The sequence below is a fragment of the Gavia stellata genome, chromosome 3 (assembly GCF_030936135.1).
Source record: "Gavia stellata isolate bGavSte3 chromosome 3, bGavSte3.hap2, whole genome shotgun sequence".
NCBI lineage: Eukaryota > Metazoa > Chordata > Aves > Gaviiformes > Gaviidae > Gavia > Gavia stellata.
In genome coordinates, this window is record NC_082596.1 from 70943837 (window position 1) to 71015925 (window position 72089).

The 72089-nt window shown below is 42.7% G+C and overlaps 1 protein-coding gene across 1 annotated transcript; it reads left to right on the forward strand.

Annotated features, from left to right (window-relative positions):
* The first annotated feature begins 21326 nt into the window (after nucleotides 1-21326).
* IRX4 (iroquois homeobox 4) lies at nucleotides 21327-31435 on the forward strand. Its single transcript, XM_059836339.1, has 6 exons — nucleotides 21327-21915; nucleotides 26660-26818; nucleotides 27680-27931; nucleotides 28576-28682; nucleotides 29618-29943; nucleotides 30134-31435. Exons 2-6 carry the CDS (start codon nucleotides 26774-26776, stop codon nucleotides 30904-30906), a joined length of 1503 nt encoding a protein of 500 aa, XP_059692322.1. The 5' UTR covers nucleotides 21327-21915; nucleotides 26660-26773; the 3' UTR covers nucleotides 30907-31435.
* The last annotated feature ends 40654 nt before the right edge of the window (nucleotides 31436-72089 follow it).

Here is a 72089-nt window from a genome sequence, read left to right on the forward strand (position 1 = left end):
ATTGTTCCAAAACCACTAAAGAAAAATGCTGATACCACATTTGATAAAAGTGACAGTGCTCGACCTCTTCCAGAAGTTTGTAACGCTGTCATCCTTTATTGAAGATAAAGGCAGGAGCAAAGCACAATACAGAATATTAACAACATGTCAATTCTTTCAGCTTCAGACAATAAAACATTTTGGTTTAAGGCTTGAGCTTTTTGTTTTGTTTTCACATTGTGAATTATACTTTATCATCTTGGGTTTTGTCATCTTTCTGAAGTGTGGTTTTATGACCAGCTGCTAAGGCTGAGCTGTAAGCCAGGCTTTCTCTGATAATGTGTTGTTATAGAGTGGCTGTTCATGAATATGGGAAACAGACTTAGTCCTAATAGAAAATAGTTAATTGATTTCATTGCATGTCAAGTAGATTGTAAAATAGATCAAATCATATTTCACTAAAATGTATTTGGATGTTTGAAATAAGCAAATTAGGTGTGGTTTGATTGTTGTTTGGGGACTTTCTCCCAGCAGGTCTCAAAATCGTAGTAAAACTGTATTTTCCCAAGGAAACTAGTAGCAGTTAAAGATTATTTGACATAAACATTGCATGTACTGAACTCTGAGACACACAATTATATTTTGATTCTTGAAATATCAGAATATTTTTGAAGTCAAAATTGTGTGCTATCTATTTATAATGTGAACTAGATACAAAAAAAGAAAAACTATTGGAAAGATTTGCTGAACCATTTCTGTATTTAAATGTTCCTCAAACTGTTAAAAATAAATCTTCATTTCTTTTGAGTGTGAGTACTCTGAGCATGCCATGTCATCTCTAATGGAAAAGTCAGGTCATTTACTCAGGTATGATGCACTTGCTACTGAAAAAAACATGATGATTTGTCTCTTTTTATTACATATTATTCAGATAATGCTAAATAATTAAGTTATTTAGAATCTAGGAACTTGTGACATTACCAAAGTAAACAGAGATGGTAATAGGAAAGGATTTGGAATATTCTTGCTTAAATCTACTGTCCCAAAACATTTCATAAAAGAAGTTAGAAAGATACAAATAGTTTTCAAAACTGTCAAAATTTCTTTCAATTAAACACTGAAATTTTATCATGTTATTCTAAGAGCATTATAACAGAAAAGACAGCATATTATTTAATTACACATCAGAATTAATTTCCAGATCCTTTACAGCTGAGGTTACTTAATAATCTGCAGACAACTTTATGATTTAACTACAGAAATTACCTTGTCATGGAAATATTAAATGAAAAACACAGCTAAGGCAGGTTTTGACTCTGGACTCTGAAACATCACTTGAGGTGTGTACAGTAGGTGCCTGTATGCGAGCCAGAGGTGGAGGGTCTCGGCTCCCTCTGAAGTTGATGGAGATTCTGCCAACTGGCCGATAGTCTCCAGAGCCCCAAGGCAGGTTCCAGCTACCGCAGCCTGCCTGGCTACCAGCTGCTGCTCCAGTGGGGCATGAGTCTCCCCTACAACCTGTGTTAGATCTGCCAGATCTTTTGGATAAAGGTGATGCCCATGGCAACTTAAACGATGCTAGGTGCCTACATTTGGGCAAATGAACAAGTCCCAGAGCCCCATTGATTCTGACAGGACTTAGACACTCACTCACGTGTGAGCATCTCCACTATCAGTAGATACTTCTGTTAATTGTCTGAGTGTGGAGCTGAATCACACCCACAGTCTCACTCAGCACATGTACCATAGCTTTCTTTAGGAGGAATGCTCTCCTAACTTAAACATTTAATTACTAAACTGCTTCACAACCTAAAGTCTTGATGTTACAATATTCGTATACTGATTTTTTTCTCACTGTCTTTTTATTACTCATAATTGCATCTTCTTAAACCATATTAACATCCTGAAGCTGAAAAGCCTTCAGCCATTATATACTATTTGTATACTGCTCTCTCTTTCTTACCACCTTTCCACTGCAGTCACCTCTTGACAAAGCTGTGCACACCTCACTTTTATACTCTGTCCCCATAAACCAATTTTGTCTCCCACTGTTTCCATCCAGATTATTTTTGTTGTTCCCTAAATTTCTCCCAGGGTCTTTTTAGTAATGTGAAATTCAGAACTGAAACAATATCAGCTGCCGCCGACAAAGCTGCGTACAGTGTTGTTTATACCTGGGAACTCTTCCAGGGCAGAAAACAAAATGCAGGAATTAGAAGTGACAAAAAGCTGATAGTAACTGATGTGCCAACTGTGTTACAACCACCTGTGCTCCAAATCTTTGTCTTTCCAAATTGGTAGGGTTTATAAGAAAGTAATTTTCATTCCTAAGAAGAATAGATGACCTTAAAAGTAACTTGTATCTACTCTCTGCAGGAAATCCATTACTTAATCTTTAATCTGTTCAGAGATAATTTTCCCAGTTTCCCTCAGTTTTGTTTGCTCTCATAAACCAAAATTATCTGGCATGGCAAAAAGACTTACAAAAAGACTTACAAAAAGACTGAAAACTCATGCATATATTAGAGATTTATTTTTAAACGCTCTCCTTTCTCTTGTCCATGGGTTGCAAGATATAATTCCAGGTGAATTTTAAGACACTGGTTTTCACCTGTGCAGCCCTGATTTGTCTTTTCTACCTGAGACACTGTATGTTTTCCCAGGACGCATTCCTGCATTTGAGACCTGTGGATACCTTTTGTTTCAAACAGAAGAGGTACAATCGGCATTTTCTCTTCAAAGACAGCTTCGCTTTGGAGTTAATATCCTCCATTGGCCCAGAATAACCAGATACTGTGACTTCCTTCTGTTTAAGGCAGGCCTAGAGTAAGGAATTACCTTTAGACTTTGCTTAGCAATAATTTCTAAATTCAAAAATACCAACTGATGGTTATTTTTATAGGCAATGAACCAGGAAATGTGTTGCTACTTTGGCTCTGTAATTATTCCTGTACTGTGTTCCACACATAAACAATAGAGCTAATATTGGAACACTTTTAAAAAATACAGGGAAATTATTAATTAATGTGTCTATTAATTATTTGGGAAAAGGTGAAGCTCAAGATGGAATATTCACAGATGTCAAAAGAATTTAGGTTACTGAAAACCAGGAAGAACTACGTGGAATTCCAGAGGCACTTTAAAAGATAGACAACTGCGCAGCCTGACTGGAGTTAAAATTCCATGTTAACAAAGGCATGTTAATGTACAGCGGGAGGTAAAACATTCAATATGATCTGAGCTGACGATACACCTTCATGAGCTCTAAGTGAACGGTAATCATTTGGGAGTTGGGCATAGGAGACAATGAGTCATTGTTGGCATCTCCATTAACATAGTTATTAATTATTCGTGGATTTGAGGAACTAAGTTTTAAAATATATAAATAATTGGATTAAAATAATACCTGAAAAATTATATAATGCCATCATGAATCATATTAGTTGGGTTTGCATTAACTGCTTATAAACCATTTTGTTCCCTTGCACACTCTTCCTTTCTCATTTCTATAATTTATTCACCTTTTTAACATCTGTTTTAAAATTTGTTTGGAAGATATTCCAGGCAAGAGCTCCATGTTTGCTCAAAGGAACCTTATGCAGTCTGGAGGCTTGTGGACACCAACACACTACAAATTAACACATACTACTACAGACTAGTTGTATGCTTTCATTTTGAATGTTGTGCTTAATTCTAGTCACCTCATTTAAAATAAATAATAGAGTGCAAATGGAAGGTGTTGACAGAACGTAAATGTGAATATAATGACAGATTTTCATGAAATGAAAGCTTTTAAGGAACAAGATTCTTTCCTTTGGAGATGGAACATGTAAGAGAGAAATAAAATAATACCTGCAAAGGCAAGAGCAGATTGTGAACTCTTATTCATCTCCTCCTTGCAAAAAAACCCAGGAAAGCAGCCAATAAAATTAGAGGAAAATTAACGACCTAGAAAAGGAATTTCATCCTTTCCTTGTGTGAAGTAAAGCAGAAGAACTCACTGTGATAGTTTACAATTGAGCCCAACAGCTCAAAAATGAACAGGGTGGAAGGGGGTCATTCAGTTGCCTGAACATGGTACATAGAGACATTTAACATGATCTGAAGTATCCTAAGAGGTCCATGTGGCAAATATGATGGAAAACCTACAGGAGACTTGCACTCTTCTGAAAGCAGGTGGAGACCAGTGGGGACACTCAAGACATCTCCATAGAATAAAAATTCCTTAAGGATAGAAACCTTCATTCTTCAGTGTATAAACCAACAGGTGTCTGACTATAATTAGAATAGAAAATTACCTTCAAAGAAGGTTATTCTTACAGATTACACTTAATTGATAAATAATGGCCAGTGTCATGAACAGGTTGCTCTTGCAGTAGCACAGTAATTTTGTGTATGATTTCTTGGGTTTTCCCCGAAACCCCTGTATGGGTTACTCAAAATTGATCTGGCTTCTACTGCTTATCATACCTCATGATATGATTGTGCCCAATGTGTTGACAGAAAATTGGACAGTTATTTTTTCCAAAAGGGAAGTTAACTTAATGTTCCCATCAAAGATGTGGGTGCAGATCTCTTTTTGAAGCCCACTGGGCAGAGTGAAACTGAGTATCCTACAACACTGTCAGGAAATTAGCTTTAGGTTCTTACCACAGCAGAGGCTTAAAAATTGAGTGAGAGATTTCAGTACCAGATAACGAAGTGTGTCTCATGGTCTTTTTTGTTATTGTTTATATATAATTATGGATATGGTTTGGTGTCATCGATTGCACATAGAGACATCTGTTTCTTGGAGACTGGCATCTCAAATTCATAGTCCACAGCCCTCTGGTGGGTTGAATATCGGAAGTAAGTTTTTTTCCCTACAGACACCACATGGTCAGAAGCCCGGTCAGAATTTATCATGATTATCAAGTCACCCGTAATAGCAGGGAAGAGTGAAGGAACATGCCTGTAAATACTGCTGCTTCTCTGGTTGCATAATCAGGCAGTAAAATAGGACCCAATTTGCTGCCTGAGGATTTTTCCCGTCAACTTGCCATTCACTAGTATTGATAAAGGGCACTATCTTCTGTATTCAATCCAAGCTATACTTGTGCACTTAAAGCCTTTTTTATTTTCACACCTGAGGTCTATCTTTAACCCAACTTTACCAGTGGCTTCAAAGGAGGTGGAAAATCCTTTTAGAAACAGATCTGGGGGAGGTCACTGGGGAGTACTCCACCAGAAAGAGGAATGACGTTTTCTGTCTTTTGGGAAGTGTGGCAGCTTTGGGACTTTCATTTAACATGACCTCCATCTGGCCTGTCTTGTCTTGATGTGAAATATATTACCATTCTGATTTGTCCTGATACCGTAGCCTGGATTCTTTTATTGTTAGATAGTGAGTGTACTTTTCCACTGAATGCCAGCAGGCAAGAATCACAGCATGACATTAGCACGTGCCAAGTCAAAACAAGCAAAAGGTAATACTTCATACAGTGAGTGCACAAGTGTTGGAACTCCTTGCCACAGGATGCTGCAAATACTGAAACGCAGAGCAAGTCAAAAAGGAATGAGAAAAATTAATGCAGGAAAAAAAAATCAGGGGCCACTAAATACAGAGGTATTACCTTTATTGCAGGTCCTGATCTGAGAATGGTTGGAGCCAGGGAGAACATCATTATATTCCTGCCCTTGTGCTGTATTTTAGCCTAGGCATCCTCTGTGAACCTCTCAGAAACAAGCTGTGGATGGACCTTTGCTCCCTTGTTAAGGCTGTTATATTTATTTTTAAAACATTTAATTTTCAAAGCTGCTCAGAATTTTAAAAGTAAGCATGAGTTTCAGGCAAAAGAATTTAGTGTATATTTTTCAAATAAGTGTTTCATAAAACCATTTTACCAGATGTGTTCACTATTCCCTTTCTTTCCCTTTTGTGATCAACATTTGCTCTTTTTTCTTTTTCTATCCATATCCTTTTATACTTTGATTTGTAATCGGTCTTTTCCTGAAAGTACTTATTACTCACATTGTAAATCTTTCATTGTTTGTACAAGCCCCGTGTGCAGGCAGGCCTTGAACTCTCTGAAGTCCTGTAGGCATTTCAATTTGCATAGCAAATGATTGATGGTGACAAAATGTGATGTCATATTGGCTTTCGTTTTCAAACTGTGAAGCGTTCATGCAAAAGCTTTGAGGAAAAATGTTTCAGTTGAAAAGAAAAAATAAAAATCTCAAAATAGTGCTTCAGCGCTGTTCTTATTGTTTGATAACAGAATCCCTGAATTTAGGGATTTAGCAATTTATGTAATTTAACGAATTATGCAATTTAGCATTGCTTACAAAAGAAAGGGCAGAGAATTTTACCCTGCAAAGTCTTGCAATGGGAGAATCCATCTCAATATCTTTATAGGAAGGGCAGATAAGGTCTTACAGACACAAATCCTTACTCTAGCAAAGACTTTAAAAAACTGGAAAGCCTGGTGATCTCAGTGGTTGGGATCAGCCTCTCAAACAGATGTATTTTTTATTAAAAATTGCAGCAATTTCTGTAAAAGGGTTGTACATGATTTGGGCCCCAGGGATGAAAACAATTTTCACCCAGTTTTATGAAACTACAAACTTAAAATCATTATTATGAAAGTGTTTCAAGAAATAAAAAAATAAAATAAAAATAAAAATAAAGCATTTTGTTATATCACTGTATAAATCTAAAGTGAACCAATATGCTGAATACTGTGTTCAGGTCTGATTCTGTCCTCCATCTCAAAAACATGGAAAATGTACATGGCAAGGTGAAAGAATCATCAGAGTCATTTCACATTAGATACAATGGAGAAGGGGGAACCTTGAGAGCACCTCCCTGAGGACAGGTCAAGTCTGGGCAGGATGTCAGCCCACAGGTCAGGATCAGGATCAGAATCAGAATCAGACCCAGTGATGGTAACCAGGACTTCATCATCTTGGACTCAGAAAGGCCTTGAACCATAGGTTGCTGGAGGTTGACAGACTATTTTGGAGAAAAATCTCTGTATCCTTCTTCTGTTCATACACACTCAGCAGTCAGTATCTGCCACTATCAAAGACAGGGACAGCCCAGGACAGCCATCCTTACATTATATTCTTAGCACGAAAAAAGATGGAGAAGGGATGGAAGTTGAGAGCATGACTTAATCTCTTGATTGGGAATGGCATCAGCCAGACTACACATCAGATGGAGAAGCCAGAATCATTTAAACAAGGCTGTCTGTTTTCCAGATGGAGAAGACTGCCTTTATCTGGCACTGGTGCAGTAAAATGTTAATTTTGCATACTTTTAATGCTGAAGTAGTCAGTTGGTTTAACCAGAGTGAGGTGATTAACTAGAGTGTGTAAAGGTACAAGAAAGGGAAGAAGAGCTTCTTAGGTTGTATAATGAAGTTATCCATCACGTTGCCACATAGGACAGCTCTTTTACACCTCAGTGTAAAAATTGGCTGGCTCTAGATATATGATTTTACTTAAAGGTAAACAAATTAGTAACTCACTGAGATGACTGTAAGTCCTTTTCACAGAATCACAGAACCACTTTTCTAGGGAAAGAATTATTTTCTACTAATTCAGTCTATCATAATCTCCTCCTGTTCCTTTCCAAAGTCCATTTGTAAACAACCACTGCTTATTCCTCACAATAGTTAAATAACAGTTCCATGATCTGGAGACAGGGAGTACAAATGGCTCTGAGGTACACAGGTCTATCCAGAACAAGTTTACAACCACCTTCTTAAAACCAGAATGCCCAGACTCAACTACCTGGTCCAAGGAAGGAAAGGAGGCAGGAAGGGATGTAGAGTAGGAAACAGGAGGTAATGACAATAAGATGATTAGCAAGCACCTCCATTTTCAAAAATTTCTCTCAACTTTCTTATCTCAAAAAACCACAAGTCATGTCTTTCCCATAGCCTAAAAAAGACATTTAAATAAATAAATAAATAAATAAATAAATAAATAAATAAATTAAAACCCTTCACATTAAGCTAGTATAGCAGTAAGCAGCCAAGGCAGCCATATAGAAAGCAAATATCCCCATTATGCAATTAGAAAATTAATTATCTGTAGTTTTCCAAACATTTGCTTGAGTATAAAGCCATATTCCTCAAATAGAATGTGGATGTTTATACATATTCCAGCAGCCACTTCTTAAAAGGCTTCACAGAAAGAGAGAAAAAAAATTCCCCCAATATATTCTGAAGCAATCATGAAGAAATACATCTTGCACTCGAGAACTGTTCCCAGAGAAAGCGGATCAAGGGCAATTTCTAAATGTATTTCTCCCAGATGTTTCATAACCTAAGAGGAAGGATCCTTCATTGAAAAGGAGAAGGGTGCACTCTGAATCCAACCTAATCCTAACATCTTCAGGCTAAGCAAATGCATGTAATTTGAGCAAGTATTGGAACTTTCACATAGAAGAGAAACGTCATCCTTTGTTATTGAGAGGTTGCAGATCTACAGTGCATTGAAACTTTTGTACATTCTGCTGCAAAGTAAAGTAGCCAAGGCAAAGGCATCACCTCTGTGCTTTCAAGTTGGTTATTAGTGTCTCACTTGTCTAAAAATGCCAGTATCTCAAAATCTGCTTCTTGATACTCAAAAGATGAGAAGGGACCATAAGACATGCTCAACCAGGAGGCCCAAATGCTAGGAAACAGTTTCCAGAGTAGTCTTTTCAAATTACAGTAAGAACCTAGAAATTATGACTGAGCCTTCCAGAGAAAGGACAGATACAGCCTGACCAGGAAAGGGGTGGTAAACAAGAGAAGGTTACTTTGATGGTTCTTCAGGATTGTAAGGGATCTACAGACCCTGATGAAAAGGAAGTCTTGATTGCAAAGTCTGGTCTGATTGTCAGAGGAGGCAATCTACACTGACAAAATACTCCTTATCTATGCAAGGTGAAATGTATTGGTCCTATCAAAATGGAAAGGGCAGGTTTAGGAACTGTTTATGTTGCCCAATGAGCAGAGAATTAGTGCCAAAAATTCTGTGGATAGCTTATCAAATTCTTATTGAACAATTTGCTGCTTTTGGTGGTAACAGCTCTGGGCAAAATAGTAAGCCATATTCCAGTGATGGAACTGAATGTGCTCTTGCCCAAACAGGACTATGTCTGACCCAATCCTCAGCTAGATTCTTAGGAGTCAAAATTTCTTGGTGTTGAAATGTTGTAAATATAGATGCCATCTGATATAAGGTATTTTTAATGACAACTTCCAAAGAGCAGTTATTCACATTTAGATGCATTTAAAGCTACTCAAAGGCTTTTCTTTTCTCTTGCAATTTTAAAGTAAAGTACACTCTTGCTTTTTGCAAAAGCAGTTTAACACAGCTATTAATAAACTTGCAAAAGATGAAATAGTATTGTGAAAATTACATACACTGTAATGTAATACCTAAACTTGGAACATTTCAGAGTATTCAAGAAGAAAATTAAAGAAATGGACAGCCCTGGAAATCAGAGTTTCTCTAGCTAAAGAAACTGGAATCTGTAGAATGGTATATCTCTGTCTAGAAAAATTAAGGTCTAATGGTCATGGACTACTTAACCAAATGATCCATAACAATGCCTGGGTCAGCAGTTGAGAGCAAGCCTCTACTCTGTTTATACAAACCCTCTGTCGAAGAATATGAGTGCAACTGAAAGTAGTCAGAAATGTCCTTTACCTGGTCTATTTGCCAGATTGGTATAGATATATTCCATGTTATGATGACTTATTTTAAAAAAAAAAAAAAAAAAAAAACAAAAACAGGAAATTGCAGTAAGCATTCAAGAGATTTTCTTAACCTCCTCCCTTCTAGGAGTTCTCCATTACCTCCGAAGTGGGCAAATAGATCTCTGTCTAAAGTATTGGATTCAGATTAACAACAGAGATTTAGAGGATTTAACCGTAGAAGCATCAAGTGTTAGAAGAGACAAGAATTCAATTTCTACTTTTTGGTCTTCTAGTTGGGTGGATATCATTAACTTACTCTCATTTGCTCCCACTACCAGCTGCTACCAGTAAATTGTCATTAGGCACTTAAAGGTGCAAAAGAAATTTTGATTTTTTTTTTCCTTCTTCTGGCTACTTACCAAGGATTTCTAAATGTTGGAGCATTTTCAGCTAAGCAATGTCAGTTTTTAGTAACTGCAAACCAAGTTTGATTAGTTTATTCCAGTTTAGAGCAGATTATATTTTCAAGACAAGATTAAAATTTTCTGAGAATTTCAATAAAAAGCTACTTTGTTTAAATTGGCTTTGAATCAGTTACATTCTAAAATTTTTTGATCAATATTTTCAGAGGGACCATAGTCTTTCCCATATATGTACATATGTGTACACATATATTTGTATGAAATCTCTCAATTATGTCTAGACTTCAGAAAAGAGAACCTTTCTGCCACACACCTCTCCACTCCACTTTTCTTCTGTCCTTTTTCAGGCCCTGTAGATGTTTACAGAGTGCTTGTGCGCTCATCATAACTTTTGAAGATCAGGCTACGCGTATGTGGATTTAAGTGAAAGGTTCCCCAAAGGGACCAGTTGTGTTCTACCTCTACTCTAAAGGTTTCTGATATGCTCAAAACAAAAGAGGAAATTCTGTCAGAATTTGCATTTTGGGATTGAAATCTGAATGTTTTGACTGAGGGACATCATTGACACCTGTTCAATCTGACCCACAGAAGACTTGAGTTCAGGTTTCTATCCTGCTCATTTAAAGCAGAATTTTTCATCACAAATTGCTCTACCTTAAATGCATAAGAGAACACATTGCAAGAGGTTTTTCCTTCTAAATCTACTGTCTTAGTCACAAGAAAAGTTTGATTCTTACTGTTAAATCTCTAAATGAAATTTCCTTCCTAAACGTGACTTTACACATCCCTTTCTGGAAATTTTGGCACAAGGAAATGAGTTCCATCCCTTGATACACAAAAGAGTTAAGAGCTTTCTCCAAAAAGTGACCTAGTTAGAGATGCTGAGCATCAGCTGTTACTGACCAGAGTGGAAGCTGCTGATGCTCAGAAACTCTGAAAAACTTACTTAGGTTCCTAAATATGTATTTTGACTCCTGGTTTGGCTCAACAGCTACAGAAAGAATTAACACTGACAGATTCCCAAGGAGATACTGCTGCCAGAAGGACAATTTCCTCTAAACTGGTTAGCAGAAGTCCAAATAAATCTGTCTTCAATGAAAGTTTTAAAAACAAGACCATGAGTTGTGTGTTGGGGTAAATATCCTCCATAATCTTGGCAGTCAAGAAAGGAGAAAGAAAAGCTGAATCTGGAAGAAATATGGGAATGACTATTCTGAAACAGAACTACAGTCTATCCATCAAGTATCCTATTTCTAATATTGACCAGTACCATCTGCTGCAGAGAAAAACTATAAAACCCTCTCTTAAAACAACTCAAGTTCATCAATTGGCTTATGCCCTAAGACATGATGGTTTATGTCTTTACGAATATTGGGGGCAGATAAAACTAGAGGAAAGATTCTGAGCGTTTTATTTACCCGTAGAATTACCCTTCTTTTCTGGAATCCTGCTAAATTAAGCTTCTAAGTACTTAGGTATAAAAGCTGGACTGTTACTTATGTGTTTAAAATGTTTTGGGACAGGCAGTTTTACCACACCATTTTACTCATTTCATCCATTGCAAATACTGTTTATGAAGTTAAATCCAGTAGAGGAAAGAAAATCAAATTGGTCATATACACAGTACCTGTACCGCTTACACAGATCTATATAGTACTAGCATAAACCTTTTCTTCCAAATGAAAGAAAAATATTAGGCTTACACAGGAGCCTTGATGAGATTCAGCTGCACTGGGACATGGTTCTGCGACACACACATAAAAGTGGAAGAGAGAAGTGTTTGGTGCGAGTGTCCTAGACCTTCATTCGTCTTGCTATTTTTCACGGTAACCTTTTTTTTTTAATCGTCTTCTGGAAAAATCCTTCCAAGTTTTATTTAAGCCAAGCTTCTTTATTAGGCTGCTTTAAGTTTAGTTCCCCTTAGCATTTACACCGCAGTGTGATTGCTACTTGGGAATGCCGTCATTTGCTTGAAGGTAAGTTCTTTGAACTTGATTTTGAAGCTAAACAATATTCTTCTCATTCAACTTTCCGGACCATTTCAAAATAGCTTCCAGATCTGAAGTAATGAACAATTACTATCCTTAGTGGAATTCACTAATTGCATGATTCATATGTAACACAAGATTCATTCTTTATTCGTATTGTTACAACTGACTTTATTTTTCCTAGTTCTAGCTATAAAATTTTCAATTGTAAATTCTACTATTGAACAAATTTACCTTGGCACATGCACTTCCATGAGAATAACAAAGCTACAAAAAGGGAAGGTGGCATTCAAAACAGAAAAAAGTTTTGTCATTATCCTGTTTCTCAGTGAGTTTCATGTGGATTTTTTAATGCAACCAAGGCAAGAGAAGAGTAAACTCTCATGACTCAGTGAAAGAAAGAAAGAAAATTAAGAGGCTCCTGAACTGCAGGTTTAATGACTGTATTTTTATAAATTCATAAAGGTCCCCCTTGCCTGTCTCTTTTGGTAATCCTGAAGTGCCTTCACAAAGCTAGTCTGAGTGATTTTAAGTTCTCTAAACTGCAGGTGAGCAATGCTGGGGATTGTTTAGCTAGCAAGCCACAGCGCTTTGTAATTCCAGGAAAAAAAAGGCAGGTTAGAGAGCCTTATAAATTTATCAGTGGTTACTGAAACACAGACTAAGGGAGGTTTCTTGAAAGTAAATATATTGCATTAAGTGGGCAAAAAAAAATTGCCTTTGGGTTTTTTTCTCTCAGACAAAAGTCAACCGTTACCATCACATGACTCACAAATTGCCCAAAAAAAGCTGTTTGGGGTCACATATCACAGGGGCCGGCATAACACAGACCAGAGGAACAAGGTGCCCTCCCAGTCTTCCTGCGACCCTCTCTGCTTTCCGGAGTGTTTGCGGTACCCCCATCTGCCTTTTCCCAGCTGTGTAATTCACATAAAATATTTTAAATAGGAAAAATTCAGATTCATAAGTCTTACTTACATTTATGGAGTCTTCTACACCTATCTATAGCTTTTTCTTTTTCAGATCATCTCAGGTTTTACTCCACCATGCTTTCTGTTTCAAATCTTTAAATTTTTCACGGAAGAGTAGTCAGCTGGGATCGCCGCTTCCAGCGAGTCGTCCTCCCAGATGCTCAGTGAGACTAGAAAGCACTGTCTGAGGCCCAGGAGCTGACAGAGTTAGGAGAGCTTTCTTTGCACATAAGTGTAAAGTGGCTAACTGCCTTTTGGTAAGAAAACCTGATGAAAAACTGCAAGCCAACAACAGTCCCACAAGGAACCACAGAACAGATTTGGCATCTCAAGGTTTTAATTATTGGTTAAAGCTAGAAGTGACAGTGGGCAAAAAAGCAAGGGTCCAGCTGAGCTCCTGCTACCGAGTCTGGACAAGCCCAGGGGTTGCCTGCATTTTGGTAATGCTGGAAAGGAACGGATTTTCTCACACTTGTCCCACTCAGACTTCTTCATTTGGCTGACCACAGGCAGCCAGCAGCTCGCATGACCACCTGGCCAAACTTGCAATAGGCGTCCTTTTGCAGCTTGGGTGAGAGCTGGAGCATCTTCTGGAAATGGCTGTGGTGCCACGGGCTGCCCTTGGCCTTCGGCTCCATCGCATCGTTTCAGCTCAAGTTTCCTCTAGATGATGCACGGTCAGCCACGGTAACCAGCTTCTCCGATGTCGCCGCTGGCTCTGCTGCATCCCCAACCACTCTGGGTTTGAGCGTGGTACTGACATTTTCTTGGTTCCTGGGTAAGCAGCTCTCGTCCTATTCTGCTCCACTTCCACCTGAAAAATGGGCTGGCAGGGGAACAGAGCACAGCTGGGAGCCTTGTGCGAGGCTTGAAATGTCAAACAGGACACACTCTCTGTGGACACGTGCGGCTGCGGGTATCTGCACTTCATCTTTTACCTCCCACAGTTGTCTCCGGATATGGGCAAAGACAAGAAACGGAGTCATCCTCTCAAGGAAGGCTCTTCCTTCAACATTAATGAGGATTTTGCAGAAATCCCTCAGCTCCCACTGTCTGTGTCCTTAGGACTGATAGCTCTACCTGCTATGAAATCAGATGCTTGGGAGAGGAGGAGGAGGAGGAGTGTTAACTGCAAAATACAACACAGATGAAACACAGCACCTTACGACAAACATGACTACGTTTCATATCTTGACTGCACTGACTTTTTGCAAACCTAAAAATTAGATGTATGAGGGTACTTTGTTCCTTTGTTAATCATATTTAACCTTGCCTGACATGTATTTTCAATGAAATGAATTTACTTTCTAGACAAGTTATCCTGCGTTTACCCAGCTTTAATCTGAAGCCAATATTCTGCCTTGTTTTTCACTTCAGCTCTTCTATATTACTGCAGTTCAACCATTTCACCACAGGTTTAAAAAAAAAAAAAGAGAGACTTTTTTAGTTCAAATACTTATTGATTTTCAAAAAAAGGAGGGAGAAGAGGGGTAAGTGCAGGAATGTCCTACAGTTTCTCAGAATTTATGGAGATATTATATACTCATAAATTCATGTGCTCCTTTAGTAGACAAACAGCCCTTCTGAGATAAACACCCTAACTATTCTTGAAAAAGATCTTTTAACTGCATAGTCCTCAGAAGAGAAAAGCTTTTAAATGCTGGTGAACAGTGGGTTGGAGTAATTGGTGGAACGAACATTTAATAGAAAGTTCAGGCTTTTTTATACAGAATTGACTTGAATCTGGCTGCAGGTCACAGGTGCTAATTTGGTAGATGTAAGTCTCTTGTGAATATTATGGGTATTTGCCCATAATATTCAAACAGTCTTCTACAGTCCGCAGTCCCTGATTAAAAGAGTGTCATGGTTAGACTATTGCCCTTATTAAACAGAGTTCTTCAACGAAACCTGAGTCTTACTGGTGTTTTTAGTCTTATATGATATTTATTACATGCAGTTTTCAATAACTTCTATGTAACAGATGTATTGTCAGCAACTGTATTTTTGGAACTGCAATCTACTGTGGATCTTTCCATTGCTCAGTGACCCCCCACCTCACACCTGCGGGGTGCAGCATTACTGCGTGGGGCTATAAAAATTTGTTACATTTTCATGACATAACGTCAATATTAAATATTCCAAGATTCTTATGGTGTTTATGACTTTGAATGACCAAGGAAAAGAAACAGAAGGGATAAAGACGCATTTGTCTCTGCAGCATTACTGTCATAATTTACTCAGTTTAACACATTTTAAACATGGAGAAAATGTCAACATGCAACTGAGAAAATGATCAGTGAGTATTGAAAGTAGGTAGCCACTGGAAAATATCATAATTAGTCTTCTATAGAGTATTTTCAGTCTTTTCTTGGAACACAGTCCCTTCATACAGAACAGACACTTCTCTGCTCCCTTTCCCTCAGCGTGTGCGTGTACATGCAAGTGTGCAGACAGAGATGTGCATGAATGTACATGTGTGTGTAATTCTGGTTCAACTATTTCTGAAGTTTCTGCACTGAGGAATAATATATATGCAGTTTAATTATTTCTCATCAGTGAATAATTATAATAAGCAGCCATTTTGCAAAGCATAGAAGTTAACCCTCATCTCCACAGTATGATGACTGTGGGTCTATGATCTGCTTTCGTGGGTACAATTAGGAGCGTGGCTATAGGTTGAGGTTACAGAGGGGAAGGAAAAGCTGCTCAGAACAGAGCACCTCTGCTAAAAATGTGACTGGTAGCGACAGTTCAGCTTCTACATAGTTCTTAACACTTGCCTGCTGTTGAGTCATGCTGCGTTATAAAATCACCTTGCAAATCAGAAAATTGTGATGGTTTAAACGCTTTTGTTGTAAAACAATCTCTGTTGCTCATAAACTATAGGCCAAATGCCAAGGTATTTATTCATAGAGTCAGATCCTACTGAGCATTAGCTGGCGTACTACCTCAGACTACTACCCACAAAAGCTGAAGGCATGCTGTGACTGTTTGAGATGTTCAGCACCTTGCAAAGCCATGTGTTAGCATGATTAAAAGAAACTGATTTGGCCCACAATCAGGTAGCTGGTCCAGTACACAGTTGTACGCAATACAGATTGCAAGGTGATGTTCTGGTTCGACTGAATTAAATAGAAAAATGCTTACTGGCTTTAACAAGGACAGATTTAATCCCAGAACCTGAACTATCTCCACAAACCAGTTAAATTTCAGTATAAACTGTCTAAATGTATGTTTTATCAAGCCACTTTTATGTTTTGCTGGCCCCTTTATCTTGTGTCAACCAAAAATTCATAATACCAATTTTGACTGAAGGCTGGCTTTAATTACAATTTCTTTTACAGGTCTCAACTGCTTTTTGTATCCTGGGAAATGAGAGCAATTCTTTCTATCATATTCAGAAAGAAAATGAAAAGGTTGGTAAATGTATAAGTAATTTTAACTGATTCATTGATCTGAATACTTTTAAAGTAATACAGTAAGTATTTCTGTCACACTTTGAAGTTAAGCTTGGAGCTCAGTTACATCCCCTAGGGTTATTTTATAGCCATTAAGAATGTGTACCTTTTATCTGGTGCCTTCAATTAATTGAATTTCAAAAATATTCTCAAATGTTTTTAGAAAATCATTTAGTTCCTGGAGGACATTCCTGTATGATTTATTGTTACAGTAATTAAAAGCAGTGAGTATTACACTGGTCACTGTTGGAACTCCTGTCTGCCTTTGGCTATATTTTGGTTTAAGTTAAAACATATAGTGCACTTGAGAGACTTGTGAAGGGAGGCAAGAAAAAAATTAATTCTTTTCAGATTGCTTCAGAATTTTGGCACACTTAGAAATAACCTCTTAAAGTGATCACAGTGATATTTACATGATAATTATATGCAAGCACAATTAAAGTTCTATATTAAACAATTAAATAATGCTTTTCCTGCTATGGTAAATTATTCCTGACTACCCATATTAGTATTCTGTAGTTCTAATCAGTGCCATAAATAATTTTCAGTTTTACACATTCTGCTCCAAAGCAATTATTAAGAGCTCTTAGGAAAAGTTAAAACAGCTAATGAAAATAATTAGCAGGAAAAAAATGATGGTTCATCCTGCATTGAAAGATAACCCTAACCGAAAACTACGAACGCTGCTTTAATTGCATCTTTGTCTTCTGAGGCACACACATGGTTCTCTTCTGTAATCTCTTTTGTGCAAGAACTGATCACTCACGAGTAGCATTTCACGGAACTACTCACTCGCGGGAAGATCGATGGGATTAGACCCGAGGTCCACTTCTCTTTAGTTGCATAACACGGAGGAAGGAGCGTTTTCCTGCGTTGCTTCCCTGGAGCTCCACGTCAGTAGCATTGCTCACCTGGGCAAGGTCTGCAGGCTCAGGCTGCCCTTCCTGCTCCAGCAAAGCTGCAGTGCAGGAAGGAGAACTTGGTGCTACTGACTCACTCGGCACCTTCTGCCTTTTCAGGATGTTCAAGGAAGGTTGAAACGGCCAAGCTTTTAAGCATTTAAAATGATGCTCTTTTCCTACTAAAAAATAATTCTCTCCACCCATCCATATATTGAGTACGCTAAGACAGCCTTAGCTATTTCTCTAACCACATCAACATTTTTTTCTACCACAGAATAAGTATCTTCTCAAAATCATGGGCTCACAAATAGGATTATGGTAACACTTGCTTAGAAAATTATTGGAAAAATGATTATGAGCCTATATCATTGTGGACTACAAAAGACCCACAAATGATCACACAGAATCTGAAAATGAATATGTTTTATCAACTTAGGAGCGCATTTATAAATAAAAGTATAGTTGTACAGATCAGTACAATGCAGGTCAGTACCAGATAAACATTTCACATTTAAATGTACACACTGAAGTCATTGTTCAAAGTAATAACCTATCCTTTTAATAAACCATCCCTTTTACACTGAAATGCCTAAAGGTTTTCTAACGTGTATCAGTCTTTTGAACATCACATAATGAATTTAATGTGAGAAAAGGAAAAGAAATGTACCTGTACAGATCCCTGCACATTAAGGTAAACCTTGTTGCTCTGAGGCTAGCATAAAACTTGGCACCCAAACCAGACGAGGACAAAAATAGTTTCAGTGAAAATCTGATTTCTATCCATGTACTTACTACAGTCTGAATTATATTTGCTTTCCTGTGGAATTATTCCAGTTGCGTAAATTATCTCAAGAGTTTTCATGATTAAACTACTGTGTTTCTAGGAGCTTCATAGTGTGCATGAGTTGTGAGGCAAGCATCAGTATGTTATTCCTCGACTAGGTGTGATTTAATAACCTCTACAGGAAAGTAAAGGCCAAAAAAATAAGAGATCAAGCTACTGTTTTCTCCCATCTGATCTCTTAGAAAGCAGGTCTTCAAAAAACAGCCATGGTGCTGCAAGAATTGACACTGGCAATTAAATGATATTCCCTTTCGGAATGGAAGTATGTGGTGCTATCACCAGTGCTGTTTGTCTAATGACATGGAAAATTAAGGTTTTTAACCACTTGGTATCATTTAATGATGGCCTTTTCACAGCAGAGAGGGCATTGATCTAGCTACAGAAATGGGAAAGAATGCCAAGGAACGGCAGGATAGACAGGACCAACACAATTTCTCCTGTGAAAAGAGCACCTTTTAATAGTTTAAACATTAAAAATGGTTGAAACCTTAGTATTATTTGTCATTTTAAAAAAAAGAGAGGGAGAAAGAGAATCTGTAACAACGTCATGAACAGCATCAAGCAAAATCTACAAATGCCCTTCCAGCCATGGGCCGTGGCCCATGATTTTTTGGGAGTGCTTCCCGAAAGCTTTTGCTCTGGTTGCAAGCTCCTTCCCAGATTTATTGGCAACCTGAGTCCCCTTAGTGGTCGCGTCCTTCAGGTCACAATGGTTGACTTGCATGCGTGTCTACTGGGATTTGAGCCCTGCTCAGTTTGATTGCCCTCCTGCCTGGCTAGGCCGGTCTTTGTCAGAAAGCCACCGCGCTTTCTGGTGCGTAGGTCAAAGTGGCAACGGGTGGCAATTTCCAAGGTGTGCAGGTTGACGTGAGCAAATTGGAAAAGACAGACTCGAGAGTCGGCTCGCTTCCTTTAACCATCACTGAAGTAATAAAAAAACGTTGATCTCGTGGAACTGAGGTTGTTACATTACGAAAGATACGTATTAATGTACTGTTACTGGTCGTAGGTGTTAATATAAATTTTTTGAACGATGCCTCCTGCCATTGAACATCGTAGCAAATTTCGGGGGGGGGGGGGTGGGGGGGGGCAGCTGCATCCAGCAGCCCCCCAGCACCTCCGCACGGCAGTTCCCCCCCTGCTGCTCTGCCGCCGCAGAAGTCGGGGCGGCAGCTCCCCGCGGACACCCGGGCCGTCGGCGCGCCCCCCCCCCCCCCCGCTCCCGCCGCGCTCCCGGGGTCCGCCGGCGGCGGCGGCTCCGGGCCGGAGGGCGGCTGCGGGGTGCCGGTCCCCCGAAGCACGTTTGGGCCGGAGGGGAGATGTCACCCCCCCTGTAAAACACGGGCTCAGCGGGGCGGGCGGCTGGACGGGGTCGGCGGAGGGGTTCCCCCCGGGGCGGCGGGTCCCCCCGCAGGCACGGCGCTGCCCCCGGGAGCCTCGGCCCCGCTTCGCGCTGGGGCTGCCTGCCGCCGAGCAGCCGGGCTAGGAGGCAGCCCGGGGCGGGAGCCCGGGGGCAGCGCCAGCGGGCCGGGCCTCCCCGGGGGAAGGAAGGGAAAGCCCAGGCCCGCAGGGCCGGGTCGGGGGCAGCGCACACGCCTCCCGGGTGATTTGGGGAGGGCGTCAGGGTCCCACGGGGTGGCTGGGGAGCGGGGCGATGCCCCTGTCCCGAGCCACGTAGCCCTCGTCCTCCCGGCAAGCGGGCCGGCCCTGGGCGGGCAGCCCCGGCCCCACGTCGCTGTGGGTTTGTTACTCTGCTCGGAAATGGCAAGGCCCGCTGCGTGATTGGCTTTCTGTTTACAAGTGGTGATGGGGAGAAGGCTCACGTTTTCTTTCTCCCTGTGGTTTCCCCGCCTTGGAAGCTGCAAGGGCAATCCGAGGAGGGAGAAAGGGGAAAGAGAAGAGGATTTCCCAGTTTCAGCATTCATCAGATTTACCCTGTCATTGCGCTACAAGGTGCAGCGTGTGTCGAACATTACGAGCACGGGTCCATGCAAATGACACAGGCGTGAAAGAGCCCTGGCAAGAATAAATCTGTCGATGTACAGATGTTCGCTATTAACGTTATTGTTCAGCCTTGGTGGTTACGGTGGGAAGACACCGGATTAAAAATTCCCATTGCCACCCCACCTCTCCTGAACCTTTCTCCCCACACCCCTTTGTCTTCGCTTAATTAGGTAGGATATAATATTCTCTTTTTCTCCTCCTCTGTCTTATTGAGACGTCTGCCCAGGCTTACGCCTTTACACAGGAGTGATATCGATCCCTCCTCCCCCTTCTGTCAGCCCCGATTTGTCCCTTTTCGTGCTGAACAAACAATTAAGGAAAGAAAGTACCGGCTCGCCGTAAACTTGGCACACGGTAGGCCCCCGCGGGGCTGCCCGGGCGCTGCGCGGCCTCGGCGCAGCGGGCAGGAGCCTGGAGCGGGTCTTGGCGGCCGGGGCTGAGAGGGTGGAGGGGGGCTGCACACCAGGAAAGACATGTCAGAGCGGGGGCTCGCTGCCAGCTCGCCCAGCCTCGGGCCCCAACAGCCTCTCCGCAGGAGAGAGCGGTGGCAGCAGCAGCCTGCGGCTGAAACCGGGCGGGACGGACGGACCGACGGGCGGACGGACGGACGGGCGGGCGCAGGCGGACGGAGAGGATAAGCGGAAGCAAGCGCTCCTGCACCGACCTGCCCGCGGCTGCCGCCGGCGCCCGGCCCCCTCTCCGCTGCACCCCCCCCGTCCCCCCCCGGAGGAAGCCCCCGGTGCCCGGGCAGCCCCGGCGGGCTGCGCCCAGGGCGGGCAGCGACGGCGGGACCGGCCCCGGGGGCGCTGCCGGGAGCGGGTCCCCGGAGCCGGACGCCGCCGCGCCGCCCCCCCCCGCCCCCTCCCCGCGGCCGGGGGGCGCTGGCCCGCGCAGCCCCCGGCAGCTCCGCGGCGCCCGGCTCCGCCGCGCTGCCCCGGGGCGATGAATAAAGCTAAGGCCGACGGGCGGACAGGTACAGGTGCCCATCTCCTGCGCGCAGGGCTAGGGCTGGCGTCCCAGCCCACCTCCTCAAACGGGAGGGAAACAAAGGCGGCGAGAGCGGCGGGGAGAGTTGCCTGTAAGTTTAGCGCCTTTCAGTCGTGACTCGCAGAGATAAATGATAGTTCGGAGGAGCGCGCAGTTAATCAACGCTACGGCTGCCTTACAGCGTGTGCAACCCGCAGATCATTAGGTTAAATGGAGGACATTCGTGTCCTTCCAGAATCAATGCAATTATTGTTGGCAACAAGGACAACAATTGGAGTGGCAGCACTAATTTTACTAACCTGCTATTAATTACGGTGTCCCCCACGCCCCAGACGGCGTTTATAACCCGGGGAAGCAAGCGGTGCTGGCTGCTTCTGTTTTAAAACGGGAAAAGTTGGAAGTGGAGTGCCTGGTCGTGTTGGAAAGTGTTAATCAGTAGGAAAGAGTGTGATCAGTGGAGCTATTCACTTGAACGTCACTCTGGTACAGGGGGTTAGGGAAGTGGCTGCGGCGCCTGGGGACCGAAGGCACCGTGCCGCTCCGCTCAGGTACTACACACTGAGACATGTCTGCGTTAGTTCCCCGTAGCTCCCTGCAAAGTCAGCCGGCGCAGACGAGAGGAGAGCAGCCCTGCCATGGCACCGCCGTCGCTACGAGGTTTTAGCCGAAGCCTGGCGTGATCGCAGGTAAATTTTTTCTTCTTGTTTTGGTGGTGATGCTTGTGTGTGTCTCTCTCCCCCTACGGAAGCGGGGGGGGGGGGTGGGGGGGAGCGGTAGGGTTTACCCCCCCCCCGCCTTTCGGAGCCTGCTTTAGCAGCAAGGCAGCTGAAAACGGACTGCTGGAGGGAAGAGAAACTATCTGTGATGAATCATTTGGCTTTGTGCAACCTTTACCTAGGACAGAGGGCAAATGTATTTTAACGTATGTGTATTATTTCTTGGGAAGGGGGTGTGGATACGGTATTCAGCGAGCGCTAAGGTAAGGTATCGAGTCAAACTTTCTGGATTTTAAGGCAAACTTTTAAAAGCATAGAATTCGACCTTGCAAGTAGGAAAGTTTTATCTTCGCGGGGAAGTGTGTTGAAGCTATCCGCTGCCAGGCAGCTTAAAGGCGGCGGCGTTTGCATGCCTACGCGTCTGCGGCACTGGGGGTACAGGAGCTGGGAGGAGAAACCTCATACGGTCTTTGCCTTGCTAGTGAAAGCGTAGTTGCGATGCTCTGCACCGGGCAGGTAAATGTGGATATGTTGTAGGGTCCGTCGAGCCACAGAGCAGCTGCCCAGGTCGCAGGGTCTGCTGCTCTTGCTGAAAAGTTTTGGGTGAGAGAGAGTGTGTGCGTGTGTGTGTGTGTGTGTGAGCGCGTGTGTTGGCTCTAGGTCTTAAGTGTGAAAAGTTAATAAAGACAAAGAACATAATGAGCATGTGAGGCCTCTTCTGCTTTAATCCAGACTGTTTGCCAAGAGGACTGGGGGCTTACAAAATGAAAGCGTTCAAATGGACAGCTTTGAGCAACTGATTTTGCGTGTAGTTGTAAGCTGAGTGAATTAATTAGCGGCGCCTCCTTATGCAACTGTTACGTTTGTCATCACAGCTCTACCGATCGCAAGCCATTGCATAGGTTTGTGCAGGTCGGCAGTATCAGCTCGCTGTCCCTCGATTCAGAGTGCAGGAGATGCAATTACAGCTCAGACGGGCTCAGAAAAAACACTCGTATTTACTGTCGATAGCGACTTTATGGGAGCTAATCTACTTGAAAATGTTGTAGGCTGCCCTCGGTTCCATGTCAGATCCCAAATGGGCAACATGTAGAGCTTCACAGCGTTTGTCAGGCGGTGTCAAGGTTGCTTTAAATCTGTAACGTGAAAACAAAGCAAAGTCGACTGAAAGAGCTCGCTAAAGTCTGTTTAGCCCATAAGCAAATTCCGTCGCTGAAATATTTCCAGGAGTGGCAATAACCCTCCAAAAGAGGAGGCGATGAAAATGCAGATAGTAGGAGCGTAGCTGCATTAACTGCCTCTAGATCATGTCCCTGAAGACGTCCATCAAAGCGTGAGTCCTGAAGAGGTTCTCTCTTTTACCTGCTGTGGCCTGTTCCAGCACCACCACGTTTCCTTCTCGTTTCCTTCTGTTATGATGAAACTTGTACGAACGTGGGCTCCAGGTTCTCGGAGAAGAAACACATAACCCTCGGAGAGAGACTTAGTGGGGCTTTGGCTCTAAAATACCTGCTTGTTCGGGTGTGCAGGCTGACTCTCACCAGAGGAGAACTCTCCAGCGTTTCCTATTGATCACGATGGGTTTACTTGCTCAAACTTTGGAGAAAGCAGCGTGTGTTTCTCTTTCTCGAAAGCTGTTGACTGCTTTGTACAGGAAAGGGGCTTTGTCAAGGATCAGTTTTTATTGCACAGCAAAGACTTGCATTTTCCAAATGCTTAAGGATATAGCCCACAGCATTAAGCGTCTTTGCTTGGATTTGAACAGTGTTACGTTGTTTATGTGCAAGAACCACAAAGGTTATTTTAAATCATTGTGGGGCTTACTGCGTGTTTGTGCGCTGGCACCAAAAATTCAAAATGAAATATAATTGTGTTGAGTTTCTTATCAACAAAGGGCCATTATTTGTAGATTGTAAGTGGAACAAGACGTGAACGCTGGAGGAAGATGTAATGTCAGCTTTTAGCGTTTAAGGTTATTAAGTGTTTTGGTTCTCGGTTTTTTTGGTTTGGTGCTTGGTTTTTTTTAATGACTACTTTCTAGGGAATACAGCTTGGAACTGGCACAAAGCTGACCGGGGGTAAAGTAATAGAGCAGGCAGGCTGCAAAGAAAAATGACAAACAATTATCATGATTAATACAGGAAAGTTCAGTGCAAAAATGGGCACCAGAGTATTTGCATGGTGCAGTGAAAGACAACTGTGAGATATAAATAGACAAGGACTATAAATATTGAATTTCACCTTGTATTTTAAAGCTTAATGGACTCATCTAAATATCAAAACCTGTAGTCTTCTGTGGGCCGCTGCGGTGTTGACATCTGCAGTAGTATCAAAAGAGGGAAAGAAAAAAACCAAACCACCCCACAACACCAGGACATCTCCCCAGCTGTAGCCTGGAAAACTGCGAGGAGTTCTCCAGGCAGTTCCCTAGCTCTCCCAGCTAATTATAGTGCTCTTGAGATAAGTGCAACCGTTTTCTTCTCTCGCACCGGTGAGTTATACTCCAGGGCTTGAATAAACATCCCCCAGCGCAGCCAGCGCAGCAGGCAGAGCGAGCAGCACCCAACGCTGCGTGCAGACCATTGTGCAAACACCGGGTGTCTTTGCTTCCCAAACAATGCCATAGCCCCTCAGCACGTCGCATAGGAGGAAGCTGCTTGTAAATAGTAGCTAGAAGTATCGTTATATCCTGGCAGCACCGGGGTAGCAGGAGGAATAAAGGAGCGTTTCTGTAACAGAACCCAATGGCTAAGTTATTAATATTCCCAGAAAGAAGAAGGTATTAGCATTCCAGGTGAGGAAAGAATAGGCACTTTCTCCCCCCGCCCCCCCAAATCAATACAGAATTCAAACCCGATTATTAATGTCATTTGATTCCCGTTCTTTATACCTTTCTCCCGGCTACAGATACTGAGCTGTCAGGATAATTTGCATGTACTGTATCTGATATCTTTTATTTGCAAACACTCTAAAGCGCCATAAAACGCCGCTCCTTGTAGTCTAACTCAATCCGAGAACTAGTATTTTCATCTGTAAATTAAAGCAATTACGCAGCAGATATTATATTATGTGTACTGTGGTCTCCAGATAGTCATCAATCACCCTCAATCGAGCTGTCAGTGTGGGCAGATTCGTTTCTGGGAGGCAGTCTTCCAGCTGGGGAGAAGAAGAGAACATCATCATTAATTAGAGTGTGACCCTGGGGCTATTCACATGTCTGAACCCAGGAATCTCTCTGAGCAAGTCTGCACACCACGGAGCAGCGTTCAACTGCACCAGCAGCCGAGCTTCAGCCTCGGAGCTGACTCCTCCGCTTCCTCCACCCGCTCGGCGCTTGCCTGCCCGCCCTGCCCCGGCGGTAGCCGGTCGTCGGGGGAGACGCTGGGGCCGCCGGCCCCGAAGGGCCACCTCCGCCGGCCGGCAGCCCCGACGTCTCCCCCCGACGGCCTCTACCTCCGGGCGGCAGCACGGAGCCTGCCCCCTGCGAGGGTGAAGCGGGGGGCATGCTGCCTGCTTGTGTGGAGGGGTCCCAGCCCCCAAAGGGCAGGGAAGCTGACGGCAGTGGTGGGGCGGGTTGGAGAGAAGGGGGTGATGGAGACGAGACTCCTTCCCAGGCCTTCGTTCACTCGGCGGTCCCACCGTAGCCCCGGGGAACCACCTAACCCCCGGGAAAGAGATGTTTGCTCTTCGGTGAGAAGCAGCACTTGGCACATTTGAGCTGCACCCCCCTCCCTAATTCCCCCCCCCTCCGCTTTTACACACACCCCCCCGAGCTGTGCGCACCTCGGAGCACAGGCAGGCTGGATACGGCCCTCCGCCCCACGAAAGGCTGGCTTTTCCAGCGGAGGTTTGCGATGGGATCAAAGTCGTTTTAACGTGAGAAGTCACATCCTTTCAATCATTCCCCGGAATATGCTTGTAGGGTTTTCTACCTGTAATCACATGTCTGGAATAAAAGCCGAAAAGAAAAGCAGGATTGCATGTCATATGCTTTATTGTCAGCGTTAGCGCTAATTTTAACTGTTGATTAAATCTTAAATGAAGACGCAGTCGTGTGTCCCTTCATATGTCTTGTTTGTAATTGAGACTAATTATTACTGTGGGGTGGGAAGAAGCAGCTGCTCATTAATTAATTTCTAATTAAAAGTGCTTACCAGCCCTTCAGTGACGAAGGAGGGTGGTGGTGGGGGAAATCTTAGCTGATATAACATTGATCCTTCAGATTAAAACAATTCATTTCCTTCCCTTCCCCGCAGAAATGCATAGAAATGTCGCAAGCAGGCGCAGCCGCTGCCGGAGAGCTTTCCAAACTTTCGCTCCTGTTAGGCAGGCTGGAGAGTCTATTTTCCACTCCAGGGGAAAGGGTCCCGAAAATGAATATTAAACTTACAGGCAGGTTAATTTGAATAGATTTTGCGTGACGTCAGAGGCTCGGCTTCTTTAAAACAACGTGCTTCTGAACTGATGTATTTGTATCACTTCCCCCCCGCCTTTATTTTTCCGTGGGTACAAAGCATGTATTCCTGCCGTCACGTTTGCCAGCCTCGGAGCCCACACGTAACAATTATTTCTGTTTCGCAGCTGCAGAGGGGAAGGTGCTAAAATCGCTGTACATACTTTTTTTTTCTTCTTCGGTTAAAAAAAAAAAAAAAGAAAGAAAGTTTAAGATTTCATGTAAATAAATTAAATGTGGTTTTCTGCTTCGTCCTATAAGCATCTAGGGACCTGTGGTTACCAATCAATTGGTACAATAGAGCAGAGCCAGGCTGCAATAGCGTGCAGATCAGACGTCTCGCCTTGTTTCTAGATAACTGGGAGCCTCTGTACCATGTCATATCCTCAGTTTGGCTACCCTTACTCCTCTGCACCCCAGGTAAGACTTTTTGCCTACCAACGTTAATTGATTGAATTTCAGTCCTTATTGATTACTTCCGTCCAGGGCTAAGAGCGGCAGCGATCCTTGCTAGCTTGCGGGAGCGGGAAGTCAGCTGCTCGCTCCGCGTCTTTCCAGGATGCTCAAGTTATATCTCACGCACATATTTTAAAATGGGAAGGAACACGAGGGATTTAGGGTGTTTGGGGGTGATAACGGTGCGTGGGGGACGATTACAGAGATGCGGGAAGTGAGAAGGGGAGCGAGAGATCCCCCAGCCCCCACCCCCTCTCTCCCCCGAGTGCTTTTTTTTCCCTTTCCCGATTAAATTCACAGTTTACCAATGAAACACGGAAGTACGGAGGTCCGGGCCGTAGAAACATCATGGGATATTCTAAACCAGCAGGTTAATGACAGATGCCTGCGTGGCTGCTACAAATCCGCAGTCAAAATAAATATGCATGAGTGATTTAGAAAAAAGGTTGAAAAACGCAGATGGGAAGCATTGTGCTGCAAGAAGAGAAAACCGGTGTAAAGCCAGCCGTGTGAGAACACACCAGAAAAGTTGGGTTTTAAATGCGAAGGGCTGGAGCCACGTATTACAGAGGATTAAACGCCCCCAGACACGGGGCGTCTGTTTGTTGTTGTGGTGGTGGGTTTGGGTTTTTTAACTGGCAAAATACTCGCACCTCTGCGTTTCTCCAGCGCGTTTTTACCCCGACCGAAGTGAAATACGGAAGGGGAGGGAGGAGGCGACACCCCAGAGCCGCGACCTGATTAAAAAAGAAACAAAGCCAAACTTGGTTGCAGTTTGGGAAGTTTCACCCCCCCCGCCCTCAGCGTCGCTCTCTTTCCCTCCAGTTCCTGATGAGCACCAACTCCCTGACGACCTGCTGCGAGTCCAGCGGCCGGACGCTGGCCGAGACGGGGGCGGCCGCCTCCGCCCAGACCCCCGTCTATTGCCCGGTGTACGAAAGCCGCCTGCTCGCCACCGCCCGACACGAGCTCAACTCCGCCGCCGCCCTGGGGGTCTACGGCGGCCCCTACGCCGGGCCCCAGGGCTATGGAAACTACGTGACCTACGGCACCGAGGCTCCCGCCTTCTACTCCTTGGTAAGCCGCCCCGGCGGCACCGCCGCCCGCCGCCGCGGGGGACGCGCTCGCGGGGGACGCTCCCGCCCGTCCTCCGCGCGGCTCCGCGCCGCGCCGCGCGCCGGACCCGCGCTCCCCCCGCGCCCCCGCGGGCGGTGGCCGGTCGGCGGGGCCCCTCCGCGGCGGGGGCAGCCCCGGGCGCTTCTCCTCCCCGAGCCGCGCGGCGCTCCCCGGCGCCAGCCCGCTTTTGGCGACCGGCGCGGAAGCGCGGCGCGTCCGGCCCCGCGGTCATTAAGTATTAAAGCCCGGCACGGTTCTCACGGCAACGCAATTAAAAGTAGTCGCGCCTGACGAGGTGGAGCGGGAGGGCCCGGCCGGGCGCGTGGTTTGGGGCGGCCCAGACCCCGGCTTGCAAAAAATGATGCGCTCTTCCCAGCCAGCCTCTTTTTTTCCTTTTTCCCTCTTTCCCCTGCCACCGCAACAGCGCGAGTTAATGTCTCTAGCGGTCTCGCTGGCCGCCGCGGCCGAGGGGCCTCCGGGAAGGTCCGGCGCCCCCGCCCGCCCCCCCCCCCCGAGACCGGGGGAGCCGGGCGGCGGGGCCGGGGCGGGGGCCCGAGCTCTCCCGGCGGCGGGGGCTGAGGGCGGCGGCGCGGTGTCTCTTGCAGAACAGTTTGGAGGCGAAGGACGGGAGCGGGTCTGCGCATGCGGGCATCGCCCCGGCGGCTGCCTACTACCCCTACGATCACACCCTCAGCCAGTACCAGTACGACAGGTAAGTGCACAAGCGCCCCCCCGGCGCCGCTCGCCGCCCTCCCCACCGCCATCCCCACCCCTTCCCGCCCGCCCCGCTGCGGGGCCGAGGCGTAGACCTGCCTCCTCGCCGCCCAGCATCTTCCTCCCGGCGCCAGCGACGCCGCCTCCCTTTCCCCACCGAAACGTCCCCCTCCCGCAGGCACACCGGCACGGGGTCCTCTGCCTCCCGGACGGGCGGCGGGGGGGCCGGTCCCTCTCCGCGGGGCCGGTAATTATCTTTTCCTGCGCGGAGTCAGGCTTAGGCGCCCGGGCATCGCTGGTATGTTTTAGCTTTAAAGCAGCGCAAAACCACTTACACACCGTTTCAAGCTCTGAGGCCCACTGGGCGCCGGTGACCTTTCCTGGAGGATGTGCATTAAATATTCAGTCGCAGTCCAGTGTCATCTGCGTTAGGTTTCTACAATTTCAGGAACAAAAGGGTAGGAGAGAAGACTAATAAAAGGAGTAAGGGAAATACATATCTATTAACTGTTACACCCTGGGGTCACCCAGACGCATTCTGTTTGGGGAGGACTGATCAAACAACAGGCAGGCGGGATTTCTGTGCGTTTGCAAGCTGCTCGGATTTCCCCGCTGCCCGAAATGTTGACACTGACTTTACCGCGAATAAAGGCAGGCGCTTTCTTCCCTCTTTCCGCCACGGCACAGCGGGGATTTGCGTTGCCCGGTGCTGCTGCTAGCTGAACCCTTCCTCCTTCCTTCCTTCCTCGGCCTGAATTCTCGAGGCAGGTCGCCCTCTTAAAGCTGAGCTGTCCTCGCCCGTCTCCCCCCTTCTCCGGTCCAGCCGGCCCCCGGGGGGGTGCCGCAGGCTAGCAGCCGGGGCCCTGGGATGCCGCGTCGGGCAGGTCCGCGCGGGGCGAGGGTCTCACTGCGGGTGCTCCCCTGTGCCCTCAGGTACGGCACGATGGACGGCGGGACGCGGAGGAAGAACGCCACCCGGGAGACGACCAGCACGCTGAAGGCCTGGCTGCAGGAGCACCGCAAGAACCCCTACCCCACCAAGGGCGAGAAGATCATGCTGGCCATCATCACCAAGATGACCCTCACCCAGGTCTCCACCTGGTTCGCCAACGCCCGCCGGCGGCTCAAGAAGGAGAACAAGATGACCTGGCCCCCGCGGAACAAGTGCTCGGACGAGAAGCGGCCCTACGAGGAAGAGGAGGAGGAGGAGGAGGAGGAGGGTTCGCAGGAAGAGGCGATGAAGAGCGGGAAAGCCGAGGGTACCCTGCTAAAAACAGGCACTTAGCGGTTCGGCCGCGGGGCCTCGGCCGCCAGCTCGCCCCCGGGGCGGGCCTCGCTCGTGGGGGCGGCCGCGGGCCTCGCTCGTGGGGGCGGCCGCGGGGCAGCGCGGCGCCGCCAGTGACCGTGTGTCTTGTTTTTGCTGTCCCTTCCCCCGCCCCCACCCCGCAGAGCCCACGGGCAAGGAGGAGAAGGAGCTGGAGCTCAGCGACCTGGAGGACTTGGACGCCGCCGAGTCGGAGAGCTCGGAGTGCGAGCTGAGGCGGCCCTTCCCGCACCCGCACCCGCTCCCGCTCCCGCACCCGGGCGGCAGCCACCCGCCGCGGGCCGCCGAGCCCCCCGCCAAGATGCCGCCGCCGGCCGCCGCCGCCGCCGGGGAGGAGGAGGCGGAGGCGGAGGCGGCGGCGGAGCGGGCGCGGAGCTGCCTGAAGGCGGCGGCGGCGGCGGCGGAGTGCGGCCCCGACCAGCTCGGCGCCCGGCAGCGCGGCTGCGAGTCCAAAATGTGCTTCCAGCAGGGGCAGCAGCTGCTGGAGGCGAAGCCCCGGATTTGGTCCCTGGCGCACACCGCCACCTCCCTCAACCAGGCCGAGTACCCCTCCTGCATGCTGAAACGGCAGGGGGGCTCGGCCGCCGCCGCCGTCTCCGCCCCGGTCAGTGTCATCGACAGGCACCAGGATTCGCCGGTCACCAACCTCAGGAACTGGGTGGACGGGGTGTTCCACGACCCCCTCTTCAGGCACAGTACTTTGAACCAAGCCCTGGGCAACACGACAGTTTCCTGGGCTACCACCAAAGGAGCCATTCTGGAAACGGGCGCCTTGGGACGCGCGGTGGGGAACGGCGCCAACGTGCTCAAGGGGCAGCTCTCAAACTTGGCCCACCATGACTCAAACAAAGAGTTTCTGGCGTTTCCCAAATCAGGAAGCAAAATGTTTTGTTCCTAACAGGCCCGCCGAGGGGCAAAGGACTTTCTAGCGCTTGAAGAGTCAGCTACACTGAAAAGAGACTTGCGAGAGTTTAAATTTAAATATAAAACTTTTCCTTTTTTTTTTTTTAAAAAAAAACCCCAACAGAAACGAGGATTTAAAGTTCAGTTTGCTCAGTTCAACGGACAGACTTTGCTCATCGCTGTTCTGAAGAATTTCTCCTGGCTGCGACTTTAAGGGATCAGTGTCGTGAAAGTTATTTAATTCCATGTCCAAAAAGCACGTACTATAGCGTAGACCTACTTAAAAAGTTTACATCCGAAAGTTTACAAACGGGAAATTTTAATTCAGATTTAATTTAAGGCATGCCGACATTAGTTATAAAGACTTCTCGAGAGTTTTTCCTCCTGATTTCCTTGTTACCATATAATTCACAAACAGCACTTCTACTAAGTTTACACCTACTGCACAAATTTATCTTGACGAAAAAATAAGAGAATATGTTACAAGGTATGTTCACTCCAATAAATTGTCTGTTTCAGAGGTAACAAAAGTGGTGGCGTTTTGCATTGCGCAACAAACACCTTTTAGGTTTCAAAATCCCCCCTCGGAGCCGGTCCCGGTAATTCCAAGGACTGTCAACAGGCTGCCGGGAAAGGGGAAAAGAGGCTCAGCGGAGCGCTGCCGCGGGAGGATGGATCCGCGGGAGGGATGCTTGGCTGCTCTCCGCGCTTCACCGTGCCCCCGCGGCTCAGCGCTGCGCCCCGGCAGCCGCCCGGGCCGGCGGGGGCGAGGGGCGGCGGGGCGGCAGCGGGGACGCCGGCTGCCCGCTGAGGCGAGGCGGGGCGGGAGCATCCCCCCCTCCCCACTTCCCCGAGCTGCGGGAGGGCGGGATTCGGCCCCAAAGGGCCGGGCTCGGCCGCGGCGTCGCCTCCGCCGTGCGCGGAGCAATTGATTCACATGGAAAATTTGATCTTTTAAAGAACCGTTTTAGCTTTCCAGCTCTTCTGCCAGTATGGAGAATCGCTGATCCTCCATGAATATTTCAGCACTTCAGGACAGATGCTTTACCGTTTTGACATGAAATAGAGTGCAGCCAACAGAAAGAGAGGGGGAGAAAGAGCGCTCTCGGCGTGTGACTCGGGAACACTCGGAGCCAATTCACCACTTAGATAACAGGCGTTTAAAAGATTTCCTTTCCTTCCCGGGAACGAGAACAAACTTTACTGATCCCCGGACCGGGAGAGAGGGAGAACTGCTGGAAAAGAAACCGCCAGGCAATAACAGAGCCCGGCTTACCCAGACCGGCCTAAACCCCCTGAGCTGCGGCGCCGGGCGCTGCGGGGGAAGAGCGAAAGCGCCCGAAGGACCGAGCTGACACCGGACAAGCAGAAGAGCCTTTCCTGCCTCCCAGCCTCCTCGCCCATCCCATCCCTGCGGCTCCCCGCCAGGCACCTCTCCTCCCCTCCCCACCCCCAAATAAATAAGAATACAATGCGAAATACATATATATGTAAAGGCAACGATAAACGCAACCGAGACAGCACCCAGCCAAAATATAACATACTCCAGCCTGCAAAGTTTCTAGCGAGACCTGTTAGTGCAAGGACTGAATACAGGAATCCGGGTGCGGAGATCAGATCAAGCCCTTCCCCTCTCTGCGAGCAGCCGTAATTGGATTGTATCCAGTCATATTCCCTGTCATTGTATTGACTTTCGCTCTCTTGGATGATATTATCGAGATCACTGAACCCCTCTGCTGATCTGGCTGTCAAAAGGCTCAGACAGGAGCCCCCGGCCTGGAAAACGTGCATCAGCCAAGATAATTTGAAGTGAAATTTTCATTTTGACAGTAAACCCCTCAATTTCTAAAGGCTCTGCACCCGGAGAGCTCGGTGGCAGGGGGAGGCTTTACAGAAAGCCCACGTCTTAAACTGAAAAGGGCAAAAGAACTCGAATTAGTTGTAATAGATAAAAGGGCAAAAATAAAGAGTCAAGGGTACTTGACAGTAATAGCGAAAGTGGAGTCTCCGGGGAGCCGCGATCTCAGCTAAAGGCTGGGCCGGCAGGAATTTTAATGCAGCCGGGGCGGCCGGCGAGCTTTGCCTCTGCCTCTGCCTTTAGACAAAGCAAATTATTTTCAGCCAAACTAAGGAGGTGGGGATGAAGGAGGCGAGAAGAAGGGAAGGGAGGAAAGGCGAGTGTTTAGGCTGCCCTCAAACCATTGGCGGAGGCAAGCGGGATGGGGGGGAAAGACCCGCTGCCTGTCGCGATGGTAATTTTAAAGCAAGGAGGCTTGTGTGTGTGTGCAAGCCTTGCTGTGCGTGCGGGGACCGGCTGGGGTGACACCGCGTCTCCCGGTGGGCTCCAGTTTCCGTGCGACAGAGGCTCTGTGGGGAAGAAGGGGACGTCGTTCTTGCTGCAACACAGCGACAGCCGAGCGCGTGTGTGAGACTCCGTGTGTGTGTGTGCGTAAGGAGAGGGCTGCTCCGCTGAGCAGCCAAAAATTTCCCTCAGCCTTAAAAGTGCCCTGACTTCTGCCGAGCGCCCAGCACCCGCACGCCGCCCTGGGCAGGTTCCACCGCACGCAGTTATAAATCGTTACTGACCAGCCTTGGCTCGGTCAGCAATGCAATTTGGTCAGCTCGTCATTTGGGAGGCAACTCCTCACCGCCCCCCCGGGACTTAAAATGAAGGTGAAAAAACTGTGGGCAAAACACAGGCGCACTGAAATACCAGCAGCCAAAAAAAAACCCGAATCAAACCTTTACCCCTTTGTTTTCGTGTCATTGTCGTTACAAAACAAGTTCTAGTAAGTTGATGTTTGTTATACAACAAGAGCAGACCCCTCCGGAGCAGGGGACTGGCCGTGTATTAGAGCCGGGAGGTGTGCGTGTGTCTGTATGCCCTCACGCACATCAAAACATTACCCATCCTGAGATGAGACTGTGTAAATTATGGGGGAGGGAAAATAATAGTTTCTTGCTTTGGTACACGAACCTTATCTCTAGATCAGCCGTCAAATGCAGTGGTCTTTCAAAAGGTTGGTTTGGTTTTTTAAGTATGAACAAAAGAGTGTGAGAAATTAATTTCGCCATTTGATTCAATGGCACAAGTCAAAGATCAGCTTCAGCTGCTTTAGAAGAGGCTACGGGGCTGAAAGGGAAAGCCGTGCAGCTCGTATGGGTGTACACAGCAGAAATATAAAGGCAGACTGAGAAAGAAAGAGGAGGGGGGAAAAATCATAGAGAAGCGGCTTGAAACTGAGAGACTCTAAATCATTCAGCCATGGCAAATTCAAACACACAAAGGAGGGGATGCTAAATTAACAGTGCTTTTTACATAGAGCCCAAATAAAACTGTAATCAGCGACGCGTTACTTTTCATTAAGCGAGTTTGACAGCAGCATATTCAGCCTCGACAAGGGAACAGGAGCGAAGAAATATACGGCTCTCCCAGCCCGAGTCATAAGATAATTCCTTAAGCTCCATTAACAACTCTTAGCCGCAGGAAATGGGCTCCCTGAAAACATCTCCAAATCTAAAAGCTTTATCGACCTCTCAAACCTCTGCTGATGGTTCTATTTTTTTAAAAAAACTTAGAGGCGAGACGTCCAGCAAGGTAATAGACTTTGACACAACACCTTCTTAACTAGAGAGAGAGAGGCAGGGAAAACGAGACCTTAAATGATATTTAAAAGGCAGCCAATTAAGATTTAAAATGATTGTCTCCTGAGATTATGCATGCGATTTATGTCATCTACTTTTTTCCCCAGGCATGCATGCAAAATTGCAATGGGGCATATTGCCTGCTCCTTAAATAACAATAGTAATAATAGTAATAACAATAATAATGATAATAGAAGAAACACTAGCAATTAACAACCTGTAACTATCTCACATAATTGTAAATGCTAATTTAGAAAAGGGCTGGCATTCAGGTAACCTGATTATAGAGCGCCTTGCAACAGCCAGCTTGTTTATAGGTGCCTAATTAAAAGACAGATAAAAAGATACACACATTTTCTATTAATGTTTATGAGCACATTTCTTTTTATCCCGAGTTCATATTTGATTATTAAAGTCACATAATCAGTTCATGGTCATAGAACCCAGTGTAGCAGCTCCTTCCCATCAGCCACATGAAGAGAGGTGTCCAAGAAGACTTTGTCTTGGCAAGACTTTGAACATTACATATTTTAAAGATATAATGGTTCAGAAGGAGACTCTGACTTACTACAGTCTTTTTGATATACATTTACCTTTTCCGTTTAAATCTGACCTTCAAATAATATGAAGGCTTGAGTGTGTGAAAGTGTATTCAGTTAAATGCCAAGAAAAGAGTTAATGCTCTCGTTGTACCATTTCATGAAGAAATCCTGGAAAATGCAAGAAAGGATTAGAAACTTGCTGATTTTGTGAGGGATCAGAAACTGTTTCAATGAGTGTGGTTTGTAGGTGAATGGGGAGGAAAAAGATCATTCAAACACCACCGTCTTTCGACCAAAGTGTTTAGGCCCCCCTTAGATGAAGTTAGTACTGGCTACAAAGCTATGAGTTTGGGTCTGAGTCCCGTGCCTCTTCAGGTTTGTGCATGTAAGTTTGTACACAAAAAAGTGAAGAATGGAGGGATGTTAATGGTCAAACAGTACATTTTTATTTGCCTCATAAAAACATGTAATAATTGTGCTTTCCCTTACAGAGGAAGCTATTTTTAATGGAATAACTAATGGCCAAAACACAGATCCTGAAAGTATGACATACAGCATCAATTTCCTCTTTGTCTGAGGATATGTTAATTTACGTTTACTGTCAAAGAGTCTGTGAGGTGCTTAGGACTTGTGGGAAGGGTTCTCTTCATACTCCTCATGAAACTGCAACACTGCAGAAAATAAATCTAGATATGTAGGCCCCCAAAGAAGCAGTTTTAATATACACACCAACTCCATAGGTCTGCAGTCATTTAATACAGAAGCCATCAGTCTCCCATACCACATGACTATTTAGCAAAACCTTAATTTGGCTGAGAACTTGAATATACATTTAACATAACCTGAAGAGGAAACGCCTGGGAGCAACTCAAAAGCAAAAGGTGGTAATTGCTTCCCAGTGTCCCTCCACCCCATTGAGAAATGGGACTGGGTTCAGGAAGGAAAGAAAGAAACCTCCACGTGACCTAGAGAGTACATACATTCAAGCCCCCGCTGGTATCCTGCTTTCCACCGTGGGGAATGTGGTCCGGGCATGAGAACTGCAATTGACCTACTTACAAGGCTCAAGAGCTATTTCTTGTCCATCCCAGTTTAAGGACAGCACGAAAATGAAGGAAATATCTTGAAGGAAAGTGTTCTTTTAATGTCTTAATGTTCTTTTTTTCCTGACACAAATACATGAAAAAATTCTTTTTCTTGTTGATTTGGCTAGACAAAAATGAGGGCATAAAAATAATTTTCTTCTCAGCTTTACTTCTACTTCCTTTCTCTGAATCAACATGTCATTCTTTAAAGTTTGAAATGGATGGATTTCAGGTGCAGTTGGTGAGTATTTTGTCAGTGGTTTCCACGGGATCATAATCAGGCCATTTTTCAAAGAATACCTCAGAAATTCTTTCTGAAATACTGCCAAGGATGATGATGGAGATGAAATGGAACTGAGGAAACACCCCCCTCCCAACATTATTTCTTTGATTTATATGACATCCATGGAATGTCAAAAATAAAACAATTAAAAAAAATTGTACTTGAGTTCTCATCATATACTTTCCTCCATGTTTTCTGTTGTGAAACAGGATTAATTCTTGTGAGCTTAAAACACTTGCTAGAAAATAGAACAAAGCTGAATAACCAGTGCTTTAGCTATGTCCTTACTGTGGGAGATGTGCTACATCAAAGGCTGACGAGTCTTCTCAAGCTTTGCCCTCTATTATGGTATCTTTCAGTACTGGGATTCAGGGGCTTGTAATGACCTAACAAGTTATTCGGAGTAAGTTTTGTTGTCCTCAATCTGAAGGTGCTCAGCTAACTAACAGGGTTCACTATATTAGTATTTTTGCCAGGGACAAAATTATTGGAAAGGTAGGATAGAGCCCAGGGAAAAAGCTGAAGGGAAACACTATCAGGGTAGGAAGTGTTGCAGGGGTTGTGAGCAGGTTTCTTCTTCCTTCCTTCCCGGGAATGGGAAAAATGACCAGCCAGGCCCCTATAGAAGGTATATAAGACACGGCATACTGTTTTCCCTTCTGGCCTGGTTAGGTTACAGCACACAAAGAAGAGTGCTGTATGTGACAGTGATGTTACATACGCCAGCCCTGACGACATCAGCTGTTGGTAGCCATGTGAACAGAATGGCACGAAGTCTGGTGCACGCAGTGTAATTCCTTGGCTACGGCCTTCAGAGAGGAACGAGCAACAACCTTCTCACTCAGACGAGCAATTTCATAACCTCGCAGGTAAATGTAAACCAGATCTGAACCAACCTGGACAGTTATGTAGTCATTTTACTACAGGTTTGGCACACACTAGCTGAAGTAAACTATAACTAAAAAAGTAATGTATACATGTTGATTTTACTGATGCTATGCCAGGTGGGGAAGTCCCATCATGACAGAAGACTTGCCAGAGAAAAAGGAGCAGGGGATGGGAGGTTTTTGTGGTAGGAATTGAAGCTCTTTTTATTAAGTCCATGCATCAGTCCAGTACTGATTTCTGCCTTCTTTTACACCAGATTTAGTCAGCTATTACTCAGATTAACTTTGTTAGAGCTTCTCCATATTTACAATACCTCATCAGACAGCAGGAAGGATCCCTGTGCACGAAGCTAAGTCAGGGTAAGGGTAAACCCCCCTGCTGACATAGTTCCTGTATGTAAACCTGGGGGTTAGCAACACTCACAAAGTAGCTGAAGGAAACCTGAAGGCATCTCATGCTATGTAACTGGTTTAGATTAAGGATTTTAGGCACATAAATGGAATGCTCTATTGAAGCAGGCCAGTGCAAGTTATGTTACTTCTGTATTAAATTGAAGCGAATGAAATCAACAAATCTGGAGGCCAAAAGTCAGATTCCCAACTTACTGCCAGGTTTACCTTCAAACATTTCCACTAAACCTCTCTTCTCTGACAGTAACGCAGCAGAGAGAAACATCAAGAGTTTTCTCTTCACCTTCCCATCTGGAGGAATGCAAAGCCTTAGTTGGTTTGCAGATCTGTGAAGGAAAGGACATTTGCTCTCCTCCCATCTGCTGCCACAGAACCTAGTCAGCAAAAAGTCTTCAGATACAACTATTCTCTTGCTATGGACAAATCTTTGCTGCTGTTCTTCCTTTTCCTGATTTTTTCTTTTCCAAGAGAAGTGATGAAAGAGAAAGAAAAATCAGGTAGGAAGAAGTGTCCTCACTTGAACCAGGAGTCACAGATGCAAGCTCATGCCTATCACCATGGACCGGAGGCATTGTCAGTACTGGGCTGAATTCTGCAATTGAGAGAAACCGTGTAATACAAAGGTAGTCTGGAAACAGCCACAACACTTCCATTCTACACATTTTGTGAAATAAAAGATTGCCAAAGACCATAAAGTAAGACTTTTTAAATAAAATGAAAGACCTAAAGAACTGAAATTACAATTAACTACAAAAAAAGCAGGAGATAGTGTCAATTTTCAAGTTGACTGAAGAGTAAGGAATTTAATCCTAAGAAAATGCTCAGGTGATTCTGAGAAATGAGCCTTGTTTGACAGTAAAAGCAAAACAAAAGCAAATGAACACTAAATCCTGACCCCAAATTATATATGAACAAGATGCGCAAACCAGGCCTGAATTTTCCCTAGTACACAATATCCCATCTTTTCCTATTGTGAATCTCTGCCACAAAGAAGAAAAGGTGAAAAACAAGCAAGCACACAAACAAGACAGAAACTGAGTTATACATCAAGAAAAAAGAATTTCCTAGTTGCTGGAAGTGACTGATAGAAGTCTGGGAGAATGGGATTGCACACGTATAGTATGAGTAGAGTGAAAGCAAGCAGGGTAAACAAATAATGCTTTGCCTTCCAGAACTGATCTCCTAGCTGACTATACCTAAGGCAGTATCCAAACCCTTAACAATCAAATACCCCCAAACTTTTCACAACCTAACTTCAGGCTTGGACTTTGGAGCCCAAAGAGGCTTGGTACTCCCGAGTGTGAGGGACCCACAGGGAGGGGACAATGCGGCGTGTCCTGAAGTCTTCTCAGTCTAGCTCCCAGGACCACTAAAGAAAGGACGCAGTCCATTCTTGATCAGCTGTGAGCAACTGCTGACATCCTTCTCTCTCTAATCCTAACGGTAGGGCTGAGAGTGACAGAGCAGATAGGGGACATTTTATTTTATGATGCATCATTTACAGGACACACCAGGTGAAATGCAGTGTTCTGTTCCCTAAGAGCATGTTCCCAAATTTAATACAAAGTCAGCTGAGCACAGGAAAAGGTTCTGCAGACCAAGAAATAACAGCAGCTTGTTGTTTCCCATTGAATGGCTGCTATGTGAGGTTATGTGTATGGGACAGCCACAGACGTACGGATGAAGAAGGATTCTTACAAAGAAGCTGCAGAGACTCCCCTTTTGGGCATACCTTGTTTCAGCTGGTATGCCCCTGGGGTTGTTATTTTTAAGTAGTTGGGACTCTAGATGGCCAGGCAAATGTGATGGGAAATAGTGTTACAAGACCTTGACTGTTGCTGTCACAGATGTAGCTGCCTGGTAGACAGATAGCACTACAAATAGGACAACGTTAAGAAAAGCATGTAAGGAAGTGTTTTATTTTCATTCCATTGCTTTTAACTACTATAAATTCTTCAGACACTGAGATGTAAGAAGACAAGGTTCTCAGCCTTCATCTTGACTTACCCTGATTAATGCTCTGCCAGAAGGAAGTAATATATTAATTGTTTGTGATCTGGAAAAGGATAAGTCCCTGACTTTGCATATGTTACCAAAACTCAGTCAGATAATGCTGTCTTAAAGGCAGGCTTTGGCACAGCTCTCACCAGTGAGATTTCCTGAACTAAAGAATGTGTGGCCATGATTATTGCATCCAGCTTCAAATAAAGGATACCTCCTTCTTCAAAGCTGGAGCAAAGACACCGAATCCGCTCCACATGCAGATTCAAGTGTGGCATAAAAATGGAAGGTACTTTACTGTAACATACCCCAATGTCACCAAATCTTGCTGGGGAAACGGTAAGACCATTAGAGCCATAATTTAAGAAATAGAGACTCAATATGCTCAGTGACCGCACTCTGCACAGAGACAATATGTGCTCTTAATCAGTAACACATTTTCTAACAGCTTCAGCAATGACAGGCTGCCACATGTTTTGGGGGTATGGATTAAAGGCTAGACAAATCTCCGAGAAACGGAGTTAATAGCTTTTGACCATTTTGCTACCTTCACTTCAGAGCTGTATCTGCAGTACATTTCCCTGTATGCTGCTGATGCACTGTAAAGTGGTTAAGGAGGTCCTTTATCCTTCTAGATCTGGGCCTCAGCACTTGCATAAATAATACTGTGGAAAAACCTTTGTTCAGACGAGACTAAGGCATCCCTTCTCTCCTTTGTTCCTTTGCAAGGTCCTGAAACTTCTGATTCAAGAAATTGGCAATTATGCAAACTGTATCTATATGAAATTTGCTTAAAAATACCAGAAGCTCAATATTTTGTTCCTCTTGAATGCTGATTTCTTCTACCTGTTGTTTCTGCCCACCAGATCTTGGCCCTGCCATTTTGAAGAGCATAGGAAAAAGTAAGGATCACAGAAGCTGCTCTCTCTCAAACCGTGTCCCGTCATACATGGAATTTGCTTTAAATAGCATGGGAACTGAACTTGCCTAACATGTGCATACACGAATGCCAATCACGATCTATATTGTTTAGTGCAGTTTGCCAATATTAAGACTACAGGCTATGAAAGAGGTGAGCTAGTAATTCGGAGTGGGATTGTTGTGCACTGGGAAAGCACAGTACTTTATATCACCTTATCTAGTTTAAGCAATATCAATTTCTTGATTACCACAATTATTTATATTATTTATATGAGGAAAAAAACCACTTGCATAGTCTCAGATATTTGCATGTACATACATCTATAAGTAGAAATAGAGGTCTTTCTGCCGGACATGCTAAAGCTTCAGAAATTTTTTCTCATTCTCTTAATATAAATATTTGAGCTTGGTCCCTAACATGCACATGTCACCAAAACCTAAATGAATACCAACTAGTTAAGCTGCACATTTTAGCTGTGATAAAATTCAGTATGTTTCATTTATTTTTAATAAAATATGGCATAAGATAAAAACTATCTGTATACTTTAATACATATGGACAGACACATACATTTACAAAGCTTGCTTAAGTAGTCTTCTCATTTTCTTTCAAAGTCCCCAAAGGATTCAAATGACATTTGGCAAGAATTCTTTTAAGGTAATCATATAAGAAAAACTAAGCAGATTGAAATACATGGTTGTTGACTGTAAGATCAAAGGTCCCCAGTGAGTCTGTTGCAAACACCCAGTCCATACTGAAATGGGGTTTTATTCTTTCTAATCTGTTTTCTCCATTTTGTACAGATCTGTGTTTTCCATATCAAAGTAAATGTGAAGTATGTGCACACTGAGTGATAAGATTATTGATTTTGGAAACAAAGTTAGAGTAAAAATTCCTACTTCCAAGCTCAGGATAAGGTATTTTAAAATAATACTTATTTTTCTATCAGCAGGTCCCAAAGTTGTAACTGGAATACAATTTGTATTCAGTCACAATAGTCCCACCTAAGGCAAAGACACCAGCTACAACTGAAGTTGAAGCTCTCACTTTTCACAACTGATGCACTTGCTTCCTTTTTTAGATTTCTTTGAGGATATAAAACAATAAAAAAGTGTATGGGCTTTTATCCTGCCGCTTCTAGACATTTTTCATTCTTTACTGCTCCTGTTTTAATAATAAGCACAATTCAGACATAGTGATGTTTTTCATGCCTCTAGGAAAGAGAATATTCACACTAAAAAAGTTGTAAATAGTTTAATTATAATGCAAATAATCAAGAAACCATTAAAAATCATATAATTTTCACAGAAAAGTAATACCAGGTGTTCCACTATTATAATTTAAGGGATTGATAATGTGACACAGTGACCAAAATCTTAAAGATTATTTACTCTTTAGACATTTTCATGTGTGTAAGTGATTCATAGTTAGCCTATTTGTCACAGCAAGTTTGATTTTCAAAACTGGGCATTCAGTAATTGCCTGCAGTTTTACTAGTTTTGCTGAGCCCTACAACACAACCCCCACAATGGTGCAGCCATTGGTAGTCAGACTACTGTTTCGATTCTACACAACAATAATCCTCATTAAAAGATTTATTTGAATACTGGCCCATCTTTTTACAAGGACAGCTTGATAAGCTGGAGTACAGCAGTCTGTGAATTCGAGGAATGTGAACATCGAGAGAAATTCAGGATCTATAGAAATTAGCTGGATCCTTATATGTTGTTGACTTTCCGTTACATATGTTGTTGGTATTTGACAGTTACACACTGCACATAATTAATTTAGTTCTTTTCCCTGTAATGTACATTACCTGATTGTAATTTTCCCAAATTAGATAATTTTTCATAATTATTCATCATATCATTTATGTGAACAAATGTCAGACTATGGTTTGTCTACAAATGCAGAGCTGCATCTTCTGCTATGTATGACTGACCATGTAAATCAACTCCCCTGCCCCTTCTCTGGATACCCTTACCTTTATAAATGTGAGCAAAGCCAAAAAGTATTGCTAATGCTTTGAAATTTTAAGGAAAAGCGGAGAGCACTTTAAGCAGAAAAAGGCAGCAAGCATAGGAAATTTAGGACAGTTTATGCTTTTCTTGTCAATATTTGCAAAACTTTCCTTTTTCAAAGGATTCTGTTTGATTATACTCATAGACAGCAGATTAACAAGTAGTTTGGTTTCTCGGACACATTGAAATCAATGGATTAGAAGCACATGATTTTAAGCATTTCAAAAATCTCAGGCTGCTTTGCAGTAACTAAAATGGCAACGTAAGTGTCTCATCCTAAGCCAAAGGAAGTATGTGGCTTACTGCCTGATCTTATATTCTTATTTTTAAAACTTCAGCTTTTTCATTGGGCCCCACAAAGAATTTGTTCCTGCATACTGAGAAGGGAAACCCAACTGCAGATGAGTAAAAAAAATAAGGTGTTTCACCTAATCAGCTTGAACTCCCTCTATACCCAGTGGAAAGAGATGCTTCCTATGGCAGGTCCTCTGATCTCCAATATCCATGATGGGTTAGAGGAATCCCACTCAGGGTCTTGCCATGAATTTAGGCAAGTATTTTTCAGGGCTTTCCTCTTTACCAGCTATTCACTGGCTGGTACTTCATTCTAACACGTTGGTTATGAGTTCAGACCTGACAGAATGCAGATCTGTTCATCTGACTCTTTTTAATAACATCCTGAAGGAAGTCCCAGGAGCTGACCTGTAGAGGACCAGGAGACCTCGCCAGCATTTGTTGACACTGAAGCTTTGTCTGAACTGAGGAACAAGCTTGTGCCTTCCCTCTCACAGTCCCAGTCCTTTGACTACCCACAGCAGAGGATTGCTGCAACGGATCTTGACTCCCTCCTTGCTTGTTCAGGTTTTCCTCAAGTGCAGAACAGGGTGCACAGAAGAAACAGTGATTACTGGGGATTTGCCTTAGCATTCAGGTAAGAGCGGCTAGTGTGGTACCTGAACCTGGGGGCCAGGACACAGCACCCATGGGTAACTCAACCTGGCTGGAGCTTTCTCTCAGCAGTTCCAGCAGCACTGTCTAACTTCCCTTAATGCAAACACAGAGCTCTCAGCATTGGTTCACACAAAATGTCTGAGTATGAAATAATCTGGACACACGACGGCCTCTTCTCTGTATCTCCCTGAACAGCACTCTCTGTTGAGCTGCTTTACGTCTTTTGATCTGGACTTCCCACAAAGCAATATTTAAGAGGGAACAGTGTTAATCTTCATAAGTAAAGCTGGGAGCTAAATATCCCACACACCCATTGAAATAAGGGAGACATTGCTAGCATACCTCTCCACCCTGCAAGGCTTGCTATCAGCATCATGCAAACCTAACTGGCATGCTGCTACTTCTTCCCTTTCCTATTAGCTTGCAACTGTAGTGGCTGCTCAGGCTGTGTGATACAGTCTTTGCTTTGATACACCACAAAAGGCTTCCAAGTGGAACATGCCACAGAATTAGGAAGGGTGGATTGGTTTGCTTCCATGCATCATAATCTTCTCTTTCTTCTTCTCCCCCCTTCCCCATGCCTCTTATCACTCATCCTAGTTCTGCACTGGCACTGTTCCCACTAGCTCTGCTGTTGTTCTTTCTTCCTCTCTCAGTCTCTCACCATGACTGTTCTGCATCCTCTTATACCTAAAGAAACTTCCCTACCTCAACCTCATTTCCAACTTCTTTTTTTTTTTCACTCAAATTCCATTGAGTCGTAACAGTAGTAGCTGCAAATAGCTCCCAAAAGCTCCAACTGGCTTCTCAGACATGTCCATTTCCTTAAATGGTCCTGCAATAAGGAAGAAAAAATGTATTTTATACATATCTACCCTGCTCACCACCTGAGGAAAAGGGGTACTTTGAACCTGACATGAGGACAGGTGAAGGCAAGCAGTGATAAGTGGGAAAACCTGCTACCAGCTCCTGACTGGCCATGTTCTCTTGTGATAACTTCATGCCTCCTACTCCTCCAGAGTGTGTGAACAGCTGTCCACTGCTGCTTATTGTCCACAGGCTGCATTCACTCTGCACAGATCTGTGCACTGAGGCTTTGGGAGATTGGCTAGAGCTTGTGGTGGGATCTCTGAATTTGAGGAGATCACTTCGTTGATCTCTGGGATCTAGACTTGTCTCTTAAGTTGAAGAGTCCTGGTGTGTTGACTGCCTTGTACCTCCTTCTTTAAACATAAGGTTTCTTTGTGAGATCAGTTCAAATGGAACAGAAGTTAGCTGAATTCTGGGTAGTAATGAACAAAAGCAGAGAGCTGGTAAAAGGCTGTACCAGGGCCGAGCAAGGATCACGACCAGGGATTTTTACTTTGCAAACCAGAATGTCGTAGGAACCCCAGAGTGGAAGCGGTGACAGGAAGACTCCAATGACGGATCATGGTACAACGCTGAGACTTGCAAAGCTGGCAGAAATGTCTGCTGTCATAGAGGCCTGAAATTGCAACTCATTGGTCACTGAGGAAAACAGCTCCATCAGCTCTTCAGGTGAATGGTAACTGCACAGAGGGGCTGTGATGAATCCGTCCTGAGCACCTCCCCTAATCGCTTCTACCGCTCTGTTTAAGCAGCAGTGCTGTTATTCTGAATGGCTGATGGCAGGAAGAGCTTAAGTTCAAACATAGTCAAGGATTTTATTCAAAACAAGGGCTGAGCCCATCACCATCCTTCAGGTGCAACAGAAGGAGCAACCAAACCTTGGTAAGGCAGTAAAAGGACAAGAAGGAGGGAACACGCTGCCCCTGCCTCTTCTCCCAGTTATGCAGGGGATAGAATTGTGCTGCCCTAATCCAGCTGTTTCCATGCGTCAAAATGCAGAGGCAAAGGGTGCTCCTGCATGAGCCAATTTAGCCCACCAAAACAGCAGAAAGGTAACTCATGAAAAACAAAAAAAAAGATTAATATTTTTTTTTGCTATTTTAGTGAGCTGATGTGAATCAGCAAAGGAACCAAGAAGTGCAAGAGCAGGCAGAGGTCTGCAGCTGGGAGCAGAGACAGGGAGGAAGGAGCAGGAGAAGGAGGATAGGAAGCAGGGATGGGGCATACGAGATTTCCTCCTTTTGTCTGCAATAAGACATTATGGGCTCAACTACCCGTGAAACTGCAGCCAGGGGTGAAGTTATACACACATCTCAAGCTGATAGAATTGTTCACTGCCACCAGAAGAAGGAAGTTCTCCCAGCTCCAAGGCCCTACCAGCTTTGCCAAATCCTGTCACACAATTGCTTGTAAACCATCTCTCCACTTCTCCTTTCCTAAAGGTTTTCTTATGGAAGACTCATTTTAAGAAATAAGATCAGAATGAATTTAATAACAGAGACTTTCAGAAAAGGTTTTTTGTGGAGGGGGTAAACTTGTGCACCCAGGGTTAATAATGACTTCGTAATTCTGCCTCATTTGCTTTGCAAGGAACAGACAGTCTGACAGAAGAAGACCAAAAGGGAATGTGTGGGGTAGTCAGCAGGAAACAGGAAGCCATCACTCGTAAGACCAAAAGAAGGTGCACTGGTTTTGTAATTTAAATAGAGGCAGAGACCTCCACAGTGATGATACAAGGTGGGAATCATACAGACATCATCAAGCTCCTTAGGACAACTTTTTGTTTGTCTTTAAATCTGGGTCTCATTTTTGCAATTTGGATATCTGTCTACATTTCACTGCTTTACAAAAGTCTTTGTAGTCTAAATTTGAAAAACGAAGAAGCATCAGAAACACGTGTCCTGCTCCTACAAGATGCAGTTCATGGCTGTATGCTTGTTCCTGGTACTGGGCCAGACTCCCTGATGCCGCCAAGTTCCCAGGGCAGTCAGGGAGCTGGTTATAGTTTCCTGGTTATCTGAGTCAGCTACTGCAATGTATATATACCAGATGACAATCATCCCCCAAGGGACTGTTCCCCTAGCTAAGAATAGCAGCAGCAGTGAAAAGAGGGCACTATAAGGGAGGAAAGTTGTCCCAGTGTCTGCGCTGAATGGACCAGGTTGCAGCTTGTACAGCTTTATCATAATTAATAACAAAAGTGATAGGGCCGACAGGCCTGTAATCTTGGCAGCCCTTCAGCATCTGATCAGCCTCATTCCGTATCTTTGAGTAACTCAGATCTAAAGCACTAGAGCAATCAGGGTCCTGTCAGAGGTGAAAGAGGGTGTTTCTGAGTCTGATCAGAATAAAAAGTTTGGCTCCGTGGAATAATGTCAGTAAACCCACCAACTTCCGAGTACGAAGAGCCCACCACACCTTTGGGAGTGAGCTCAAAACAAAGGCTTCCATTGTTCTGCCAAGACCCTTGAAAATAAAAAAAACACTCCCTTCCTGAGACACAGGGGACAGAACTTAGAGACTTCTGCCCGTACAGGAACTTTCCTGCTCACAACTCTCACCAGCACTGGCGATACCTCCTCCTTTGCCAGCTGAGCTGCTCGGTGCTCAGCCAGCACAGGCCACCCCATGGCACTGGGACATACCTGCTCCTCCTGCCACTAGATCTGATTCTTTTGCTTTTTCTCTGTTTCAGTGTCAGGAGTAGCTGTTAAAAAGTTTTAACTTTGTTTCATTTAAATACCTGAAGCAAATACACATTTACATTCAAGAAGCTTTTTGAAAAAGATCTATTTCTTCTTGAACTCTTTTCCTGTGTAATTTAGCTCAGTAGAACAACACGCACCATATTCAACTCTTTGAGTCACACACGTAAATACTTCTATGCCCTCTATACTTTAGATTGTATAAATGGTAATGCTTAGTCTCCAGTGACAATTGTCATTTGGGTATCTGGGCAAGACAAAACAACCGAACTGTCAAAAGGCTACTAGTCAGAAATGGCAAACTTGCACCTTCTGTTTTTGCATTCACTAAAATAGGTTTGCATGGCCAAAGCCTACTTTGAGCTCTAATTTCATTATGCAATTGCTGTGTGACATGTAAAAACTAATTTTCTTCTTTATCATTCTCAAGTTACTGGATGACGTACAAATACTTAACAGGAGTATGATGAGGCCATCTCTCCCACTTGACTTTCCCAGGTAACAAAGCCATTAATTTTCACACTGAGATGCAGCTGAAGTACAACTATTGCAGGCTTGCTAATCAACAGTTACCTTTAATTTATTGTGTTACACCAGTACTATTAGCTATAGAATAATTTTACATATGCCTATACATGTTCTAAACTGTCAAAAGTTACAATGCCTATTCTGAAGAAATTTATGCCTTTTTACAGTGTATTCTTACAGAATTAGTTGTAAAACATGCAATGTGGGTCTTTAATACTTGGGGAACAAGGTAAGCATTTCATAACACGTATTCTCAGTACAGAGGAGTTGTTCTCCACAAAAGGCACAAGAAAGAAGTCTGAATAAAGACTGTGGTGAATGAGAAAAACAGGTAAGATCTCCTTTGAAAGATGGAAATCTTTAGCTCTGAGTGTAGATTCAGGCCTGTGGCCATTTGTAAGCCATTAGAGGCTTGAGGCAGGAGTTATGGCCTGGGTTATGAAGCCAGTCATCCCAGAAATCTGGACAGGCCTTCTGGCATTAAAGTCTGAAAACGTAAGTCAAAATATGTCCTTGTATATGTATTTGAAGTTGGAAATCTGTTTTTCTTCACATATCCTGAAATAACTCATTTCTATCCAAAAGTAGTAGTAACAGATAATCCAGGTTTCAGTTTTACAGCAGCATTACGACTCATGTCTTTGTAAATGTATGCTATATGTATATTATACTAAATATCTTCAGTAATTTAGGCATGGAACAACATACTTTCTGTTCCTTTAAAATAGCAGTGATTCTGAGTATTTTTAAATCCTATTCTGATTTGAAGGCAAAAGGGTCTTGTTCTGAGTATTTTTAAATCCTATTCTGATTTGAAGGCAAAAGGGTCTTGTTTTCCTCTTGTTAGCAATCAGCTAGACTGCTTAATTTGTATCCACTTGCCAAAGTTAATATTTGTGCCTAACGTGATCATTGGACTATCACATAAATAGACTGTCACAGCCATTCCTCAGAAAAGCACGAAGACCGTGGGGAACATCTGCCCACCTATTGCTCCTTCTAAAAGTGGAATTCTTGATTAGCTGATGGAGTTTTCACAAGAGATCAGGGATACATATGAATTAAAATCCCTGGCATGTGTGTTTAAGATAATTTTTACTTGACTTCACTCATAATTCAGACTCCCCTATTCTTTTCAACAGTTCATTACATTTTCTTTTCCTTTTTCTTTTCATGTTTTGGTCTACTTTTCACAGGTTTCCAATTTTGTCATGTTCCAAGTGGAAACTAAATATAAGGACTTCTTTGTCCTGCCTTGGAATTGCTCAGATGACTCATTAAGATGAGAGCACACTCATTTTCCAAGAGAAAAGACAACTGCATTTTAGTTTTGATGTTTCCAGTGTAAAAATCTCAAAGTGTCATTAATGGTTCCTCCAAGCTCACAAGCAAGAACTATTAACAAAATTTTGACATCTTTGCATTTTCTTTTGACAATTTCCCAGTTAATTGATCATTAAGGCAGAGATCACACTTATGCTCTGTCCTTGTCCCTCACAGACACAGACCTCTCTATGGCACCAGCCTGGCCAAGACACATGCACACACACACACAGAGTCTCTTCAGGGCTCCTTGATCCCCACAAAGACCCATGCTGGCTGAACCACCAGCCCTGGGGCAGGAGGAGTTGTCTTGCCCTCCACATGGGAGCTGTTGCATTTGGCAGAGGAGAGATGGACCTGGCAAGGTCCACTTGAGTGCTCCAGCTGCCCCAGTGGGCCAAGCTGGATGCCACGCTCCAGGGGACCAACAGTAAAAGCATTTAAACAAGCAATGGAGCAAGGGCTTGAGCCCTGCCCTGTCCCAGTGTCAGACAAGGACCCCACGCCGTGGCTTGCAGGGTTTTTCTGCTGACAGTGACCGTGTGAACCCTCATAGACAAAGGAGGGGAGGCGATCTATTTCTTACGCCTGGGTGTGGGTTTGCAGCACCAGCCCATCACAGGACCAAAACATTAGCTTTTTTTTTTGCAGGTTACAATCCTTTCTTTCAAGAGAGGGTTATAGTCCCAGTCCCTTTGTGTATCCAGGCTATAGTTTTCAGAATATCCTCTTTGAGGACAGATAAAATTGTTACTGTGTCTTCACCCACCTAAAGGAAAAGCTCAGGGATTAATGGCACAAAATGGGCTTTCTAGCATTTTTCATTTGCATCACGGTATATTCACGATTTAAAGTTCACAGCCATATAGAGAGCTGTGACAACTGTCATGTCTGAGCATGGCTGTGGTGCCATTGTCAGCCAAGCCAGTTTGCGGCGGTTAGGATATGGCCCTGTGTTTTGCATGCATTTGTGTTATTTTTCACGTGAATTGTTCCTTTTATAACTACTTGCAGGTTCACACAAAATGCACATGAACATACTTACATACACACAAGCCAACATGCACACATGCATATACATAAGCCCCCCAAATACCTAAAAAAATATGGTTTTTTTAAACAAACTATCATCACTGCATAGGAACAGTATTTTCTGCACAGTCAATGAATATAAAATATCAGGTTAATGTGCTGTGTGCTTTATCCATTACCATGGATTTGACAAATAGGTTATTTCTACTGTTTTTGTTAAAAGAACACAAATCTAATTTCTCTGAAGTCTGTATTTTTTATGTTTGGAGGTAAGTATCCCTTAAAAACAAAAATTTGCAAAAATCTTATTTCATATCTTCTTATTACTCGGTGGGATGAATTGCTCATGCAGCAGGCAGCATTTAGCTTTATGTTTGCATACCCAGCTATGTGGCCAGGTTTCATAATGCTGTGAATACCAAACCATAAAACCGCTTTTCAAAAGCAAATTCATAAATGCACTCATGCATACCTTTTTGAGTTATGAGGTGGCTGCAGATTTGGCAGTGCTGACTTGATGCAGTTTTGACAGGTTAGGTTAAAGGATTAAGTCTAGTCTGTCTTCACTTTGCCCTGGCTCTGACACACTCTAAAAAAAGTTGTAGGCTGGCTCTGTGCCTAGTATGACCTCTACATCTCCTCAGAGTGACAACACTTCCCTTTAAGGCTCTCCAAAGGTCAAGGCAGATAACTTGTTGAGTCTTCCAGATACTTTCTTATCTGTGGCTCTTCCTCCTAACCTCACACAGTGGAAGAAATGTGCAAAACCTTGGAGAAGAATAAATCAGACTTCATAAGGAATAACTTGCATTAGATCAAATATATCTATCAACCTTTTCTTTAATATACAGTCCTTATTTACAGCAAACATCCAAGATCACAGGCCACTAAAACCAGATACGTGTTCCATGCGAAGAGATTTCACCGCCCCTCTTCTTTTTGCCCTGGCTAATTTGCAATTGAAAACAACTTTCAAGCACTTAAAATGAGAGGGCTGGGGAAATGATGATATGATGATAGAGGAGTTAAATGTTACAAAAAAGCCTGTAATATTTGTTTAACAACTGTTCACCTTTGAGAAAAAAATAATGTGAACAAACAATAATGATAAGTACAGCCTTTTATTCTGGCATTATGCCAAAGTCTTTTACAGAGAAGCGTTGGTGTATGCAAGATTCATAGAGGTTAATAGATTTTTAAGACCAGAATATCATCTGGTTTTCTGTATGATTTAGCCATTTAATTTCATCTGGTATTGAGTTTAAGAACTTGTGACTGACTGCAAAATATCTTTCAGGAAAGAGAAAAAAAAAACAATCACTTTTGATGTAAAAGTTCAAATAAAAAAATATCTTTCTATACATATTGTTATCACTTTATGTTCTGATTGCTGGAGTGGATGCTTTTGTCTTCTGAATTCAAGTGCCCTATTAAAAGGGAACACTTCCAGTAGTTAGAGACCTATATACAGGGCATATACATCTGGAGTAGGATTCTTTAAGACATGCTAAAAACTTTAAGCTTCCTGTAGGTTTGGTCATAAGGTGGAATTTCCTGTCTGTAAAATCATTCCTGTAGCTCTTCTCTGAACACTCTCCAAGCTTTTACTATCTTTTTTGAAGAATAGATATCAGACTGCATTTTGGCAACGGTGTCAGTAACTTTGTGGACAGAGATAATACAGCTCTCCCCCTATTAGATGATTTCTTGTTTATAAACCCACAGACTTACACTAATTCTTTTGGCTGTAGCACCAGATGAGAAAATATTTCCATTGAAAAAGTATTAATGCCTTTTCAGGCTCAGTGCTTCTGAAAGTATTGTCTCCCTAATGTTAAATCTTGTACTTTTTATCCCTAGTTGTTTGGCCTTGCATTTGGTTATCTTAAAATGCGTATTATTTCTTCCCAATTTACTAAATGATGCAGAGGATACTGTGCAAACGACCTGTTGTCATGATTTTTTTACCATTCCATATGTTTTTGTGGCATCTGCAAACCTTATCAACAATTATTTTATATTTTCTTATGTGCTTTTGTCAGTGATTTATGGCTGCACTGGAGCAAAAACTGGTCTGTGTGAGACCTCAGTGGAAACATACTTGATTATGATTTTCTAGTAATTACTCTGTTGGATATTTATCATTCGTATATCACATATCATATCGTCTTAAGATAGTGAGAAATTTGCATGGTAATATGTGGAAAATTGTACAGACATTCAGCCTGATCAGGCTAATAAAGGTACCTTTAATCAACCCGTCATCTCTTAAGAAAGGAAATGAGGCCAGTAAGAACTATTTTACGTTAAAAATATAAAAAATGTTAGCTGAAATGAATTATATTCTCATCCTTTATTTTTCATATCAGTTATCCCATTATTTTGGTAGACTCAGTGTCATTTTTACAGGTTTACTCTAATGATTGTTTTAACATACAAATTTACTTGCCATCCTTTAGAACTTCCCTGCCATTCTGAAATTTTAAAATGTTACCAGGAACAACCCTCACAATTATTTTAAATCTCTTGTATTTAAGTGACCAGGACTCTACTTTTTTGTAAAAAAGGCCTTATTATAGTTGTCTAACTTGTTTCTGAAGCCTGTTTAGTTCCAGTAGTACAAATGACTTTGTGGCCATTGTTTTTCTGTTAAAGAGTACCTGAAGTAAGAAGTAATAAACCCAATTACTAACTTACTTAGAACGTAGCTATAAGCTAAATTATTGACGTATTGAATTCCCCATATATTTCTTTGAAGATACAAATGAGTGACCTCAGTTTCAGGCCAGTTTGGGGCTGGTTTTATGTCCCTTTTTAGAAGAAGAAATGCAAGCAGGAGAGGGGGAAGAAAAAAATCCCATGAGGTTCACCATCTACGGTTTTGTTTACTTTTCTTTTTTTTCTTTTTTTTTTTTAAAGCATTGCCAAAGACAATGGGTGCTTCATGGGCTGAAGAAGTGTGGGGACAAGAAGGTGCTGGCCAGGACAGGGTGCTGGGACATGAACGCCCCTGTCTGCCTGCAAGGCAGGGACACCTGCGTGCCCCACTCCCAACGAGTTTGGGAGCAGTGCTGCACCACTTGCTCCTCAGCAAGGGGTGCAACCCAAAGTGCGTAACATCTGCAAATTCAACTTCTTGCCGTTTCTGTATGTGTTTATCCTTGCATATTTAATTTAATTATTTTCTTCTACCTCCATGAATAAAATCAGGCCCTTATTCCTTTTTAGTGCCAAAACATACGGTTTGTCATTGTTGGCAGCGCATGAGAAGATTGTGCCAAAAGGCAAACCAAGGCACTCCAGTGGCTTTGCCATGGCACCCTGCCCCGTGTGAGCATATGTACCAAATACAGTACCGTATGCAGACTGCCCTCACAGTGTAGAGTGCTTCCTTGAGTACATTTTATATTAACTACCTAGCACAGATGTTTAGTAAAGTACTGAGGTTCAATACCATGTTTTCTGCTCTTCAGTCTACACCCAGAAAGATTAAGAGCATGAGATTTAAATTTTCTTTTTAAAGAGCTTACACATCCTTAAAGCTAATTTTCCTATCAACCTGAAAAACAATTTGATGAACTTAAGTACCCATTGATTGTGATTCTAGAGTAGTTTTAAGCAGGCCAATTCCTACATGGAGTTATTATCCAGCGTGCATTGCTGAGTGTAAAGAGGACAACGGTTCAACAAGGAATAAAAACGAATTTCATGTTTTAACATTAGAGCGAGTAAAGAAGATCATGTATTAATTAAATAAAAGACTAAACAGGACAAACCTTTGGAACAACAGACATAACATTTAAGAATAAAATCAACATGGCAGGCTAAAGGTCGGAGAAGATCAAGTAAGACGCTAATAGTTGTGCTTTTTCCATTTTCTTATCGATCAATATTATGTTTTTCCCAGTGAAAATGCAACAGCAGAGTTATTGCTGACCTTTTCCTCACCCTTCCATTGTGTATAAAATCACAGCAAAATAACAAACAACTTCATAAGCTGCAGAGTTTTTCGAGCCAAAAAGCATACGTCCAGAAAATAATTGTTTAAAACATGCAGAGAAAAAACATTCTTTCTATGGTAAAAAGTAATCTACTTCTCTCCTAATTACACATGTGAAAAACTTTGTGCCAGCTTAAAAGTCAATAAACATATTTTTTTTGAAAATTCAACAATAAACTTTGTTAGCATTTTAAATAATTGACAGGTCAAATACACTCTCAGTAACAAGAATAGGAATCCAGTTTATATTTCAATAAGAATAAAACTGGACATGTACATTTCAGTTATTATAATATTTTTTCTGATTTTTAGTTTCTTCCTTTTCACTTTAATGCACCTTGGATCAAAATTTTATTTATTAATAATCATTAGCCACATTGCCATTTTAAAAACTAAGAAAAAGCTTTTGTGAGAACTTCACAACATTACTTACTAATAAGGACATGGATGGTCACAGTGAGCAATTCAGAAAGAAAATTGTGTTTTCTGTTCCAGCAAAATGACGCTTTCCATTTTCTGCCAGAGCCACCAGGAAGAATGACACAGAAACTAAGGCAAAGAATAAGAGAAATTTTTAAAAAATTAGGACACAAGTAATTTATAGTGATTTCACTGATTCCAGAACAAATAAAGTGAGTATTTTATCTTTTTTATATTTTTATTTGATCAGTTAAAATAAGATTAGGAACAGAATAAAAGTTTATATATGGAAAGCTGAACTGATTCATCATTCTGAGTGTCAGCATAAAACACAGAGATGTTATGACATACCATAAAGAAACACCACTTTCAAGTGAAGGAAGAAATGTTTATATTTTTCTACTGCAAATTCTATTTGCAGATCCAAGTAATAGAGGATAATAAAAAATAGCTAAATCATTTATCGAAAAATATTCACAGTTGTCCTTTCAAAAGTATATACTGAAAACATCATCAGAAGTTAATAGCTGTCTAGTAAAAAGTTTATTGACATTTCAAATGTGCGTGTAGTGAAGATATAATTGCTTTACATACAAATTAGATAATCACAGCATTATCTACATAAAAGTTCAGCATGATAAACTGTATGGTCTGGTGCTCAATGATACAATAAGGATATGTTTTCCTGCAGAATGTTATACACTCACTAGATGTCCCTTTATGTGACATCTAGGGTGTGGTGGCCTATAGACAAAGGAAGCCTCTTTGTCTTCTTAAAAGTTATAGCTGTTTCCTTTATTAAAAGCCACCAAGAAGCACGTAAGATAACTTAAGCATCCATGAAAATCTCAATATTACATCTCAGATTTCAAAACCTGGACATTGGCTACAAAATATTCAAGATATATATACCTAACAAATGCTTTGGAGGAGGTTAGAAACCTTGCCACCTCTCACAACTTTTTCTGGAGCAGTGATATACTTGAAATTTACTCTGAAGCCCTGACCTACAAAGTTATGTGATTACTGGGGAATGTCCACCTTTGTTAAGAAAAGCAGATTGCAGCCAACCTGGCTGCACGAAGATGCTTGAAAATGTGACCTCACTGTATTCCAGGAGTGTTGTCAAAATGCAGATGGCAAATGTAAAGTCCCCAGATGCATTATTTATTATCAAATCTCATAATTAATTTAATGGTTTAATTGTTTTACAGGCCTGAGTCGTCATTTGTGAATATCTCAGTGTAGTGACATAGAAACTAACCTAATAAAATGTCACTGTTGTGCTTTATTGTGCCACAGCAATCACTATAGGCAGTACGCAGCTCTCGCTTGCTCTCCTCCTGTTCACTATCCTCACCTTCTGTACCACAGTGAAGCTAATGCCGCTTGAAGTTACAGAAAACAACCTCCAACAGCAGAGAGGATGTTTTATTTTCTAACGATTAGCTCAGCAGTTGTAACATTCACTTGATACACTGGAAACCCACTGGAAACTCACCAAAACTCTGGAAACCCCAGACTGGTTCTAGTAAGATCTGTGCAAAAATCTGAAGATAAACACTGCGATGGAGACATGGGAAAATGCAGAACCTTCTGTACTTCTTTTCTGCCATTTCTTGCTGTTGAGTTACTGCTTCAACGCCGTTTTTCCGTATTTTTAACAATCACTAGTACCCCACAACAATTCAAAGCTGGAAAGAAAAGCACGTCACAACCCTCTATCTGGTGAGACACTAGCTTTGTGGAGGATATTACTGTTTGGATTATTGAATTCCCGAGGTAAGTATTGCCCATCAGTAGGCTTCATACTGGTTCCAAAATGGCTTTTTTCCCTCACAAAGGTTGCTGTTTAGTGACACTGCTCGTGAGGCACTATAGCTTTGGAATAAGCACACTTCTTTTTCTACTGATCAAGACACACAAAAAGGTATTACCATAGCAAAGAACTGCAATATTTCTATTGCAGTAGAGGACTTTTGGGTGCCATAAGACTGCAGGGGTTGCAGCTCACTCTGCTGCTTCTCCCCTGCATCTTCTCATATCTTTTGGAGGGTTTTTAACTTCCATTCCCCTTCCTCTTCCTTCCCAATTTCCTCACGTGAGTCCCCTCTCTGTTCCTATGCTCTTCTCATTCTGCTTGATTGCCTCTCAAGCTGTCATTTTTTTCATCCATCCTCCACTTTTTTCCCTCAGCTTGCCATAATTTTATCACAGATGTGGTGTTACACAGCTCATTTTAAGAGTATCTTGGACTTGTGGGTCACACATTTTCCCTTATTCAAATCGCTTATTATCTCCCATAATTTTCTGTGGGACTCAGACTCAAGATCTCAGTGGCAGCAGGTGCATTTTCCCTACACTTTTCAGTGACACTGCAGATCTCGGCTGGCTGGCTTGGAGCTCCTTTTATTTCTGCCTAAAAGGAATCTTGGAAAGACAACTGCATTTGAGGCCTGTGTGTAAGAAGTTGAACAGATAGTACAAAGGAGAAAATGTTTGGTTTTTTCTAAGTGGAAGAAGAACGCGTGAGAAAGAAAATTATGTTGCAAGATATTGGAGAAATAGAGCCTCAGCGACAATGGCAAAGAAAGGAAAAATATGCACAGGGTGGTGTTCGTTTTCTATATTTTTCAAAGATGTGACAGCTGGACTGGATATCCAGAAGTCTTGACGGGACAGGGACAGTGATCACAGAATTGATCTTTGGTGACAGGACAGGGCAAGGCAGAGCATCACATGAGCCTGTGAAGCTGGCCCAGGTGACCACAGATCAGACTGGACCCATACGGGAGAGACAAGCTAACTTTCAATACTCATTTTTTTCCCCTGCAAATTAGTTAGATTTGTAAATACAGTAGAAGGGGATATGAGGACTGTGCTTTTAAAAAGAGTCTTGGCCCTAACCAAACTATGATTTTGCTAAGTGGCCCTGCAATAGCTTTTTTTCAATTTTAACTATTATTTTTGTGCAATTTTATTACATGCTTTTTTTCCCCGAGAGATGTATGTGATTTTACATTTTCATGGAATTCCCACCACTTGACAGAGAAATGCCTGCCTATGAAGATCACTAGGAGTTTTAAATTCCCCAAATTCTGAAGTGAATAGGGCTTTACTGGGACCCTGAACCAAGCATTTTATTTTGAAAAGGATCACTTGAAATAATTGACAACTCTAGCTCTTATTACTGCTGGTGGTTTCTGCCAGAAGAGCTAACGTTTGGAAGAGGAAAGTTACAAAATGTATCTTGTATTTAAACCTCAAGAATAAAGAATAAAACCTCATATCCTGGGAAAAAAAAACCAACACATTTTCCAAGAACAGAAAATGCAATGTAGATGTTTGTGGGTGAGAAATCTAGCACAGTTGCTGTGTGCCCATCAATCAGGGGCTGAGATGAACCCATTTGTAAAAGTTAATAGAGCAAAGTATAATGAAAGACAAATTGGTGTTATTAGTCTAAAGTTTATGGTTCAATTAAACTAATAATATGCAGTAAAGCAAAAAGAATAATTAGAAATTATGATAAATATACATGGGTTTGTAAAAATATGACAAAACTTTACATATTTTGTTCTTCTTTTGGAATATACTATCTTTTTGATAGCTTTATACACAGTTGCCTTGGGGCATACAAGAAAACTGCAACAGTAAGATTTAAAACAGATAATTACTTGAAACCAAATAGTATTAAATATGCAACATAAAATTTACAGCGGGAATTATCCTGAGAGCTGAACCAATTTGAGATTTTAAAATATGAAAGGACATTTTAAATTGGTTTTATGAAATTACTTGTTCATCAGCTTTATAAATAGATAAATTATAAATATTTTATAGCTAAGGATTATTATTCCGTTCTCTGAAACCTCTAATATTTACAAAATACATATGATAAACTGATCTATCTACCATGAACCAAACCTTTTATGTCTTCAATACTTCTCTTTCTGGAAATACATAAAGGAAAAAGAGTCCTTGTCACTCGGCTAGCACTGTCTCTCCCCTCCTTGCAGCATGACATCAGGAACACCAAGGAAACTTGTACCCTCTTTTCCCCAGAAAATCAGGTAGAAAGGTAGGAAGCCAGGCCAGGAGACTTGCTTACTGTTTAAACTGGCTTCTTCCCTAACCCCTCTCAGAAGTGCCCAGAGGACCGACGTGATCCTGGAAGCGTTTTGGGTCGATCAGGCTTTCCAACAAGGCATGGCTCTGTCAGCAAGTACCCAGTTAGCCTGGGGATGCAGTGCTCAGTTCTGCAAAATGATGGTCTTCTCAGCTGAGGAAAACACTTACTACTTACACATTCATATCTTCGACAAGAGAACAGATTGGGTGCTATAGCCATGAGCACAGCCTGCAGAGACATGGCTGGAATCAGCAGGAGCAGCTGAAGTTCTGACATAGATTGATAGGGTGAAACTGTATAAATATCAGCCCGATCAATGTTATGCTTAACCTCTCAGCGTCCAAGTTTAGAATACAATTTTTTAAAATTTGTTGTTTTAAAAAGGTTTTTGGGATGCAAGCAATGTATTTTGGCCATTGAAAGATGGATGGGGAATTTGCATGAGGAGAACCAAACACAGATCTTACAGAAATAACTCCAATTTTAAAATTTACTTTTTTGACTCAATCTGCAGTTGGTGGAACATCAGGCTTCCTTCTGTCTGAATGGGGAAGCACAACATTGAAAGTGGCAGCAGAAAGGAAAGTGGAAAATAAGACAGTAAAAATTTCAGGTTCATAAGAGGACAGAGGTCAGTTTTGAAATGTGGTGTGAACGCTCCTGTGGGATTTTGTTAAACAGACAAAGAAACTAAAGAGAACAACAGAAAAGTAATTAAATCAAGTAAAAACACCCCAAGAACAAACTATTAATTCCAAATTTTCCAAAAAAACCAAGCAAGCCCAAGCCTATTCAACAAGATCTTCTGATATCTTCTATAGGCTTTGAGCACAGAAAGGACCATCATATCATCTTCCTGGGGAAGCTAAATTTCACACATCCTTAATCAATCCAATACCTTCCCTCAAGCCCTGGGGCTGTGACATTTCAGTCAGTCAAAGGCAGAGGACAGCAGAGACCAAGACACTTCCAGGATGGGAACCTGATTAGATGTATACTCAACAAATGCTCCCCTACCCTCACAGCAAAGAAAGGGTATTGTATTTCAAGAAATGATGTCTAGCTTCAGTAGGATCTCTGGATGCTTTTGTCAACAAGATTGTAATCCCCTACTGTCAGATCTTTTTTCCACTATGAAATTCCTCTTGCCAGTGATCAAGTTACATCTTGATCTTCTGTTCAGATAAGCTGAGCAAGATGAGCCCTGAAAGCCTCATACCAAAGGGCTCAAGTATTTTGATATCACATGACTAAATATTCTGAAAGAGAATGTCTGGAAAAAAAGTTTCACACTTTTTCCAAAAAAAAACCCCTAAATGTAAAAAACATAACTTCCATGAAAATTGCTATAGACTAGATACTTTTAACCACAATTTAGCCTAGAAAAAGGCAAAATGTTGAGAGGCTTTTACAACTTTTATTCAGCATTTCCATTTTCTTGCCTTTTAGTTGTGTAAATTAATTGCAATAACTTGATCCCTACTTATATTCAGAAACGATGTCTTTTTTTTTTGTATGTTTGTAATTTGAAATTTTATAACAGATTGCTTAGACAAAGTTATTTCAACCTATAAAGTAACACTTACCTACTGCAATCATTGATTCAAATATTGTCTCACTCAAACTTACAATTTCCATCTATGATTGATTACTTAAATACGATGTTTGTGTATTTTTCCCCTTTCTATTAGTTGAAAGACTCTCAAATTTACAAAGAGTTTCCTGCAATAATTTCAATTAGAACTGAGCAAATATTCTCCACCTAACAATTCAGGAAATGTATTATTATCTTCCTTCTTGCTGACTCTCTGGGGAAAAATCCTCAAATAAAACTGATGTGTTGCTAGCAGGAGTTGTTCTTCCCCTTCTTCCCGCATACATACAGTTTACAGATTACATACAGTTCCCTGAAATATTTAGTATTCAAAATTCAAAGTCTTTTGAATGTTCCCACTAATTTTCACAACTGTATTATTATGCTGAATTGGTTCAACACAATAGCCAGTAAGGCCTGCACAACCAAAAACCTCATGGCAGGCAAACCTTGACCAGCTTTTCCCTCTTTCTATTTGCTACACTCACAGAGCTTGAGGATCACATATTTGGGGTGACACTTGTCATTCTCTCTAATAGAAGGCAAACCACTTTTCATGCCAGCCTTGGTCTAAGGGATGACAGTCACTTCGGACACCAGAGTGAGAAAGAAAAGGAAGGGAAGAAGTGAAAGTGATTTCTTTATCTGCTTAGGCTCAGACAACACAGAAAATTCTGCCTTGCCCACTCCCAGCTAAAAAATGATCCCTCTCCCCAGACTGTCACTCCATTTCCGCCCTCACTCATATGCCTTTACCATGTTTTCAGTGCTCCACTTATTCAAGCTAGAGAGGATCACCTTTGTGGAAGAAACATTAAACATAGTGCAGAGGTAAGGATAATGTGAACAATAGACATGGGGGAAGGGGAAAATTGAGCCTGGAGTGAGGGAGCATCCCTGAAACTGAATTTTTCCTGCAGGAAGCACCAGCTGTGATGTCCCTCTGAATTAATTCATTTTAATGAGATTTTGATTCTGCCTTGGAAGTTCTCTTCCCCTTTCCAAATTTCCTCTTGGAGAATCCGAGTACCATCTCAAGATCAGGCCTGGGGCGCCTTTGTTAGAATAACTTAGCTAGTAGAAAATTAAATGGATGGGAGAAGAGTTTAAGTTTTCCTGTTGTCCACTATTAATACATTCTTCAAAACTTTTGCAGAGAGCGCTTCTGGAGGGAGGGGAAAAGTTTCTGCTTTGCGAGCTTTTATTTTCAGTTAAGGGAGTCAGAATTACAATCCTCAACCCCTTGCTCATCTGAGACAATGCAGGCGTACCTGCCTTAGCCTGAAGCACCTGAAAGTCCACGAGCATCTCATTCACATTTCTAACTCTATCCCCACTGCCAGACATATCTAAGAAAGCTCCAAGGACTTCTTTGGGGATCTCTGAGAGGCCTGAAGCTGCTTCATGCTATATGGAGGAGTTCCTCCACCAAATTTGTGCAGGGCCAAGTCCACCTTCTGTTTGCACAGCAGGGAGAGTGCTCACTGGTGGTAGGAGAGACCAGGACTCAGTGATGGCATTCCCTCAGCTACCAGGAAGCTTCCTAAATGCCAGACTAGGGGCTATTCTGGAGCAAAACCAGCCTGACCTCCTGCCTGTAGAAGGGGTCAAAATTTGAATGGTGGTACCATTAAATCTGAATTAAGACACAGAGAAGTCAGTGTGAGTGTGACAGCCTAGCTTAGTAGTCAGAGCACTTGGTGGGCAGAAAGGAACTCCTGGAGTATATTTAATGGCTGTTTGATTATTTAAAATGTTTATTCAAGCAGAAGCTTTAAACCATGCCTTCCCTCTTCTTGCTGAGTGCCCCAGTTCACAGATCCAGGAATATGACTGGGTCTTCACACACCTTTTCCATCTGATCCAGCAGACTTCTTTTTTGTACAATTCAAAGCACCGGAGCATAAATGGGAAGGTATGGGCTGCCCTATCCTCTGCTCAAGGGAGCCCACAGCCTCCTGCTGAGGGCTCTCAGGTGCCAACTTTGATTTTCTACAGGTAGAGGAAGGGCTTCATGCCAGGCGCCCTAAAGACTTGGTCCCCAGTCATGCCAGAAACTGTCAGATACTCCTCACTTGAACTAGATGAAAAGGAGTGTTTGAAGAAAACCACAGTACATTTCCACAGCCTTTCCTGGTGGATGCCTCTGGCAGGTTCCCGCTCCATGCTCTGGCTGCTCGGAGTCCCCTTCTGTGGCATGTACCCTTCCCATTGGCTGTGCAGGAGGCTCAAGGACCTGCCCAACCTAAGATACAGTTACAAACTATAGCTGTGGCATATAACTGCTTAGGACTGCACTGTACCACTCAAAGAAACAGAATTTCAGCCAACGCTGAAATGCTTTCCAGCCTCAGAAAGTCAGCCGCTGCTTCCCAAACCAGCAAGTATCCTGAAGTCTGTGGGAAGCCTGTGTAAACACCATGACTCGGTATTTCTGAAGCGGCCAAGAGTCTAAATCAGCTGAGGGAAATAGTGGGAATGCCTTTGAAGCTGGGTAAAAATACATTTTGTAAGGGCTAATCTTCATGTTGTCCTGCACTTCATTCCCTATTCCTTTTCTGCATTTCAGCCAGAACCCGAGTCTGTATGTCGTTTCAAACAAACCACAAATCATTTTCCCTCTTGAATTTGTTTGCTATTGTAGTGACACTATTTTACAGCGCACCAAGAATTTCCTGAGTTTTTTTAATACTGTAACAATACCTCAGTTTTAATTACTTGAACAAAAGGGTTTCAAGTCCGTCAGAGTGCCTTTCAAGGCCTGCGAAGATATTAACTGATTCCATAACCAATTACCTACATTTTCCTTTACTTATTGCAAATGTGACCTTTTGTTAGAATTTGATTGCAAGTTTCCTGCTGTGAGTATATAACTATCTGTGTGTCTGAGAATGGCTACCCTCCACTCATGTGATGACTGCTGTTAATTTTAATACACTTTGATGGCTGGAGAACAAATAAGTGTCTGTGACACAGAGCAGAGACATTTGAAGGTGGATAAACCACCACTTTAATGAGTAGAAATCAGCAAGTAAAGGGGCCTTCCAGTGACAAACCAGAAGACCTTCAACCTAAGCAAAGCAAAGTATTTTTCAGTCTGGAGAGGTTTAAAACAAAATCTTACTTTCCGTATAGAGGTAGAATAAAAAAACACCCCATAAAAATGACATAAATTATAGAAAAGAGAAATACATAAATAAATGCTCTGAAGAGATAATCTATTTCTCTTATAAATGAAACTATGTGGGAGAAAATATTTCAGAGAAACTATTGGGGTTGTATGTTTTTATTACCTGTTGTTCGTAATATTCTGAGATACAAAAAAATTGGTTTGTAGACCTGTTTTCTCCATACTGGCACTGTATTATTTTGGGGGGGGGTTGTTGGTTTTTTTTCTTGCCTCCAAAGACATTGGAACAGGCTACCCAGGGAGGTGGTGGAGTCACCATCCCTGGAGGTTTTTAAAAGACTTGTAGATGAGGTGCTTAGGGACATGGTTTAGTGGTGGACTTAGGAGTGTTAGTTTAATGGTTGGACTTGATGATCTTACAGGTCTTTTCCAACCTAAATGATTCTATGATTCTATGAAAGACAATCCTCAGGCTAGAATCCTACATCTGAAGAAAAATATACTCACAGATTTGTTGGAGTCCAGAGGAGGGCAAGAATGAAAATTAGGAAGCTGAAAGGATTTGCTTGCAAGACAAGATTAAAAAAAGTTACTTACCCTGACTAAGTAATGATCAAGGTGAAACATATTAATTCTTTATAAATATTTAAATAGTATGAATCCTTAAGAGTGAGAGGAATTAATTAACAATAGGTAAAGGAGTACTGGGATATTTGAAAGGTTGTAAATCGTCTAAAAATATGTAGACTGGATTATTTATTGTACAGAAAAAAATACAAATTCTTCAAAGAAAATGAAGAAAAAATATTGCCTGCATACGTAAAATTATATTGGACTAAAGTTTGGCTCTTGAAGCTGAATTATTTTCTTTACTGTTATTTCCACTAAAAATGCACAACTGCATAGAGAGGTTCCATTGTGCAAAACTGGGAGACAAACAGAAAAGCCTTGCATTCAGGCTCTTTTTTTCTTCCTTTTCTAGTTTTCCTCCACAGTTTGTAGGTATATTCTGAAACCTAAATACTGACTTGTTATCACTAGTAGGAGAGTTTGCAGAGCACAGCAACATCTCTGATTACATGTAAAAAAGGAGGAGCAAGCAGAAAAGATTCTCTGAATGTATTCTTTCCTACTCAGTCACTATTGAATCGTTCCCCAAACTGAGGAAATGATCAATTATTAGCCTACAGAATTATCTTTCCTTATGTTCCCAATCACTGATTGGAGAGTCTCATTTATTTTCAGAAAAAAACCAGGTTTTTTTCTGGTAGCCCCCAGAAAGAAATCCCATCTTCACACTGACTCCAGAATCTACCACTTGCCCGTACCTTTACTCCCTTACTAAACACTTTATACAAAAATGAGAAAAGTTTCAGATTTGTATGAGGACTTAGGGCCCTCTACAGCCTTTTAATTTCACAGCCTATAGCTGACTTGTTTTCTGTTATCACTCTTAATTGAATAAACAGAGGAGGGGCATTGCCTTTATTTAAGATGCAAAAAAGTTCCCATTACAGAAGGCTTTTTCAGTAATAGTAATTTCTGCCAATCTCTTAACATTTCAGTCTGAAATTGCCCATGCAGAGTCAGATCGTTTTATCCTAGTTGCTGGAGGAGAGAATTTCAGCAAAGATAACACAGATGATTCCAAGAGTCAGATGAGCAAAATTACCATGCTGCTTATTCCAGCTCCTCCATTCAGTCATGGTGTCAGAGGACATGCTGCTGTAGCTGACATTCTTCTCAGAAGGCAGGAAAAAGCTCTTGATCTGGCCCCCACCATCACTAGTTCAACCTCGCTAAGGTAAATTTTAATGGTCTCTTGATGGTCATTACCAGGAAGTGGTCCCACAGTTTACTGGGACTTGCCCTGTTGGCACATGCCATCCACAGGGTCATCCAAAACTCAGGGTGCTGCTCTCCTTTTTTTTTGTTTCTATCTAGGCCACTTGGGAGAAGGTTGTCTTTGTCCCATTACCTGAGTAGCTCCATGGCTGGTAGGTAGCTGGCCTCTACCAAAATTGCCCTTCTACTCTTCTAATGTCAAAAACCTGCTATGATGCAGCCACCAGCTCGCTCCAACCTATTTTATTCTACTGACCCCAGGAGTGGCCAGCAGTCATCCATAATCTGCCACTATTATCTTGCCAACTAGTCAATGAGCTTTCTAAGCCTTCTGCCTTGCGCATAGGTTCTCCACTAGCAGTAAAGTTCTGTATCAGAAAATGTTTGTTCAAGACATTAAAAAATACTCTCTTTCCTTTCAAGCACCAGACAGGAGCCCTCTAGATACCTGGTGCACACATGGCTGTTTGGAAAAGAAGGCCAGGTTACAAAGCAGTACTGTAATGGCAAGAGCATGAGGGCAGGCAAGGTTTGAGCTGTCAGGGCTATGCTGATCGTAGGACAGTACTTGAGTGTAAGCTCATTGCCAGCTTATATCCAGACTTGGCCTTCTTCTACAGTGCAACTAGCTGACACACTATGTAGCATTTTGGAATACAAATTGACACACAAGGGTTGAAAATGATCCTGAGGAGGATGTGCAAGGTTTGTGCTCAGCAACAGCCTCAGACTGGAACTAGCTCATCAGTCAACAGACACAGTCAAAAGAATCTGGCACACAAGTCCAAAGGCTTGGGTGGCATTTCCAAGAGGAATGACTGGTAACAAGTAGCTTCACAAAACTTCTTAAAAAATCAATGTTGAATCCATGTTCCCACTGAATAAAAACTATCTGTAAAATAGAGCACTTTGTAGAACATTGTTCACAAAAAGGTTCAGTCAGTCTTGCCTTTTTGTATCAGTGTGACCTGTGATTTTTTTTTTTTTCTGGTTCTCAGTAAGTATTACTAAAGCAAGCAGGAGGGAGGAAGCGCTGATATTACAATGGATATGTCTTCAATAAAATGTAATTCATAGCCAGATGTATGTCACTCAAGGTCATGAATCCAAGACTGTAAAATCCAGTGAAATCGCAAATCTTACCAAATCTGCTTATATTAAGGGCAAAGAGCATTTCATATGTAAGACAAACAAGATGGATTAGAAATCAGAATGATACAAGATGCAAAGCTGCATGTCTTCTTTGAGAAGTGAAACTGCTTGTTATTGGCACACATTGTATTTACACATCTTGCAGAATGTCCCCAATCTGTATCTTTCTCCATTACCATCTTCCTTGTCTTGTTCTTGTCTTACTATTTTCCAATGGGAAGGTATTTATACATTTCAGTCTTTTTTGATCTCTTAGAACTAAATTTGCCATAATTTTTTTTCTTTTTTAGTACATCATAACCTTCTAAAATTAATTACAAAAATAGCGATAAAACCAGTAAGGGAAATACTAATAGCAAAGAAGACTGTGTATTTCCAATACACACCTATCAAAATGCAGTCAGTCTTTGCAAATCACATCTTAAAAGTTATACTGTAGACTGTGAAGTTTCTTTATGAGCAATAAAAAGGAAAGTGTGATGCTTTATATCAGTGAAAAACTGTTACTGGACCAGCTATGCAATGACAAGGTTTTAAAATGGATTTATTTTTTGCCCCTTCCTCTGGAAAAACAGAACAATTTTAACCACTGTTTAGATTGAGATAGATTATCACATTAGTAGCCACTGGTCTTGCTGGAGAAGCAGAATGACAAGAGGAATTGTACTGCTTTCAGAGGCTAGAGGTATCTTATGTGCAAGATGGACAGGATGGGTGGGATTCAGTTACCTGAACATTGTCACCTCATGCTATCTGAGATGCCCCAGGGCAGCCACAATATCTGCATGGGGCTGGCAGGTCTGAGGTAGGACTTCAGGGAGGTCCACTCCCTTACAAACCAGCAAGTGGAGGCCAGGCAGGCTTAAAATGTCAGAGCCAATACCAAAAATGATACCTGACACTCCTGTTCAGGCAGTTGAATCTTCCCCTCCTCCTTGAGTATTCATTAGCTTGCCCTCCTTAGAGTGCCTGGGGCTGTAGCTCGCCTTTCACTCCATTCCTACTAGAAAAAGGAATTTCTCCAGAGATTTTATTGAAACTGAGCTTTGCACCCCAAGATTTTGATTCCCCAATTATTCAGCTGGGAAAGGATTGAAAAGATTTTCTGTTTCCTTTCTTCCTCTTTAGGAGTTCACAGAAATTATGGGATGCACTAGCTGGGTCTTCACACCTCACTTCTGGCCACCATGGCGGAATACAAGGGAACCCCTCCTGGAGGCATTAGGGTTTGCTAAAAGTTTTTGATCTCTTTTTGAATTAAATGCCTAAGACACATGACCTCTCACAAAATAAATAAAAACTACTGAAATCTTTGCCATCTTATAACATCAGTCAGTGGTGAGTGCTCTCAGTTAGGAGGTGAAAAACCTGCTCCGAGATACCTATTAATTTGGAAACAAGGAGCTCAATCCAGTTCTCCTACCGGCCAGGAGACCGCCTGCAGCAGAAAGCCATTGAAGAATTGCAGGTGCAGCCTTCCCAGGCTTGACAGAGCTGTTCCATCTCATGTTAATAATTAAATATTCATTGGAGCATGGACCAGAACCTGACTCTCCCACTTCCCAGGTGATAGCCCTAATTACATGCCTATGTCATCAATCTCTGTCTCTGCTGTAATGAATTGTCATTATTTGTATATACTGGAAGAGTTTTAACAGGAGACAGCTCTCCTCCCTCTTCCCCTCCCTTCTGAATATCTGACAGCCAAGAGATTGAAGCACTCCTTCTGGCACAGATGAAGAGCTGGTTTCAAGTCTTTCCTCTGAATTACACAGACTAATGAATCTGAGAAGAGGTGCATGCAGAATAGCCATAGTCACTGCAAGGTAGCCCTTGAAGACTCTTCCTTTCGCTGTGCTGAGGGAGACTGAATGTGGTAGGAATTTGACTGAGGTCATTATGAAGGACTCTGACCAGGTTGGCTGTGTGTATGCGTTTGTGCATGCCCATTAGCCACTGACTGATTTAACAATCTTTCTAGTTCCTTAAGACTAGAGTTGTGTACCAAAAGGAATGCACGGATGCTTAAGTCTCTTCGCACATCTAGCCCTTCTTATCTACAGGATTACCTGTGGAGGTATGCATTGCTTCAAATAGTTTTCTAATGAAAGATAGTATCAATAATCAATATACTAGCTCTATGCTCCTCTCCTTCAGGTGTTATTACACAGCCCTTGCCACTGACTTGAACAATATAAAGATTTCACATTAAGACTCACACAAAAGATCCTTCAGACTCTATAATCACATATTGCCTCTCCAGGGCATTTTCTACAATGCAATACCATATTTTCATATCCATTACTCACATTCTCTATAATACTTTCAGCACTAACACTGTTGAAATTGCTTGTGCAGCCTTTAAATAGGCTGTTTTTACTACACTAAGTAGGTGTTTCCCCAGAGTTTTCCATAGCTAGATGCTTCCTGAAATGCAGCGCAAGAGAATTCCTTTATCACAACTTAAAAGTCTGTTAATGCTTACCTTTTCTTTAGGAAAACAAATGAGGTTAGAACTGATACACTTAGCGCTATATATAATAGACTCACTAGTTCTGTGCACCCTCTGTGTGTGCAGAATTACTAACTCTACAGTGTAGAAAAGCTTTTTCTATTACACTCCAGTCAAAAGAGAACATGGATTTTTTTTACATGACATCTTTACACATTAACCTCTTTAATATTGTAGCCCCTTGCTTCAGTGTCTGAGTGCTTTGCCAAGTCAAGCTGCAGCAGGGGCCAATGCAGTTCCCACGTGACTAGTAGAGGCAAGGGACAGAAAATGAGCTTTACCCTTTGCACAGCTGATCACATACTGGGGCATGATCCTTCTTGCCCCACCATACACTAGCCAGGACAAGGCTCCCACTCGCCAGCTGCTGCATGGTGTCACAGATCCCCTTCAGCGATCTGCATCTGCCTCCTGTGATCAAGATGCCAAGGAGAAACTGCAACGCTGTGCTGTGGATACCCAGACTCCAAGTGCTGCCACAAGGAGCTGGAGACTACTGTGCGCTTATCCCTTCTGTAAATCTGCACCTGCAAATATTGACTGAATTCTATTATAGATAACATGCCCATAGCCAATCCATGCCCATACCATCTCTCTTTGGTCCTTCCCTGTTGCATCTATCATGTTTATTTTAAAAGTAATTACTATGTAAGGCAGCAGTAATGAAAACATTGCTTTATAAAATCCGTTCAAAACTGTAATTTTGAAAATGGTCCCATGTAAATCTTTTGCACTCCAGTTGTGCTTTTGCTAACAGCAGTTACAGCAGTGTCACTCCAGCGAGTTATTTGGGATTACTCTTAACTTCACCCCAACAGAAGTGACAGGAGAATCAGGCTTTCTGAATCAGGCTTTAACACACTCAGGGTCAGAAAAACACTGAAAGCAAACCTGAATTTCTGCCTTCATCCCAGCATGGTCTTTGTAAATCCAGAGAGATGTGCAGCAGGACAGTGTATATTGATTCACAAGGTCTTATGGGGCCAAGGAGAAAGTTTCACCTGCAGCTGGGTATGAGGGAGGGAATGGCACACTGCTAGAGCTTGGATCACAGTGTTTCTACAGCAGGAAAGATGGGAAAAGCAGTGAGAACATCTATTAGGACTCAAGTGTGCTTTCTGAAATACAGCTACAAGCACTATTGATTTCATCTCCTTTCATCCATACAGGAGAAAGACGAACTTCACCTCTGCTTATCATTGCTTTAATAATTAAGAGACTAAAAGCCTAGCTGTGATCTCCCATATATAAGTAAGAAAACATGATGAAAAATATGATGAAAAAGGGAAGGGAATAATGTTGGCTGAGCAGTTGACTTGGCTACTGTGCAGAACATACTTGTACATCTGTTTTATCACATTATTATTATTGTGGTGGCTTGCCATGCCATCTAGCAGGGACTCAGGGAACTACCAGTTCTAGGGAAGAGGTGAAAAGGTAACACAAAAGCAAGACAAGGAAAAAAGTTCTGGAATATATATTTACCAACAGTAAATATAAGCATTTGCATTTTTCACATAAAACAATTTCTGAATGAAGAGTAGCTTCTACAAAAAATACCTTTTACCTTTAATTCTGTAATACAGACTGAGCACTTTCACAAGTACTATACATTGTGTATGAAAATATTTTTTTTCTACTTCTAAATGTCTCATGTTTGCTCATTTTTTCTAATATTAACAAAGAAAATCTGCAACTGGCTTTCCATACATCATGCAGCATTACTATTTCACCTCTGTTGTGTTCATTTTCTTAATCCCTTCTCTGAATTTTTTTCTGGTGCTTCTTTGAGTTGAACCCCTCATGCTTCTAGACCAATACTGAAACTGCACTCACAGTGGTTTGTGAACATCATCAATGACCAGATAAACTACACACCAACATCTGTCTAATGTGGTTGCACTTTACTCCTTACTGGCATGCAAAAATGGCTTGATAGACTTTCTTTTTTTAAAGGGGTAATATGCTATTTTTTAAGTTAAAGTCAGTTCCCATCCAAGAAATTACTAACCCCCACCAGATACACCAAATCAAAACAGTACATTAAGGCAAACTTCATCACTTCAACTTCCTACTTGAAGACTGTATTTTATACTGCATAGAAAAAATCATATTTCGGTTCTCTTTTTAAGCATTTTCTGAAGCAGGAAAGTTAAATGACAAACATTTTATTTGTTCTTAATATAAAGCTACAGACATTCTATCACTTGGCCACACAGGCAAAGCCTTTCCCAACCTGTAAATACACCATACTATGTTTGCCCCAAGCAACTCCTAAAAGGACACAAGAATACCCCTAGTGCTGCCCCTCTACCTTTCACTGGAAGCCCAAGCCTCTGGCATTCTATAGACATTGATAATGTTGACATTTCTCCTTCATTTTACCTCCTTCTTCCTCAATTTCTATTGTATTTATCTTCCCTCTCTCGCATGAATGCTTTACACTCCACACCTTTATCCCATATGCCTTTTCTCCTCACTTTAGCAGTTTTCTTTTGCTTCCTCTTGCAACACACAGCAGATCCTACCAAAATGTGGTTATGAGCGCTCTTGCAAACAGAAGCACTTTGGCTGCATTCTCCCCATTGCAGCTATCAGGATCACACAGACAGACAGTTCAGAGAAAAAAATCTGGACAAGCCAATATCTGCTGTTGATTCCACCACTGTGCTTCCTCCAGTCCCTTCATCCAACAGAATGGGCTGATAGGGAAAACAAGGACACAAGCTCTGGCTAAAAGACCCAGTACGTGACTCCAGCCTCACCCAGCCCTGCTGTTGGCCATGGACCTACTTCTTTTTGGTCCCCCTGTGAAGACAGGGGCATCAGTCCCTAGAGTGTGCATCAAGTGTGTCATGCTGATGCCTGGCAGACCCTGTATCTGCAGCCACATCTCTTGGCATACCACCTAGAAATGCCAGGGTCTCTACCCATCCTGACCCTGCATCTGTGGTGTTCTGGTTGCCAGTTCATTCCATTTGAAAACATACATATGGGAATTAGAGATAGGACCCTTGGCCATGGCAACACTCTCCAAGAGACAGAGAAATATGGTTTTCTCCCTGGCACTGAAGGAACCCTGCTAGACATGAGGGAGAAGGGGAATCCGGTTGTTGGGTCATCTTTGTCCCTTTCAGCATATGGGAAATCTTTAAATCCTACTACTCATGCGCCCCCCAGGATACTC

What these genes read in the sequence shown, in the direction of transcription:
- IRX4 (XM_059836339.1), top strand. Translation starts at nt 26,774, where the DNA reads ATGTCATATCCTCAGTTTGGCTACCCTTACTCCTCTGCACCCCAG. An exon ending in CTCCCGCCTTCTACTCCTTG is followed by an intron (nt 27,932 to 28,575) that starts GTAAGCCGCCCC and finishes TGTCTCTTGCAG; the next exon opens with AACAGTTTGGAGGCGAAGGA. An exon ending in AGCCAGTACCAGTACGACAG is followed by an intron (nt 28,683 to 29,617) that starts GTAAGTGCACAA and finishes CTGTGCCCTCAG; the next exon opens with GTACGGCACGATGGACGGCG.